Source organism: Perognathus longimembris, chromosome 17, assembly GCF_023159225.1.
Source record: "Perognathus longimembris pacificus isolate PPM17 chromosome 17, ASM2315922v1, whole genome shotgun sequence".
Classification (NCBI taxonomy): domain Eukaryota; kingdom Metazoa; phylum Chordata; class Mammalia; order Rodentia; family Heteromyidae; genus Perognathus; species Perognathus longimembris.
Window position 1 is genome coordinate 1,220,186 of NC_063177.1, and position 53,448 is coordinate 1,273,633.

At 42.7% G+C, this 53,448-nt stretch overlaps 1 protein-coding gene across 2 annotated transcripts; it reads right to left on the reverse strand.

Moving 5' to 3' along the window:
- Positions 1 to 10,821: 10,821 nt before the first annotated feature.
- Tmem238l (transmembrane protein 238 like) lies at positions 10,822 to 39,564 on the reverse strand. 2 transcript variants are annotated; one of them, XM_048365767.1, is made up of 4 exons: positions 39,140 to 39,564; positions 28,628 to 28,769; positions 26,439 to 26,440; positions 10,822 to 10,859 (listed from the first exon to the last, which is right to left on the reverse strand). In XM_048365767.1, the coding sequence occupies exon 1, from the start codon at positions 39,486 to 39,488 to the stop codon at positions 39,249 to 39,251; it is 240 nt and encodes a 79-aa protein (XP_048221724.1). In that variant the 5' UTR covers positions 39,489 to 39,564; the 3' UTR covers positions 10,822 to 10,859; positions 26,439 to 26,440; positions 28,628 to 28,769; positions 39,140 to 39,248. The 2 variants fall into 2 exon arrangements, with proteins under 2 accessions (XP_048221724.1, XP_048221723.1); XM_048365766.1 differs by lacking the exons at positions 10,822 to 10,859; positions 26,439 to 26,440; positions 28,628 to 28,769 and adding an exon at positions 30,380 to 30,828.
- Positions 39,565 to 53,448: the final 13,884 nt, after the last annotated feature.

Sequence of the window (53,448 nt, forward strand, 5' to 3'; positions counted from 1 at the left end):
TGTGCATTGTGGGACGTTTAGTACCATCTCTTATCTTTATCCAGTAGATCTCAGTAAGAATCCTTCCAACATATGACCATCAAAAGTACGTCCAAGCTGGGTGCTGGTGGCTCACACCTGTAATCCTATTTACTAGAAGGCTGAGATCAGCAGATTGTGGTTCAAAGCAGCCTGTGCAGGAAAGTCCATGAGACTTTTTATCTCCAATAAACTACTCAGAAAAAGCTTGAAATGGCTCTGTGGCTCAAGTGGCAGAGTGCTGGCCTTGAGCAAAAGAGCTCAGGGATAGCACTCAGGCCCAGAATTCAAGCCCCAGGACCAGCCAAAAAAATATGCCCAAACATAGTCAAAGTTACACTGTGTGTGTGTTGGGCGGGGGAGGGGGGGAGGGGGAAGACTCACTTCTGCTTGAGAACCACTGTTCTAGAATTTGGCAGGTACACAAGGTTCAGTCCGGCTTCCTTTCTATTCCCTGGGGCTTTTATCTTCTGAGTAGCGGCGGGAGGGGGGGGGCTTAGGGTGGGGTTTAGGGTGGACTCCTGGCAGGTCCATTAAGGCTATGTTCTTTAGTTATTGTTGTTATTGAAAACTTGCTTTATATTTCTGTGCAATCAAGTATTGACCCTTAATTATAGCTAATTTGGGTTTACCTTCCAAATATTAGTGTAATTGACATGACCTTGTCAATAATCAAATTATAACTAGACCCCAGTGATTATGTCCATATAGGTAGGATGTTCAGGCTGATCAGGAACTCTTCTATTTGGTTCCTTTAGTTTCTAGTTCTTGATTATACCTCCAAACATGGAATTACCAAAAGGTTTCTGCTGCCCTTTCAGAGAGGTGTAGAGCAAACAGACTCCAATTTTCTGGTATAATTATAAAGTAAATACCTTGACCAAATAAGCCTTATAGCTATCCAGACACTGGATTGAGTAGTGCTGAGTTTCTCTGCAGGTCTGGCATGTCAGCTAATTTAGCTAGCACCAACTTCCATCCCATAATTACACCCCTAGAAGAAACTGCTCTGGAGTCTTGACAGTTGGTTGTACAATGGGCCTCTATTTCTCTGGCAGCATCAGCTTCATTTTATGTAAGGGCTGGCTGTAGATGTACTGTAGGCCTCCTGTGAGGCCAGCTGACATCTTAGGTGACTAGAGGTCATGGGCAGCTGAGTGAGAGCATTGCCATGTCCTCATCCCTTGCTAGCAACAAAAGACACTTGTTTGTTTCCCCTGCCACAGCACTATCCTTCTGCCTCTCCATTTTAAAGTACAGCTTCCTCTAGCCAATTCAGGCCAGCCACCTGCTTTTTTTTTTTTTTTTTTTTTTTTAAATAAATGAGTGCGTATTGCAACACAGTCTCATTTATTGACATATTTTCTCCATTGCTTTCTTGCTATAAGGGGCAGAGTTGAGTGGGTTTGACAGAGCCCAACTGCGAAGTCTGAAGTATTTACTACTATCTAACTTTTCACAGAAAGAAGTTGGAGGAACCCACTATTCAGCCCCTAAAGGATCTGGTAGAATTGGATGGGATGAAAGAACCAGGTCCACCCAGGGAAAAGCCCCCCACCCCCCCAAAAAAGGAAGTCTTCCATGTTGAAGAGGGATAAGAAGTTTCCTGCCTGTGCCAGCAGCGTGCTAGGGCCCAGCAGGATTTGGGCCAGGGGGCAGATTTTTTACTGCTTCATGACTCAGAACCAAGCTGTACTCAGTCATCTCTACCAGGCTAGAGTTTTGCTTATCTATGGGATAAGGAAGAGCTCTGTACAGAGCCTGAGTTAAGGGCCAGAAGGGCAGATTCTGGAGTGCAGTGGAGGTGCATTTAGTATCTGGATCTGACCTGCCAATAGGAAGAGAAGCGAGTGGCTGGATGCATACCATTCCAAGAGCATAAGGAAGGCTATGGTGTTGTCAAGCCTTTATTCTTTACATGTGTTTAGAGCTTAAAAGTTTTCAGGGCACTTTAGAACTTTACCTCATGAATCACGACACACAGAATTTATTAGGTTAACAGAGAGTGTGTCATTTATCAGATGGCCATTGTTTGGTAAGAAGCAAATGCCATTCACTTTTTAATGGTAAGGAAATGGCTTTGGTGAAATGAATCCAAAGGACTGGTATAGGGAGGAGGCAAGGAAGGCTCACAGATTCAGTGGGAAACTGAAGGATAATTCCTTGGAAAAAGTTCTGTAAAGCAGAAACATGATGCTCTTCGGGGTAGATTGGTTCTGAATCTTGTGTGTGCCAGTGCTGGGGATTGAACTCGACCTTGAGCTCTCACTTGGCATTTTTGCTCAAGGCTGGCCCTCTAACATTTGAGCCATACCTTCACTCTGGCTTTTTGCTGGTTTACTGGAGTTAAGAGTCACACAGACTTTGCTGCCCTGGCTGACTTCAAACCAAGATGCTCAGATCTCAGCCTCCCAAGTAGCTAGGATTATAAGCATGAGCCTCCAGTGTCCTGCTCCTAGTTGATTGCTTTTGCACACAAACATTAGCTCCTGAAACTTGTTTTTTGTTTTCTTGTGGTGCAGTTTGAACCTAAAGTCCTGTGTTTGCCAGGCAGGAGCTCTACCCCTTGAGCTGTAACCTTATCCCTTTTTTCCTTTTTTTATGTAGCTTTTTTTTTTTTTTATATAGGAACTGATATTTTCGCCCAGGACCAACCCTAGATTATACTTCTAACTATCTGTGGGATCTAACTGAGATGACAGGCATACCATCATACCTGGCTCACTGAATGAAATGAGGTTTTACTAACCTTTTGCCAGGTCTGTCTTCAAATGGAAGTCCTCCTGATTTCCACCTCCTAAGTAGCTGGAACTACATGTGTTTGCTACCATGCCTTCATCTCGAGATTCTCATATCCTCCAAGCTCCAGCATGTGTTCTTCATTCACACATGCCCTCTTGTAATGGCTACCCAGCAACTCGTCCAGATTTGTATTTGGCATAGACACCATTTATCTCGATAGGAGACAGAACCCATTTTCCCATGGAAGCCCAAAGCTCAGCTACTTATTTCACAATGCCCTGGCACAGGGACTATGGGCACATGGCCTAGCATTGTCAGCTAAACAGTTTCACCCATCTGGGACCTTTCAGAATGATAAAAAAACAAAACAAAACAGCAAAAGGTGGGGGAGGAGTCATTGGTAGCAGTATCTGCAAGCTAGAGACTCCAGGATTTGTGGACAAGATCTTTGGTGTAATTTTGTCTTAGCTTCCTGTTTTCTGAATCTGGCTTTCTCAGTGATCATGGTCATTCTGGGACCCAACTCAACATCCTCATAAATCCTTCATACATCTACCACAGTTGACTTTCATTGCCACTTGTAAGTATAAACCCTCATAAACACAGCACTTCTGCAAAGAGTAAATATTTGCTGCAACAGTGGGATTGATTGCTCCAAGTCTCAGTGGTGACCTCCGGCTTTCATCATCATCACTTCAAAATCCATCCTGGGCTCCCACCCCAAGTGCCTGGCAACCAACCCTTGGCCCTGGCTATTTTTCCAGCCAGTGAAGCCTGGCTGGTGGGGGGGGGGGGGGGAAGACACAGCTGAGGGTTCTTCTCTAGGGAAGAGATAGTTAATCTCTACCTGTCCCTAATGATGGCTGTTGGTAAGGGAAGCCCAGTAGACATGCAGGTGAGAGGCCAGGGGAGCCTTGTTCCCCTGGAACAGGGAAATTGATTCAGGCTTTCAGTATGTTCTGCAGGGCTTAGAAAAGCAGCAATTAGGATGTTCCTTGGCTTTGGCTTGCTAACTAAGTGCATCTGATTGTCTCCTGGGGGCAGGGCTTCCTGTGGAGAAAACACATTTCCTCCTCACTGGATCACTTCCTTACTTCTATTGGTGCCAAGATGACCAACTAATGTCAGTGAAGAAAGACTTAGAGCATCTATCAAAAGGCGAGAAAGCCAGTGCTGGTGAACTAGCCAGTGGCCTTGCTGTTTGAGTGCTGGTGAGGGTGGGGATGATGCATGCCAAAGTGACAGTAATTCCCTGAGGGTTTCTCTGTCTGGCACAGTCCAACAAAATAGGTCTGTTCTAACACCCAACTCACCTTTAGGAGGTTAACCAGTTTCCATCTGCAATGCTAGGCTTTCTTCATTCTCCCCACAATTAGGGATTGCTATTTAAAGGTCACTGCCAATTGCATATGCAAAGTACAGTGTAATTATTTTCATTTACATTTTTTCGTTACTAAAAATATCAGGCACTGTAATCTCTATTGATTTCTTTCCTTTTTCTTTGTACATTTCTACTGCTACTCTCTTTTACTTTTCCATATTAGGGTTGTGGTCTTTTATTATCTACATGTGAGCTATTAATAACATAAGGTGATGGATCTTTTATTTTTATTTTTTGTGCACCAATACTGGGGATTGAACACAAGGCTTCTCACTCTTTCTTGGCTTTTTCACTCAAGGCTGGAACTCTACTACTTGAGCTACTCCTCCGCTTTCTTTTTTATTATTATGATTATTTTAGTTTTATTGACAAGGTGATGTACAGAGGGGTGACAGAATAAGGTAGTGAGTACATTTCTTGTCATACACTCTCCCTCATTTTTCTTTCCCTTCCCTTGTTCAGATACACAATATCCAGTGTACCAAAATCATATATAGTGACCACAGGGGGGTACATCAAAGGAAATTCACCTAGTACATTAAACCTAATGACAAAAATAAGATCCCTCTGTTTCTATCTCTTGGAGTTCATTTTGCTTAGCCTCATCTTATATAATCAGATGTACATAGCTGTTGAGCTATTGTGATCCTCTGATAGGTCTATCCTAGATATTTTTATGTTTATTTAGTAATTGTTTGGTTTTAGAGACATAATGTAAAGTTGCTGACCAAAACATGTGGAAATTCCATTTGTTTGTTATTTTACAGACATGATCTCTACTGTTCTCCCCTTCTCTAACATCTACATATCAGGGAGACCATGCATCTTTCATTTCTGTGTTCTAGGCTTATCTCACGCAACATTATTTGTTCAAGATCTGACCATTTCCCTGCAAATGCCATTATTTTATCATTTGTAATCACTGTGTAGAATTCCATTGTTTACAGGTGCCACATTTTTTGGATCCATTCATCTGTAGTGGGGCATCTGGGTTATTTCCGTATTTTGGTTATTGTGAATTGTGTAGCAATAAACATGGATGTGCAGGTGTCTTTGTGGTATCCTGGGAATGGTATGGCTGGGTCATAGGGTATGTCTATATTGAGGTTTTTGAGGAACCTCCATACTGTTCTCTAGAGTGGTTGTACTAGTTTACACTCCCACCAACAGTGGAGAAGGGTTCCTCTTTCTCCGCATCCCCTCTAGCATTTGTTGCTGCCTGAGTTCAGAGTATAGGCCATTTTAACTGGAGTGAGGTGGTATCTCAGGGTTGTTTTTATTTGCATTTCCTTTACTGCCAGGGATCTTTTTTATTATTGATCTTATAGATGTCATGTAGATTATGTCATGTATTTATATGTTATTTTGTCATATTTATCATTTCATATTATTATTGTAATTGTTAGTATTTGCCATACTAGTGATTGAACCCAGGGCCTACCACATGCTAGTCTAGTGTTCTACCACCTGTGTCTTGCCCCAGCCATATTGTGTTATATTGACTTTTATCTTTTAATTATGTCATTTTTGATTTACAGAAACCTCACTTTTTGGAGCCTGGCATACGATAAACATTCGAGTTTATTTATTTATTTATTTATTTATTTATTTATTTAATTTACATTTTGTACTGGACCTGGGGCGTGAACTCAGTGCTATTTGATGTAATGTACTTGGTGGCCCCAGATCTGAGTTTTCTTTTTCCTTGTCTGGCTATACTGGTGTTTGAACTCAGAGTCTTGTACTTGGTAGGCATTTACTCTACTACCTGAGCCAGATCTTAGTTTTCGGAGGGAGAATTGATCCCCTGTGGATGCTGAGGGATGACTTCATAGAGCCTTAGCTCAGCATCTGGAATACAGGAACTGCTTATCACACAACTCATGGAGTCCCAGTTGCATGCAAATAATGTTGCTGCCATCTTCATGCCTAGTTCTGAGAAAGGCATAAATGCAACCTGGATCCTTATGGGTCATTGCTTTGGCAAAGCTCCTGGGAGCCTGGAAACAACCACCTGGCCAGAGCTTTATGTCAATTGCTTTTTAAATATCTACCACAAATCTATGAGATAAGTCATTTCACCATCCCACTTTATGGCTGAGGTAACTAGGCTTCAGAGTGGTTAACATTTTACTCAAGGTCACTTAGCTAGGAAATCATGTAGTTGGGACTGTTGAGCCACTGCATTTCATGGCTAAGCCTAGCTGCCTCTCCCTCCCCACAGCCCCTCCCTCAGCACCTTAGCTGAAGGATTCTCTCCAGTCTATCCCATCCTCAGGTTCTTCTCCTAACTCCTTTGGTTAGAACTGGGTGGGTACTGGGGAGGAGAAACCAGACTTGCATCTGTGACTCTTGTTCAGAGTAGCTGCTTAGCCACCACCAATTGGCAGAAAGGAGCTCTTGGAGGAAGAAGATTTACCATCTCCAAAAGGACAGTTACCTCCCAGTATCCTGGAACTGTCCCTCCCCAAGGAGCTCAGCCAACAGTCTGACTGGCTTTGTGATGGAGGGAATATGTTGAACTTCTCCAGGCCTTAGCTGGCTCTGGAACGTAATTCAATTGCACAGGAAGGAGCCTGAACCCTATGTAGTTTGTCTCTTAATTACTAGTGAGCGAGTTCAGCTATCTAAGAAGAGGCCAGCCAAGACCTTATTAACCAAGTCCTGGAGTTCTACTCAGTTCCTCTTGGCTCAGCTTTAAGACTGCTGGGAAAGAAAACATTCTGGAACTCCTCATACAGGACTGGGACTCTGCATCTCATCCAGCTCCTCCTCAGCGGTGGTGCAGATGTGGTCTGGGTATGGGGTGGGTAGGCAGAAGTTCTGAGGATGGGCCAGTAAGATAGCTTCATGCCCAGCTTCTCCGCAGGATTCCTCTTTCACCCAGCACTACCACCAGGCTCCTGATGCAAGGCACTGCACACATGTATAGTCTTATACCTTCCACATTTTACATGTTAAGGAAATCAAGGGTCAGAATGGTCAAGTAGCTTTCCCAATGACAAACAGCAACAGACCTGGATTTGAACAGAGTTTTGACTAAGAAACAAGTTCACAATTTTGGAAGAGGTATCAAGGATGTATCTTTAGCATGTTTCTTCAGAGTGCTCATTCTCCTCAGCTAGACCTTAGAACATGTATCCATGTCTGGTGATTGCTAGAGACTCAAAGCTTCCCATCTGTATGACAGGAAAGGCCTTAGTACTTAAGGCTTTAATAGGGCTCTAGTCCCTAGAATAGAAGCCTGTTGGAAAAATGGGGCACTGGGGTATTGGGCTATCACAGATATGGCTCTGTGGGATGTTTGGAGCTATAGCTGTCTCTTCATATGTGTCTTTAGCTCCTTTCAGACATGTTGTCCCTTCTTGTGTGGCTGGCAAGGTAAAGATTTCCAGTCCAACTTATGATCCTAGAATTTTCCCTTAAGAATGACTCAAAAAATCAGATCTGGCAGGAGAGTCCCAAATTACTTCTAAAAGGCAATGAAGTACCCACCAGACAGATTCCCTCTAAACTTCTGTGGGACACAGCCACCATGTTGAGAGGAAGCCCAGGCCACGTGTCTATCACTGGTAGATGAACCAGTTTAGGCTCCAGTGGACAGCCAGCATCTAACACCAACACAAGCTGTTTGGGAGAGTAAGGCACGAGGTGATTCTGGTACTCAGCCTCCACATGGAATAGAGCTAAGCTTCTCTTGCCCCATAGGCAGAATTGTGAGCACAGCAAATGTTGTTATTACTTTAAGCCATTAAGTTTTAGGAAGCTTTATTTTCTGCAGCCAGAGTAACCATCTAAGCTCATGGTTTCCAGTATAAGCTAATACATTCAGACATTAAGCTGCCTACATAGGTTGTATAGATTGTGGAGTGCACAAGCCTGGGCTCCAAAACATTTCCACTGGCTCCAATGATGATCTCATGATTATTAAGCATGGATACTCCATTCCTCCCCCACCAGTCCCTGCAAATCATTACCTTGCTTCTGTCTCTATGGACTTTCCTACTCTGGAGAGTTGCATACATGAAATTATGTCACAGGTGCCTTTGGTATCTTGCATGGGGTTTGATTCGTCCACATTGTAGCATCTCTTTGCCCAGTCAGATATCTGGCCCTGGTCAGTGATTGGTCTTCACTTTCACTTGTCTGGGAGACCATAAAAATGTTACTAGGCTTGTATGATTGGGGTCAGCAAATGTGTGTTATGGTTCAGAGGGCCAGGCTTTGAATCTATCTTTCCCTTGGAGGTAAGGAAGATCAGAGTATCTGATGTCAGATTCCCACTTTTTTCTTTCAGAGAAGCTACTGTGCTCCTGATCACTTCAAAGTTGGGGTTGCGGTAAGGCACTGATAATAGACTGTTTTGGGTCATGTTCTTCCTGCTCTCCCTCACACAGCCTGTGCATCTAGGTCAGCCAGGACTCCTTATCCTCCCTGCTCTCCCTCACACAGCCTGTGCAGCTAGGTCAGCCAGGACTCCTTAACCTCTTCTCTCCTGGATTCATTGCCTTTAAGCATCCAAAGGGACTTGGTCCATCAGAGCATAGGCCAAGTATGGGTTGTGTTTAGCTCTGGATATAGTCAAATTTCTCCTGGAAAGCAATAAAACTTCCTAAGATATCAAGTTGTATGTGAGAAGACACAGAGGACAAGTGTGGGGAAGGTATAAGAGAAGAGCAAGCTCCATGGGAGATGAAACTTTGCCCCTTTGCCTGCTTTTCAGAGACAGACTCCTAGAGATCTCTAGTAGTCTAGTAATCTCTCTCTTCCCTGGGCTTTCCTCTTTTTGTCATTTTTCTTTTTCTCTACATGTCTCCCCAAAGTGGCCCTGTCTCCATCAAGGTAAGAAGGCCAACAGATTTGCTTCTTCTTCCTCTCTTTGTCTGACTTTGTCTTTTTGCTGCATTCTTGAACATCCTGGACCCATAGCCACCTTTAATCACTAGTGTGTGTGTGTGTGTGTGTGTGTGTGTGTGTGTGTGTGTATTATGATCCACCTTGTTTCCTGTCACTCTATCCAGCTAGAATCAAAACCTCCTTGATTTTCATCTGTTTGATTTACTGATAGATACCTAGTGCCTGGCACATAGTGAGCTTTTGATGAGTATTGATTGAACAAGTGAATGAATGCTCTGTGTGCATGCCCAAGGAAAGTGAGCATCTTCTGTTAGGGTGCTGTCCCCAAACATTGAATATGGAGGTGAGAAAGAACTTGAACATGCAGCTACCTCCATTAACCCTAGCACGATTGTCGTCAATGCAGGGGTTGCCATCACCAGCTCCAGCTACATCTGGCCACATTCATTGACTTGGGAAAGATGGCAAGTGTCTAAATAGAGATGTAATTTCAACCCACTCTCTGACAAAAAAAAGTGATATTGCTTGCACAAAGGAAGTCTAGAGTACAGTAAATAACAGTTGCTGTGTGGACCACTGTTTCTGGGTGGCTCAAGCTGGTTGATCCAAGATCATTCCAGGAGTTATTTTCCTCTGACTAGAGATGGCAGGCTTTTGGAACTGGGGTTTGGGATACTTTGCTGGGCCAGACACTGACAAGGATGATGACCTGTGGCCAGGAAATACAAATGAGATCTGTGACTCTGAAGAGGGAGGGTAGGAACCTAGAAATCTTCCACTTATGTCTGAATTCATTAGGAAACAGGGAGTGTCCTAGCAGAACGTGCCCTTATACATGGAGTTGTTAAAGGTGTGTATTTGTAGCTGTGTGCCTGTGCCTTGTTTGTATTGGTGTGCCTATGTGTGACTTTGTATTTCTCTGTGTCTGTCGAGGATATGAAGATCAAGGTTCTTCTTCTGTAACATTATAGGCAGTCCCCAGTAGGCATGGTGTTTTAATGGTAATAAGCATAATTGCCTTATGTCCTTCTGTTTTATTTCTCTGACACTGGCTTTCAACCCTGATTGCGTATTAGCCTCACTAGACCGCTTCATGAAATACTAATGTGTGGGCATTTCTGCATAGTAAGTATGAGGCCTGAACACAAGATCAGGGCACCAGTGTCTCTGAAGCTCTGCAGATACCTCCTAGTATGGTCAGAGCTGTGCCTCACTGTTTAGTCTCTTGTGGTGTGCATATGGAAAGGCTTCAGTGGGGATTAAGGGGAAAGGTCCTGAACTTGTTCTCTGGAAGTTTTGGTACTGGTTCCATTATGCCATTGTCTTTGACCTTGAGCAGGTTACTTTGTCTTTGGGACCCTCATTCTATTCTTTGATGAGAACAATCATACCTTCCCACATGCTGCCTCCTGTCCTGTGTTGTGAGGCCATATGTGTGAAAGGGCTTTGCAAATTCTGAAAGGCTACATGAATTCCAGAAAAATTATGAGGATTATTGTGTTAGTCCTTTATAGATACCACAGCAATGAGGCCAAAGGAGAGTACACACTTATGTGGAGGTCAATAGTGAAAGGAAAACTGAAGAGGTGCAAGACTACCCCAAACCAAGAATACCCATGCTTGTAATGACAGGATTTGACACCAGGTGGCGCATGAATCATGTCCTGAAAAGCAAAGGTAACATTTGATGATAATTTTCTGCTCCTTTCAGTTAAAATAGAATTTTGTTTACTGAAAGATCAATTTAGATGTTAAGGCTAAAGTTTGAATTCCCTTCTCATACTATCCATACATTGTCAGATGGAGAGTTTCATTTGTTCAAAGGCCCTTCTTAGGTTGCTCTCCCCTTCATACTTCTGGCCTTTGTAATACAAAATCTTTATTCTTGGGCCTGAAGTTGGCCCCGCCCAACTCAGATTTCAGAGCAACATCAAAAGCTTTGTGGCTGGCCCTGAGCCAGGGAGAAGCCTGTTTGGCTGCTCTGCAGACTTAATTAGCTCTTGAGCTGCTCTTCTGTTAAGCCAGCCTTCCATCTCCTCTCCTCCCCCTTACTTTGAAAGGGGAGGGGGAAGGAGCATCTCATTTTCTGCTCCCAGTGGCCCATTCTTTGCAAGTCACTTTACCTCTCTTCCTTTTCAGTGATCAGTAGAGCAAGATGTAGATATCACAGAGTGTAATTGTAACAACTGACTGACCTTTTCTCTCTGCAATTAAGGAGGCTAAAGCTCTGGCAACTAAACCAGAACCATCGAATCTTTGAAACTCATCCCTGTGCACACGTTATTTAACATAAAATGACTCCATTCCTTCTTAGCATTAGCCCGATAACTTAAGTCAGGGTTTTGTTATTGTTTTACAATTAAGAATCTAGGTTATTTATTTATTTTTCTCCCCACTCCCACACCCACCCCCGTCTGAAAGTCCATCTGAAACAGACAGTTGTGGATGTTAGGGGTCAATTGGTACAAGTACATATAGAAATTTAAGATTAATACACAGGAAACAACACATAGGATTATCTCTGGAGAGAAGACTAGATTTGTTCTGGTCCATGTTCTCATTTAAAGCAAGAAGAAGAGAAGGCTCCATGGCAGGGAAGGCTGAGGTTTTGTATACCATCTATCTTTACTCAGACACTAGAGAATAGGGGGATGGAGATTCCCCTCATTCTACTATCTGACAAGTAGTCTGGGTCTTCTACTGCCACTTTTTTAGGTTTATGGAGGCATGAGGGTGGGTTTTCCAGATGAGTCACGCAACAAGGACCAAGGAAAAAAACAATGGAGCATATTTTTAGATACTTAAGTCCTCCTCAACCCCAATGAAAGGGAGAGCTTCTGCAGTAGCCATGGGAAGATGGTTGGACTGTGGGCTGGTGGGATCTCCAGCTTGTGGGCTCTAGAACCAGGACTTCTGTGATTTTTTTTTAGTCCCTCCCTCACCATCTGAAGTCAGTTTCTCTTCCCTTTTTTAGGGTAAATTCCCCAAATCATCACCAAACTCTCTGCAAGTTAACTCTCATAGCACTCTTGGTCTGTTCGTTTCTTCTTTCTAGAACCTTGCTCCAACTTTGAGAAATCTTTCCAGAGACAAGTCTTCCCCACCATTCTTTTTCTTAGTTATTTCATTGCTGATCCCTCTTCTTCTAGGAAGGGAAATGTCTTTGTCACTGAACTGTTTCAGATAACAAGGAAAAATCAGTTCAAGTTTCATATTATCAGGGCTACCTACCTCATTGTGCTTAAGTAAAAGCATATCCAAATATAACAAATATGGGGCTGGGGATTTAGCTCAGCAGAAGAGTGCCTGCCTGGCGAGTATAAGGCCCTGAGTTCAGTCCTCAGCTCTGGAGAAAAAAAAAACCAAACTATAAAAGACCAAATATAACAAATATTTAAAGATATTCTTGGTTTTCTCTTCCTTTTTTCTTTTTCTTTTCTTCTCATTTTTTGGTACCAGTACTAGGGCTTGAACTCACGGCCTGGGTACTGTCCCTTAGCTTCTTCATTCAAGGCTAATACTCTATCTGAACCACACCTTCACTTGTGGCTTTTTGCTGCTGGTGGTTAATTGGAGAGTTGCACAGACTTTCTTGCCTGAATTGGCTATGAATTGGGATCCCCAGATCTCAGCCTCCTTAGTAGCTAGGATTATAGACATAAGCCACTGGTGTCTGGCTTTCTTAATTTTATTTATTGTTCCAGCCTCAGGGAACAGCTTTTTTGAGTAGGCGTATCTGTCTCATTTCTAGGATTTTGTTTTGTTTTGTTTGTTGCCAGTCCTTGGGCTTGAACTCAGGGCCTAAGCACTGCCCCTGGCTTCTTTTTGCTCAAGGCTTGCACTATACCACTTGAGCCACAACACCACTTCCAGCTTTTTCTATATATGTAGTGATGAGGAATCGAACCCAGGGCTTCATGCATCTGAGGCAAGCATTATACCAGTAGGTCATATTCCTAGCCCATTTCTAGAATTATGGACATTCTCTTTCTTCTTCCAAGATCCCATCTCCTTTTGCTGCTCTTTTGCTTCTCTGATCCCTACCTTTGTCAGAGTCTGTGGCTCACCTCTTTATCCTGGTAAAATATAGTTCTCAAAATCATTTATTAGCACTTGATAAACTTTATTTTAATCATGGATGTGGTGTGGTGAATTGTTATAGTAATAGCATCAGATCCCAATCTATTCATCTCCCTGAGTTTACAGCTTCCTGTCCTGCTTGGCTATCTGACATACTTGAATAAGAACAAGAAAGTCACAAGAAGTGTCTTGAAAAGGACTTGCATATTGGTGCTTATTCTTGCCTGCTACTCTTAAAGCCAAGAGACTACCATGTATTTGGTAGTTGCAGGGAGAAACACAGGTCCCAGCTGTTCTTAATGCTCTGGTCAGCATCTGGCTAATCACCAGCCATGTAAGCAAGGTTGTTTAAGAGCACAGCGTTAACAATGTCTTGCTAGCTAATCACAAACATACAAGTGAAGGGCTTGGAATGGTAGCTCAGTGGTAGAGCACATGCTTACTATGTTCAAGGCTCTGGGTTTGATCCCAAGTACTGCAGGGAAATAGAGGCACAAGTGAGCCTAGGAGACCTCAGTTACGCCTTCTCATACCAGATTTAAACCACTTAAATTTGGGAGTGGTTTGTTACACAGCTGAAGATATCTAATACAGGAAGGAAACCATAAAGAAGAGAAATAGCTGCTTCATGGAAGATACAGAGTATTTATACTATCAATAGGAAGAAGACTGCTATGATAAGTTTGCAGGATTCTACATAAAACTGGTTACTATCCAACAGAACAATAAAAAAGGTAACCTTTGGAGTTATCGTCTATCAAAAGACTCAGGGATCATATGATGCCAAAAATGAAAGAACAAATTTACTGCCTGCAAGAGTGGAGACCAGACTTCAGAAGCACTGGATCGCTAAATATGAAACAGTGTGTTTAAAGAAAAGTACCTGCCAAATGTCCAAACGAATCAATTTCATCTTTCGTGATAGAAACCAACATTTTTCTTAAATGTTATCATTGTAATCTCAAAGATCACTGAAAGTCTTTGGAGGTTTGCATAGCAAAATTCAAGGATAAAATGAATGTGGCTAGAAGCTCCAGGTTTATGAGAAGCAGCCAGAGTTTTATGATGTAAGGGACCAGAGTCTGACAAAGAGAGAACTCATTATTAAAATAACATATAGCAAAAGCCTTCTTTGTTTTTTATTAGTTGTATCAAATAAAAAAGGTAAATGATATCAGAATTGAAAACAATGCTGGTGTCCATTTTAGTCTACATTTATTTCCTCTACAGAAAAAAAACTCTCTTGATAAGTTTCATGCAAGTTAATTTCTAATCTCATGTCTCACCTTTAATCAAGAACTAATAATCAAGATATGTTTCCCAGGACAGTCAGATCACCCTTGGGTGAGCCTTGTAGAAAATGTTGCAGCAAGGCTTGCTTGGGTTCACAGGCAATGTTTTGTCTTATTTAGACATCGAGGATAATTTTCCTTCCCTGGTCCACCAGTCCCTGCCTCAGAGATTTCCAGCCCCCTTCTCCCAGCCTCTTCTTATTTCCAAACTTCAGGGGAGTTTCTTCTTCTCACTATGACTTGCTTGAGACTACAAATGTATGTTAAAGTATCGTTGGGTCCCTACAGTTTAGCACAGTGCCTTGTCTAAATAGTTATTCAATGACTCTATCAGGTATAACTATTTCCTCATGGAACCAAGACCAGTGTCCCATACTGGCTTTCTCCTGAATTTCCAGGGTGTGCTGTTAACCAGCATCCCAGATGATGTCAGTAAGGCATCCTCTGGAACTGATTGGTACTGGCTGATGGGAACTGATTCTGTATATCTCTTCCCAACTACATGCTCACTGACAGCTCATTAGGCAGGGCTGGAGTGTTTACACCACTGACACTGGCAAATGCTACAACCCCCCCCCCCCCATTCTATTTAGTAGCACACCAGAGATTTACTCATTCTCTGACCCAAAGACTAATATATTAAAAATTTGACCTAGGGTGGGACAACCAACTCTGAATTATGGGACAGATTTATCCTGCCATCTGTTTTTGTATTGCTCAATTGCTTATCAGTCATTTTTACAGGGTGCATACTTTTAAAGGGTTGTAGAATTTAAAAAAAGAGAAGAAACAGGAAAAAGGAGGGGAACAAAGAGGAGGACAAGGAAGAATGGGAAGAAAAGTAGGAAGAGGTAGGAAAGAAGCCTGTAATAACGGGCTAGTTAGGTTCCCAAAGCCTGAAATATTGAATATCTATCTGTTTGTGAAAACTGTGCTGGTTACTTAACTGGGAAGCTTTTAAAGTCTGACTGCCCATTAGTATCACCTTGGAAAGCTTTTAAATAAATCCTGGTGCTTGATCCTCATGTTGTCTTAGGTAACATCTAGAACATCTGTGTAATTTGACATCCCTGCCTGTCTGCAGTCCCAGGTCTTCTGGCTCCACAATCTCTCACTATGCCCCTGCACTGTCCCCAAGTCCCATTTCAGCCTGGGCTCAGTTACCCTTGAGTCCCAGAGTGAGGACCTATTTAGGGTTGTCATGTATCTGGAAGTCTTTGTCTCATATGGAAACAAGTGAGAGGGGTGGGCAGGACCCTAAGGTGGGTATGATTCCAGACATGATAGCTGAACCATGCTTTGCCTACTGCATCTTTTCCCCCACTGGTGCTTGGAGTCTACCATATTCCTACTTCGGGGTAAACTAGACAGGGGAACTTGTTGTTCACTCATGTCTGGGCAGGACGGAACATTTAGAACTTGGACTTGCCATCTTTTGAATATTTCAGAGAGGAAGGGATTCAGGGACTTGAAAGATACCCATCTCACTGCCATACACACACACACACACACACACACACACACGTATGTATGTATACTCATTCCTGTTTGCTGTGCAGTTAAGACTGTAAAGGAATGTGGTGAATTGCTTCTAACCACCATGCCAAACCTAATCACCCAAATCTGGAGATTTAGATAGAGTGATCTTGGGAGACAGTCATTGCCTCACCACTTGTGAAACTTCTCAGCAATACATTTCCAGAGTCTGCAGAAAATTCTTTGGAATTTATTTTATGTTGGTAATTTTCCTCTGAGTTACTTGAAAGAAAAAAACAACTAAAATTTAGTTGGAATCAAATGGACTGGTGCAATTTGAGGTTAAACATCCAGTGAGAGCCAGATGCAGTGACACACTCCTGTAATCCTAGAATTATTCATGTACTTTATCCTGGATGAGTTCTGTATCTTATTATTCTTTTAAGTTGTACATAATCTGTCATGATGTTTCTTCTTTCATTATTGATGGGAATTGTTGATTTTGATAACTACCTGGCCAACAACGGTGTCAGTTTTATTGATGATCTCAAAGAATTAGCTTTCAGTCATCTCAACTTCTTCTATTGTTTTCTTCTTTAATGATGCCATTGATTTTTCCTCTTATTATTATTACTATTTTTAATTTATTTTTATTTATTTATTTCTGCTGGACCTGGGACTTGAACTCTGGGCTTCAATGCTGTCCCTGTGCGTTTGTGCTCAAGCTAGTGCTCTACCATTTGAACCACAGCTCCACTTCAGGCCTTTTGTGGTTGATAGAAAAGAAGAGTTTCACAGACTTTTCTACCCAGGCAGGCTTCCAACAGTGATCCACAGATCTCAGCCTCCTCTGTAGCCAGGATTATGATGTGAGCCCCTGGTGCCCCGCTAATTCTTTCTCTTGTCCTTTTTTATATCCTTCTTTCTGCTTAATTTGGGTTTAACTTCTATTTTTTATTTTTATTTTTTTAAAAACAGAAGCCAAGATTATTATTTGAGATGTTTTCTAATATGAGCATTTAAAGTAACAGATTTCTAAGCACTGCTTTGACAACATTCCTGCAATTTTGATAGGTATCTCTTTTTTTGTTGCTGGTTTAAAAAATATTTTCTAATTTCTCTTGAGACTTCCTATTTGGCTCATGGGATTTTTAGAAGTGTATTGTTTCATTGTCAAGAATGTGGAAGTTTCCCATTTATCACTCTATTATTGATTACACATTTAATTCCATTATGTATGAAAAGAGTACATATATTGCATGATTACAGTCCCCATATTTATCTTGTGATCCATTGTATATATGTCTGTATTGGTGAATATTCCCTGCATACTTAAAAAAAATCTATATTGTGCTATTGTTGAATATAGAGTATATAAATTGATTTAGTTGGCCTAAGGTTTTAAAGTTCTATCTCCTTGCTGATTTCTCTCTACTATTTCTACCAAATTACTGAGGAAAGTTAGTTGCAGTCTCCATAAGTATTGCGAGTTTGTTCCTATTTTTCTTTTAGTTCTGCCCATTTTTTCTTTTTGTTTTTTAAAGTTATGTTATTAGTTGCCTATGCTTCCCTGATCATTCTGTCTTCCTGGTGAATTGACCCTTTTATCATTATATAATGTCTCTTTCTGTTCCTGGTAATCCTCTTTGTTCTTAACTTAGCTTTGTATCTTGTTTGGTCTCCTCAATCATGCTTTTGGAATTGCCCCAAATGCTGTAGCAGGGGATGTCCCAAAAGGGAGTGTCCCAGTGCCCCCTAAGATGGGACTGGCTGGGATTCCAAAGAAAGAAGCACTAAATACTAGGACAATCTTTAAATGATTTATTTTTCAGGGAAATTTAAAAGAGTACTGTAGTTTATCTTCGTGATAAGACAGTGAGAGATCAGGAATGCTCTTCTTGGGTGTAGTCTTAGCAACGGGGTCAGAATTTAGAGTTTATATGAGGGTTTTAAAGAATAATGAATCAAGTCTAGTGCCAGTGGCTCATGAGACACTTATCTCCAATTAACCACCAGAAAACCAAAATGGCATTGTGGCTCAAAGTGATAAGAGTGCTAGCCTTGCGTGGAAAAAGCTCAGGGACAAGCCCCAGAACAACAACAAAAAAGTAATATTGGATCAAGCCCAGGGCCAATTTGCTCCCCCTACAGTATTTTAGGCAACAAACCAAACACCTTTATTAATATCTTGGAATTTTCAATGTCCCCACATGAGCCTTAAGCCCACTAGGAAAACCATGCAGTTGGCTGGGTGGCAGAGCAACAGGGAAATAATGAGAATTTCATTCAGGATACACAGAAACTGTGTGTGTGTGAAGGGGAACTTATATCTGTCATTAATTTATTAATGTGGCTACTTGGTCTTTCTTTTGTAATGTTTGCATAGCAAATCTTGTTCCCATCATTTGCTTTTTTTGGCCAGTCCTGGGCCTTGAACTCAGGGCCTGAGCACCGTCCCTGCCTTCTTCTTTTTTTTTTTTTTTTGTTTTGCTCAAGGCTAGCACTCTGCCACTGAGCCACAGCGCCACTTCTGGCTGTTATATATATATATATATATATATATATATATATATATATATGGTGTTGAGGAATTGAATCCAGGGCTTCATGTATCCGAGGCAAGCACTCTTGCCATCGGGTCATATTCTCAGCCCCTGTCATTTGCTTTTAATACAATGATATCACTGTACTTGAAATGAGTTTCTCAATGGCAGCATTTACTTGATTAATTTCAAAAGGTCCTATTTGTACAATGCTTGAATTTTAACTGTGGGTTGGGTTTAGGCCTACCATCACACTCTTTTTTCTCTTATTTGTTCAAGGCCTCCTCCTCCTCCTCCTCCTCCTCCCCCTCCCCCTCCTCCTCCCCCTCCCCCTCCCCCTCCTCCTCCCCCTCCCCCTCCCCCTCCCCCCTCCCCCTCCCCCTCCGCTTGAATTCAGACCCTTCCAGCTTGCTTGCTTGGCTGGAGCTCTGCCACTTGAGCCATGCCTCCAGCCCTGCTCTTTGCTAGCTAATTGAAGATAGAGTCTCTTGAACGTTTCTGCCTGAGCTGATTTTGAACCTTAATTCTCTGATCTCAGCTTGCTGAGTAGCTACGATTCTAGGTATGAGAGACTAGTGCTTGGCTTCTTGTTTTTGCTTTCCTAATTACTTTTAAGTTAGTCAAACATTTTTCAATATTCTATTTAATATTCTTTGCTTTTCATGTTGTTTCCTTGGTTTCCTAAGGGATTGAAACGTAAACACCATACTTAGTTCTCTCAGTTGACTTAGAATCAGTAGTTCATCCCTTCTAGAAGATGGTAGAAACCTTCCAATCATATAGGTGTCTTTATGTCCATATTTATGCTGTCTGTAGTTGTTTTACATTTGAACCCTATGGAAATTTATTGTCTCAAAAGGACTTGAATTGTTAGAATTAATTCTGGATGCTCATCTATGTTCTGACACTGTAACATCACACTAAGACCTGGTCAAGTATAGGCTGTAAGCATAGGGAATTTGGTACGTAAGATTTCTTTTAAACAAGGAAAAGCATTTCCAGGGAAGATTTTTACATATATAGCTGGAACGCACCATAGGATGGTATCATTTTGAATCAGGGTTTGAACTATTTTTAGCAGAAATGAGAGAGTACAGGGGGAAAAGGTTTCTTTAGGTACAATGTAGGTAGAAGAGTAAAGGAACAGGATGTCTGGTTGTGTCTTTGGCACAGCTGTGAGATATTCTGAGCGGCCCGAGGATGGGGACATTTCAATTATTAGACATTTATCTGCATTTGGGACTTTTGCCCCACAAAACTAACAAAAGATACTTGAACAATTATCTATCTACCTATCTATCTATCTATCTATCTATCTATCTATCTATCTATCTATCTATCTATCTATCTATCTTATCTATCTATCATTTATTTATCTACTTTAGCCACACTCTCAGCCCTTTAGGTTTGCTTTAGTTATTTTTCTAGTAGGGCCACATGATTGCGTTCAGGCCAGTCTCAGACCTCAGTTTTTCTACCTAATGTCTCCAACATAATTAGGATCATAGAGGTATACCATTCTATCTGGCTTATTGCTCAAAATGGAGTCTTGCTAGCATTTTGCCTGAGCTAGCCTCAAAACATGATTCTCCCAATCTCTACTGCCCAAGTAGCTGCATTTTAGTCATGAGCTACCATGCTTAACTTCAGCTTCTCTAAAATAATTTCTATTGAGACTTTGATTGGGACTGTTTGAATCTATAAATCAGCTTGGGGAGAACCAACTTCTTAAAAATATTGGATCTTCTAATCCATGAATATGGTATGTCTTTCCATATACTTAGTTTTGCTTTACTTCTCCTCAGCAATGTATTAATGTGCATAAAGGTGTTTTCTTTTTCTGAAGCTTGCTAAATCCAAATTCAACTTGTTTAATTAATAGACATAAGGCCATGTTGGTTATCTATTTCTTCCTAAGAATTTGTCTATGGAATTTGTCCATTTCATCTAATTTATTGGATTTCATCTAGAACATTCACTTACTATCCTTTCAGCATTTGCAGAAGCTTCAGTGTATCACATTCTTCTTCATAATGTTGCTCATTTTTGTCTCATTTTGCCCCCTAATCAGCCTGCTAAGTAATATATGAATTTTATTTATCTAGTAAAGATCCAGCATTTGGTCACTTTGGTTTCCTCTGTAGTTCTCGTTTAGTGTTTACATTCACTTTATATACCTGTTTTTTTTTTTTTTTTTTTGCTTTTGGTTGTATCATGCAGGAAGGGAAATCTAGTCTTCACTATTCTATCTTGGCAGAAGCAGCTCTTTATGGTCTCACTCTTTTTTTTTTTTTTTTTTTTTTGGCCAGTCCTGGGGCTTGGATTCAGGGCCTGAGCACTGTCCCAGGCTTCTTTTTGCTCAAGGCTAGCACTCTGCCACTTGAGCCACAGCGCCCCTTCTGGCCGTTTTCTTTATATGTGGAGCTGGGGAATTGAACCTAGGGCTTCATGTATACGAGGCAAGCACTCTTGCCACTAGGCCATATCCCCAGCCCTATGGTCTCACTCTTAATTCATAGGGTCACAGACTTTGGTGTGGTAAGAATCACTTGATGGAGCTTGTTAAAACACAGAAGCATCAGCCCCTCTACATGGGACCTGGGAGATAGCAAAGGATCTGTATTTATGTGAAGTACATTGTACACTGACTTTGATTTCACATGTGCTGACTTCAGTCATCCTTTACCTTTAGCTTACAACTGCAATGTGCTTTACAGATCTCAAAGTGCCCTGGAGGGAGATTGCTAGATTCTAGTCCCATCTCTACTTGTCACCAACTAGAATCTTGGACTAATTTCTCTTGATCATTTATCATAACAACTTATCAAGGTTATGATAAGTATTAACATGTCATTCATGGTAAGTGCTGACATGTAGGAAACCATTCAAGAAGTGTATGTATTATGCCATTGGATAGTTATAAGAGCCAGTTTTATGGATAATATTGGGGAGAGGTCATGACAAACTCATTTGGCCAGCAAGTTGCAGAGTTAAACTTAAAATTCATATTCACTCTGATAGCTAGGTGGTTACCAGCCAGAGTAGAATAACCACTTGGTGTGTGTGTGTGTGTGTGTGTGTGTGTGTGTGTGTGAGTGAGTGTGTGTCAGGACTGGGTTTATGATCTGGCTTTTTGCTATCTCCTTTAATACCACCAGTCTCCTGTCTGTCCTAGTACAGCACATTAGGAAACTCTTCAAGTGTAAAGTTATTTATAATCGTAGGATCTATTTGTGGATAAGGTAAGTTACAAACACATAAACTTAAGCCATACTACTTGTTTGTGTGTTCAGGTTTTCTCATTCTATGTCATCTACCTCTTCTATGATTATTTCTTGCTTTTGCACTTTCCATTTGAGTTTCTCTTTGTAAGCTGCTATAGTTAATGAGGAGGTAAGTTATTCTTTTTATCTGTTTAGAACAGGGCTTACCAAACTCTTTTCAATTGTTACTAATAAAAAAACAATGAGCACTTCAAGCATATCAAGTAGACCAAGAGGAATCCAGAATGAAAGTCAATAAAAATAAGTTTGTGACGAATTAGTGCTCTTCCCAGTTTGAATCACTCCTGATACAGGATGTGGAAAGTGATGCATAAGGTATTTATCTATTATGGTAGCTGGTCTAAGTTCATCTATATAACTGATGCCTCACAGTCCCCTTGTGTCAATGGCAAGACACAGCAAAAGTAAGCCTTCAGTGGCTCTTTTGCAGTCCTGAGTGGGAGCATGTTGATGCCCAGCAGAAGTTACTTGAATTTGGTTGATGATTTCTGTTGGTATTAGAGGGGCATGTTGTGTAGTTCATAGGCCAGGAGTTTGTTGTCAGTTATGGAGTTGGCTTCCCAAAGACCCCACCACTCTTCCCAAGTGTGTGCCAAAATATATTCAGCAAGGAAGGGGAAAGGAGAATAATAGAATACATAAGGCTCTGGTCAAGCCTTCCTTGAAGCAGACTCAAGAGCTACACTCTATTTTGTCACGTATGAACCCTTTTGGAAAACTTATATGTGTCACCAGTATACTAATGGGATGATCTGGAGAATGTAGTGTTGACACTGCTATCCCCCCCAACATAGTAGCAGAGGCACAGCAAGGCCCCTGAGCACATAGCCCCATCTACCAGGCTGACTAACCAAGTGCTTTGGATCAGTCCTGGGGGACATCTTGTTTCACCTTTAGTCTTTTGCCTTCACCCAGAGAGGAAGAATAGAGTGAGGGAAGACTACATCAAAGGTTAGAAGCCAGATTACATGAGTTTCAGAGTCCAAACTAGACTGTCACTAGCAGATTATATGTCCTTGGGTACATCTCAGCTCTTTCAAGTGGAGAATGTGAGGCTCAGATGAGATGGGTACTTCTTGGTTTTTGGTAGAGGTGGTTAAACATGGCTGGAATTGCTTGTGACCCTTTGAGGGGAGGGGGGTCTACATTGTTGAGTGATGGGAAAATAAATCCATGGTAAAATGATGCCAATTTCACTTGAAAATTTGGAGACTTTTTTTCAAAGTAAAGGAGAAACACAAATATGTCATAGAGTGAAAGTCAACATTCATATAACTTTTCAAGATCAAAAATGTTTTTCAAGACATTTCTTATTGGAGCTAGGCTTCTCTAAGTTTCATTCCTGGATTGTACTTCTCTCCTCTTTTATTCTATCATAACAAATGCTGGTTCAACAGACATGGTGATGCGTGCCTGCAATCCCAGCACTTGGGGAGGTTGAGGCAGGAGGACCACAGGTTTCTAGCTAGCCTGGGCTAGATAGTGTGACCTCATCACCAAAACAGAAGAAACGAACAAATCAAAAGCACTGGGGCCACTGGAGACTGGAGCTTACTCCTCACTCTGTCAGAGACCACCAGGCAGCCTGCCATCCTATACTTAATACTGAAAAACAAAGACTGACTTTTCAGGAGGTGGAGGCAGCACCCAGTGGGATGGCTACATGGGGAAAAAATGAACAGAACAGCCAGTTCACTGGCCTCCCAAAGTCAGTGCTGGTCTTGTTTGTGAGCCTGTGTGAGATGCCCATTTGAGGATTCCCAGAAGTGAAAGGAAGGGTGGACTGTCTACAAGGGGGACAAAGTCCCTTGTGAGCATTAGAGGTTGGAAAAGGAGTGGCAGAAAGAGCTGGTAAACACTTAGTTTATTGCTTTTCTCACTTTATCTTTGACCTCGAAGGCCTTGGCGATCTGGAATCTCTGGTTTCATTTATCCTTCTTGTATCCTTAGGGGTTTATAGAGGTTGTAATGCATTGTTTTAAATGTTTCAGAAACTCTAATGGATGTCATAATACATCTGTTTTCTGCCTTTTGCATACCCGGTTATGGATGTGTCTGATTAATAAATCATGAGGAAATAAATTATTCTCCAATGATTACAGTCTCATTGTCAGACAATATATTTCGAAACAAGAGGGATGGGGGAAGAATGAAAGAAAGTTTTGATGCTGATTAGGTTGAGAACTTACATATCTGTAGAAAATCCACAGGGTTCCTTTCAGCCTGGAACATTCTCCCAGGGAGGGGTTGCACAGTAGAGCAGGGATGGGGAACATCTGGCTTCTGGAACATACAAGGCCCTTGAAATCATTTGGTATAGTACAGGGCATTATTATTGTGCTGCTATTGGCATTGGGGCTTGAACACAAAGCCTAGATGCTGTCCCTTAGCACTCTACTACTTGAGCCATAGCTCCATTTCTGAATATGTGTGTGTGTGTGTGTGTATGTGTGTGTGTGTGTGTGTGTGTGTGTGTGTGTGTAGTTAGTTGGTGATAATAGTCTCATGGCCTTTCCTTCCTAGGCTGGCTTTGCACTGTGATTCTCAGATTCTCAGTCATGAGCCACTGATGCTCAGCTTTGTCTTGATCATTTTCACGGCCCACAAATGATGCTATAAGTACCCCAAAGTCAATGGCTCATCACTTTTGCATGTTAAGGGGTCCACCAGTACACAGGATGGATAGAGGCATAGGACATGCTCCAGAAATTTTCCCTCATCTCTGCAAAAGCCATTAAGTGGAGATCAAGAGATTGTATATGTCCATTGTTAGAGTGAATTTCCATTTCTTTTTTGAAGTCATTGTGCCCAAGGAAGACATGTAAAAATCCTGGAAAAATGAAGCATCAGAGAACAATCTACTTGTTCTGGGAAACAGAAATCATTCAGTTTGTGTTTCTCAAAATGTAGCCTGTATCAGACTCTTCTGGAGGACTTTTTGTAATGCATAAAAATGGGCCCCACTCTCAGAGTTTCTAACTCAGTCGGTTTGGGATGAGACTGAGGAATTGCATGTCTGAGGAGGTCCCAAAGGTGGCTGTGCATGGCTGCTGATGTGGCTGCTGCTAGTCCCAAGAGATGGCATGCTGGGAAGTACTCTTTTCCTCCATTTACACCCAGTGTATCTCTTCAACAGCTTTTCTGTACCCATTCCCCATCCCAGCCTCCTTTGAATAACCCCAATACCTCTCTCCCTTTCCCTTGCCTGAACTCCTCATTAACTTCTTCATTCTTACTGCAAACCCAGACATCAACTCATATGCCTGACTTTCTTCCCAAATAACAAGGAAATTCAGATTTTCTTGAAAATTGAAGTGCAAAAGGAAGAGGGAGAAAAATCGGTATTTTCCTATCATTGGCTGGGATACCAGATGCAGATCATGTGGGCTGAGATGAATGTCCTGGCCAACTATGAGCTGGGCAGAACATGAGATTCCCCACAGTTGAAAGAGCTGCCTGCGGCTAGTGCATGCTGGCCCAGGACTCTCTGTGACAGACACTATGACAAGGTCTGCCTTCTTGTGTCCAGGGAGAGGGTGGAGAACATGAGATCACATTGAGGGCAGCTTTGGGCAGGTTCAAGTTTAGCATTCCAACTCATTTAGGGTAGAATTGGCAAGACTCCAATGAGCATGCATCAGCATTCCCTAAAGGGTTCAACAAACTCCCATTGCTGGGTCTCACCTCCAAGGCAAGTTATTGAGCAGGGCTGGGACAGGATGAGAATGACAAACCATCAGATTCATACAAGACCAAGAAACTTCTGCAGTTTGAGGCCTTCAGTCCGAAACCAGAACAGTCCTGGATGAATGGGCATGAGTGGGTCACCTTATGTGGGGCTAGAGGCTTTGCATTTCTACCAAGTTCCTGTGCATGGCAGCTGTTGCTAGTCCTCAACTACAGTTCAAGAACTATTGCTTTCTTGGTCTCATGCAGGTGCAAAGGGCCTAAAATTGAGTGTTCTTGTTCTGGACTTGTCTTGAGAGTATGGTGCTCTTTTAAGGAGCTAGCTAGAGTCCATCCTCTGAGTAGCTGCAGTTGAAGAGGTAGTCATAGACTTGGAGAATGGCTACAGGGTTTACAACTGAAGGGAGGAAGAGGATTGGTTAGAATGGGGGTCAGAGATGACAGGGCATCTAAACTGAGGTGGTGGGTTGTAGGGGGGGGGCATGTTCCAGTGAATATAGGCCAGGACCTCTGCTGTCTTCATTCTGAAATCAGTGGGTAGCTTGGACTATAGGTAAAGCTGGGTAGAGAGAAATGATGTTCCCTGAGGTGGGGGTCAGTGCAGGAGTAGTTTGGGGAAAGAGAAACTAAGAAAGAAAGAAACAGAGATAATTATACACTGGGTGTGTAAATTTGGGAAGCACAGCCAATTCAGATTCACTGCCTGAGCTGTTAATTTGTAAAATAGGAAAGAGTCTGTGTGCTAATTATTTGTTTGCACACTAACTTAGAGAGTTTGAGGGCAGGTAGATCCAAGTGATGTGAGGTTCTATAGAGAGCTAAGGTGTGTGTGTGTGTGTGTGTGTGTGTGTGTGTGTGTGTGTGTGTGTATGTGTGTGTGTGTGTGTGTGTGTTGGGGGGAATAGGAATTTGTACTGTATTTCCCATTCCCTGTCCGGCAATTTACCAGCTTCAAATGCCAAATCAATTGCCAGTAGGAGCAGAGTGTGGAAACCAGATGGATAGAGGCCAGAAGTGACTGTTGCCCAAAGAAACAGAAGTAAGCAAGAGACTGTAGCTGTTACATGTCAGAGATTACCACTGCTGGACCTCTCTTTGTTTGGGGCTTGGATGTGTAGAGCATACTTCCTTACATCCCGGATTCCTCTTCAGCCTTTTCTATTCTGAGCTTTTCTTCCCAATATCTCTGACACAGGGTGGTTGGCTCTTAACACTCATTTTCTTGGATGGTTTCCATCCCTCTCGTGAGTGTCCACTCTGCCAAGAAACTTCTGGGAGTCTTGGAATAGCCTATTCAACTAAAAAATAATTTTAGTTAGGCATCACTTGGTAGCTATTGCTTCATTTTCTTGCCAGATGGTCAACAATGTCTACCTACAACTATATAAACAAAGCCCATACTAGATGTCCTAAGGGCTAAGCTGTAGACTCTAAAACCAGCCTAATCCTTCTTCCATGGGGAAAAATACAGATCCTTGATAGAATAAAGAAGCTGAGTTTACCTGAGAAAGTGTTTCTTTCTTTCTTTCTTTTTTCACTTGGCCACACCTATCTGCCTAATTTCCTTTGTTTACCCTTAGGGTTGATTTTTACCCAGAAGGCTCTTTAGCTCTTTATGCAAATAACTCTTTTGAATTTGCCTCATGAGGATGGAGTCAGCTTGTATACTAAGCTTTTCCTCCCTCACTGTACCTGCATGTATTAAGGGATGTGTTGGATCTAATGGAGCTTTGAGGTTACTGCTTGGAGGTAGGCTACTCTTCCACCCAGTATGCCTATCTTCCCTGAACTTTATGGGTTCCCTTGATCGTTTTCTGCAAAAAACCATGGAGATGCAGATAATATGCAGATTGGATTGTTGACAAATTCTTTGATAAATTTCTTTAAAAATGATAGATCTATAGCTGGGGATGGTAGTGGGGATGGTAGTTCCAACATTCAAGAGATGGAGGCAGGCGGATTGTGAACTTGTGTTCAGCCTGGACTTCTTTAGCAAGACTCTCCTCTCTCAGAAAACCAAATAAAACCACAAGTAAGTAAATATTGAGTAATCCTGTAGCTCTACAATCATTATAAAGTGTGAAATGACCTAAGATTTGCAACTGTTGTTTTGATTTCTCCAAAGAGCAATGGTATGCTTTAAGCCATTTGCCAAATCAGGAGCTTGCAGAGGTCTCAGGTCAATGCTGAATCACATTTGATATTTGTGATTGTGATGTCATCATTATTATCTCTTCTTAATCTCTAAGACACAGTGAAGTAGTCTGAGATGGGGTGGATAAAAAAACCCATCTGCTAGCCATGTGCCAATGGCTCCCACTATAATCCTAGCTACTGAGATCTGAGGATCAAGGTTGAAGTCAGCCCAGGCAAGAAAGTCCATGAGACTCTTCTCTTCAAACAAATACCAAAAAAGCCAGAAGGGAAGCTATGGTTTAACTAATAGAGTACTAATCTTGAGAATAAAAGCTAAAGGGCAGTACCCAGGCCTTGAGTTCAAGCCCTAATACTGACACACACACACACACACACACACACACACACACTCCTTCCTACCTGTTCCCTGGGGAATCAGTTGTAGAAGCTGCTAGGAGTAGACCTGGAGAGCTATAGGAGGCTGTCCATGCCCCTTGGGAAAGCTTTCTGTGAGGACAAGACCCATATCAGACCCAGCCCAACTTAATGGGGCTCTTCTTATTTTCTTCTCCCTCTTTGAACCCTGCCTGCATGATGGACACCAATGTTCTCAGTGCTCTGGCATCCAGAGTGAGGTGAAGCAGCATGGAGTCCTTTCTGTTCATTCTCTGGCATGCAGAAAGCCAGGCTAGTGCCGGTACGCACCCTAGGGGAAAAGGTTCCTGACTCACTTGCCATAGGCGCATGCCTCACTTCTGACCATGGCCCTGCTTTACTTGCTTGTTCTGCCTGTGGCTGTGCCAGGCTAGGGAAAAGGCAGGCGGCTATTTATGGAGAGGGGCAGGGCCTTGACTGGCAGTTTGGAGACTTAGGTCTGCTGTTTTCAGCTGCTTGATCTTAAAAGAGCCAATTTATTTGTGGGATTTAGTTTCTCTATCTTGAAAATGATTGGGTTTCTGGAAATCTTTTCTCTTTAATGTCTCATAGACACCACCAGCAACAGGGAGCTGGTTAGAAAGGTAGACGCTTAGTTGTTCTCCAGACTTACTGAGTCTGAATCTACCTTCAGCTGGACCCATGTCAATTTGCATGCATTTGGAGCAGCGCTACTCAATGATTTCTAAAGATTACTTTTGGCTCTCCTGGCCTCCAATTCTGTACTCTGAAGTGTCTCTGAGCTCCATCCCTGCAGATGTGCAGCTGTGGCCTGTGGCTTGCTCCAGAGAGATGGCCTTCTGACTTCCATGTTCACTGCCTGGGTCTGCATTCTAAGCTGTAGAATAGTGGTAAAAGTGGTTGCAGTGGCATCCAGTGATGATAAGGCCAGGCATCTTCTCCTATGAACCTCTCTTTTCTTTCTGGGGGGCTAATCCAAGGGCAAGTAAGTGATCAACTGGAATGGAATTTAATTCACCTCATCCTGTTATCACACATTCTACAGTCAGTCCCAAAGCAGTAGTCACATGCTCTATTCTGCAAGAAAGTGTCTTCTAGTTAAAGAGAAAACAGAAGAATCAAATGTAGATCTTATTTATATGTATATGTACATCTAACTATGCAGTGGTTCTGTCTTTATCTTGTGCTCTGACAGATGAAAGAAGGAAAGAATGAGGTATAAGTGGTATTTGAAGATTCCTTGGAGTAAATGCATTGTGTGAGGTGTGGTTCAGCTATTGCACAGCCTGTCTCAGCTCTCTCAGTCTCTTTTGCATATGATCACATGCTCTGGGTTAATTTTTTGACATTTACATATTTGGAACAAGCTGGTGCTGCTAAGAGAAAGATAGGAAGCCATTCCATTTGTTTTCCTGTTATCTGAAGACAGAAAACAGTTGGCATTTTTATAATCATAAACCAAACCCAAACAAAATATCCAGCATGTTAGTCTCAGGAAGAGAAGTTATAAGGCTTCCAGCAAGGTATCTTTCCAAGGATAGAGACATTTCATGGATAAGCAACTTTTTCTTGTGTGTGAATTCCAGAATCCCATTAGAAGAGGTGGCCCCTCACAGTATGTAGTCAGCTGAGATACACAGAGCAAACTTAAAGGTCATAAGTAAAGATGGTGGAAGGAAGTTTAGAAATCTTTCTTTTAATGCCTCAAGTAGAATCTTACGTCACATCTTTTCAGGTTTCTGGGTCTAGTCTAATTCTGAGAAGCCAGGTTAGTGGCAAGACACAGAATTACCTGGATTCTGTCTCCACCATGCCACGCTCTAAGCAATCCCTTCTGGAGGCATTATGTAGACAATGTAGAATTCTAGAGTTTATGCAAAAGCAGGGTGAATGAAAAAGAACATGGTGCCCTGAAAGCAGGGACTAGAGCAGTTATGAAATCATATTGACTCAGAATCATGTTAAAACACAAAATCCATTTCTTCATTTAGGTAACTGCCTCAGACCACAAATGATACGAAGCAGCTTAAAAGAAACACATAGACATACAGAGTGTCATATTAATTAAAAAAATCCAAAATCAGACCAAGGAAAATATAAATTATTCTTCATACACTGACAGCAGCCTGACTGAGAAAATGGTACACATCTAATCACAGCAGCCTGGGGATGTTGATCTTTAGAGTTACTGTAGCTGAGTTTCAGTTGACCACATGCAATTTAGTCTAAAAGTAAAATCTTGGCTTTGAGGCTATGAAGTGAACGATGTATAGTGAAGCAGAATTCTGATGTGCTTGTCAGAAAAGTGCTTTGGAAGTTGCAGTTGACTGAAAGCTCAATATGATAACCCACATGGTCAGGCTGTGGAAATGGATGGGGTTGAATGGTGCACAGTGTGTCCCTTGAGGAGGAGACAGTCCTCGGGCACAAAGCTGCACACTTACATTTACAACCATCATCTTAGAAAATGGTACCATGGGGCTTTCCAGAGATTCACAGAATCACAGAAGTCAAAGACTTAGACAGAAGTAGCAGCAATGCTCTGTGATGTGTGCTTGTAACAAACCACCTCCTCCCCTCCCCAGGGATTTCTTTCTTTGACTCCAATTATTTGGAAAGGACACCGAGAAGAGCCTGGAGCTTCTCTGAGGCATGTAAGCCCATAACAGAGTTATTCCATAAAAGCCCCACTGAAGTAACTTCATGGCTTTTCAAGGTTTTCATAAACAGTTGAGGTGGCCGCAGCAATTTCAGTGGCCTGGTGCAAGGTACTGAGCTTCCAGATGGAGTCCTGGCTTTCAGAGCCACGTATAGGCATCCTTGTAGGTGCTTTGAAAACCTTGACATTGCAGTCTTGAGTCTTTCGTGGATACCACTCAAAAGATGTGCTGCCAAGAAAGAGTATCTTGATTTGTTTCTTTTGCATTAAACAGGGCCTGTGTTGAATAAATGAAGATGAGATGGATCAGTTGAGACTCAGCTACGTTATCTCAAGTCTGTGTAAGTCAAAGGTGCTTTTTTTCTTTCCATGCACTATTGGACAACTGGAGTTTAAAACAAAACTTATATCACTTTCTTGCACTGTTAACTTTTTTCTACTTATGTAAATAGAAAAGTTTCAGCATAAAAGCGATACATGCAAAGCAAGGGCTGAATAGTAATCACAAGGCTATTACTTTAATAAACTAATCCAGTGACAAAGATTTACTGCAAAAGTTGATTGAGAAGGTAGTATTGAGAGATGTGATGAGTGTGTTTTCTAGGGTTTCTTTTGCCTTCCCCTTAATTCTTCAGAAAAAAAGGTAAGTTGACTTGAACTACCTTCTTTTGCACTGGGAAAATGAACAAATGTTTGAAATGCTTTTAAAATATTTTTAAATTCCTTAACTTCCTTAACAAAGACCCTGAAAGGCTACAAATCAAAGAAAGGTTGGACAAATGGGATTGCATCAAACTCCAGAGCTTCTGCACGGCAAAGGACATAGCTCTCAAGATAAACAGAAAGCCCACAGACTGGGAGAAAATCTTTACCGGACATTCAACAGACAAAGGCCTCATCTCTAAAATATATGCAGAACTAAAAAAATTACCTTCTTCCAAAACAAAACTGCAAAGAACCAATAGCCCCCTCATCAAGTGGGCTAAAGACTTACAAAGAAACTTCTCTGATGTGGAAATGAGAATGGCCAATAGACATATGAGAAAATGCTCTACATCACTGGCCATAAAGGAAATGCAAATCAAAACAACATTGAGATTCCATCTCACCCCAGCAAGAATGTCATATATCAAGAAAACTAATAATAACAATTGTTGGAGGGGATGTGGCCAAAAGGGAACCCTACTTCATTGTTGGTGGGAATGTAAACTGGTTCAGCCACTCTGGCAAGCAGTATGGAGATTCCTCAGAAGGCTCAGTATAGAACTCCCCTATGACCCAGCAGCCCCACTGTTGGGTATCTATCCAAAAGACCACAAACAAAATCACAGTAATGCCACCAGCACAACAATGTTCATCGCAGCACAATTTGTCATAGCTAGAATCTGGAACCAACCCAGATGCCCCTCCATAGATGAATGGATCAGGAAAATGTGGTACATTTACACAATGGAATTTTATGCCTCTATCAGAAAGAATGACATTGTTCCATTTGTAAGGAAATGGAAGGACTTGGAAAAAGTTATACTAAGTGAAGTGAGCCAGACCCAAAGAAACATGGACTCTATGGCCTCCCTTATTGGGAATAATTAGTACAGGTTTAGGCAAGCCATAGCAGAGCATCACAAGGCCCAATAGCTATACCCTTAGAAACACATAAGATGATGCTAAGTGAAATGAACTCCATGATATGGAAACAAGTGATATATCACAGTTATAACTACTTTCAACGTCCTATGTGTATGTGTAGTTTCTATTATTGATGATGTTTTGTATCACCTTCCTATGTTTGTACCTACACTATCTCTGTAATCTTATCTGAGTATATTGGAAACCGTGTTTACTGGTATTGGAAGTAGGAAATTCAAAGGGAATACCAAATTCGAGAGACACAGGGTAAAAAAAGAGAAATAACTACAAAAGCAATACTTGCAAAACTGTTTGGTGTAAGTGAACTGAACAACTGGGGGGGGAGGGAAAGGGGGGGGAGGGAGGGGGGCATGAGGGACAAGGCAACAAACAGTACAAGAAATGTATCCAATGCCCAACGTATGATACTATAACCTCTCTGTACGTCAGTTTGATAATAAAATTTGAGGAAAAAAAAAAGTACTCTGGAAAATAGTAAATATCTGTAACTTATAAACACCAACTTTCATTGTAATAATTGAATCCTAATCTTATGTGTGTTCAACTGGATTATATTGATTCTTAGCATTTGTTAAAATATGCATACTAAGTAGACCAATATAATATTAAAGTATGTATTATATAAATATAAAAAAAGGTAGTTCTTGGAGTCAGCCAGACTTAGGTTCAAATCTAGGTGCTGACCATCACTAGCATGCTTGCCTTGGACCAGCTCTGAAGTGGTTCTGAAGCTCATTTTCCTTTAGTGGGAAACAGGAGTTTAAATCCCTGTTCACAGAATTCTAGGCAATGAATAGGCTAATGAAAACAAGGATTCATCCAGTACATACAGAGGTGCTCATAGAATCTTAGTTTATCTCCTCATTCTATCTTGTAGGCTAATCTAATATATCTCTCTGGGCTCTGGATTTTATCCTCGGTTTCTGTCTTGGATGTGTCTAGACATCTTAATTTACCATTTCATCCTCCTTTTTCCCTCTCTGACTTTCCATTCCTCCTGCTCAGTTTTCAGTATCTCTTTCTTTAAAAAGAGTCCTGCCCACAGAAATGGAGGGACAAAGGGTGAGCAAATGCAGCAGTAGTACTCACTAGAAACTATGTTGAAAATGGATAAACTATACAACTTGTAGGCAGAGATGGGAGAGAAAAACTAGGAGGAAAGGGGTGACATTGTCAAAAAGAAATGTATGCTTTACCTGACATATAACTGTAACCTCTCTGTATATTCTCTTTACAATAACAAAGTTGTTTTTTTAAAGTCCTGCCTTTCACCATATACATATACATGCCCTGTTTCCTTGATTTCCTCATCAAACATTCGAAAGACTATTCTGCACCTAGTTCTTGTACATCTGAATAGCTACTCCATAAGTAGCATGGATTTGATCTTCCTAGCATTTAATGATAAAGGCTCATTGCATAAGCTTGTCACTTTTCCAAACACTTCAACCTTCTTGACTGCTCTGAAGAATTTGGTGTTCAGTCTTGCATTCCTATTATCATTTCTTCCTTTGCCCTCTTTGCCACCTACATCATGTTCCCCCCTTAGAATTACTGGGCATTTCCATTTGAGTTCCCCAAGCTTCTTTCCTTCTCCATTCTCCAAATGTAGGCATGACCTATGGTTCTAACTTTGACTCAGGTGGGGAGCATCCATCCAAGGCTAGGCCAGCATTTGGCCTAGTGTTTTTTTTTTTTTTGTTTGTTTGTTTTTCTATAAAGGGCTGAATGGGCAATAGCAAGGGTTTTGCAAGTTGTAGAGTCTCTGTTGAATGACTCAGTCCTTCCATTATAGCATAACAGCCAGGGACAATACATACGTCAATGAACTGGCTGACAGCCAAATAAACTTTACTTACAAAAATAGGAGGTAGGCTAGACTTGGCTATGGGTCAGAGTCTGCCAGTGCCCAGTCTAGTGGAAAGAGTATCAACAAGAGGCAGATACATGGTTTCATCGTGCACTGGTTCTGTCATGTCGGTCAAATTACTAAACCTTTGTGCTCCTGACTATCCTTGTCTGTGGGAGTGATTGTGAGGATGATACTTTCCTCAGCAAAAGGGCCTGGTTCAGTCAATTACAGTGTTCCTTTCCTTCTTTCTTCCCTCCCTCCCTCCCTCCCTTCCTCCCTCCCTCCCTCCCTGCCTTTGTCATCTTTCATGTTTCCTTCCTCTCTCTAATATCACAATCTCTATAATTTCCCCCTTTCCTTTACCCTCCTCATTCTTTATAATCTGACCCCAACCATATCCCAGTCCTACTTCTTTTTTTTTTTTTTGCCAGTCCTGGGCCTTGGACTGAGGGCCTGAGCACTGTCCCTGGCTTCTTTTTGCTCAAGGGTAGCACTCTGCCACTTGAGCCACAGTGCCACTTCTGGCCATTTTCTATATATGTGGGGCTGGGGAATCCAACCTAGGGCTTCATGTATAGGAGGCAAACACTCTTGCCACTAGGCCATATTCCCAGCCCTGGCCATCCAATCCTATCTCTATCTCCACATCTAACTCTGTTCTGAGTTTTAAAAAAAATCTGTAAAGTCAATACCAACTGGGCAGCTTCTAGGCACCATTTGTGTCTAAAACCACATGTTCAGAATAAAACACATAATTTCAATATGGAGACCTCTCCTGGATTCCCTCATTCCAGGGATGGTAAGGTGCTTGGAAGTCATTTCTATTGCCTCTCCCTGCAGAAAAGCAAGGCAGTCTCCCGCCTTAGCCTGTCCTTACCCTTATCTCCTCTTCTGGTGGCCATCATTTGAGTCCAAGCCCTTATTGCTCACCACTTGAACTTCATAAACTCTCTATCTCCTCCCTAATCCATTCTGTACTTGATGTCAAGTTACTCTTCCTCAAGAAGAAGGGGGTTGTGGAGTTCTCCAGTCTGAAATGTCAAAGAATTTGGCTTCTCTATCCTTGCCAAGTTATCAGGATCCTCATCTGGTGTTCAAAATCCAGCCACTAAAACTGAAGACCCCACCCCCCTGAGTCCAATGTGTCTACTTAGCCTCCTGAGACTCGAATTTGTTTGTCTTTGCAGACCTCTTGCCCAGGCAACCTGTGCCATCTCTGCTTGTCATGTTCTTATCTACTTTGCAGGAGCCAGTCCAGACATCTGAAACCACTGTGGCCAGACACATGGCCCCTTGCTTCCAGCCCAGGGGCACTGTGCCTCATCCTAGCTTTCAGAACCTATCACAAGCTTGGGCTTATCTCCAGGAATGCATTTTCCCATGTACTTTTGTGAAGCGTTGTGTACTTGTATTATCTCTCCCTTTTAGATTAATATTCCCTGGAGAGATCTGAAAATGTCTGGCTGTTCCCACAGCACCAGCACTGTGTTTCCCTGAAGCATGGGCTTGCTGAGTGGGTTCCAGAGACTTGACAATAGCCTGACCTCCTCTGTGGGCAGGGAGAAGAGGCTGCCGGTTAGAAAAGCTAATGTAGAGGAGGGGTAAGCATGCATATGTATTTGGTGTTGATGTGTTTGAAAGGTGAAGGAGGTGGTTTTGATCTCTTTGTATTGTTGAATTGGAGAATTATTTGGCAGGCACATATAGGGAGCATTTGTGATTGAGTTTTGGACATTCTTTGTTAAAGGACAAGAGTCTTCACTTGACTTTGCCTGAATAGTTAATTATCTACAGGAAATGCCCAAGAAATAGAATATGGAACAAAGTGCTCTGACAATATAACAACTGAGTGGTTAAAAAAAAGTAAATCAAAGGTCAGACTATCTTTCTTAGTACACAGTTGGACTATAAAATGAGCTACTCATCTTGAAACTTAGGGACAGCCTTTGATATTTAGTGCCAGAATGCTCTCTGGTCTTCAGAGAACTGGCAGGCTGAGGGCTGAGGGCTGGCAGAGTACAAGCCACAACCTGCCTCGCTCCCACCATACCAGGTGAGAAAGTAGTCTTACCTCTGGTACAAGGTGGAATGACAAGGGAGGAGCTGAGGCCAGTGTGTAAGGAGACCACATTTTTTTCCTTTACCCTACTCTGAGAATTGAGAACTGGCAAAGCCAGTCACAATCTCCCCTATCTCTCCTTATATCGCAAATATGGCTAGAGATCATACTCAGGCCAAGGGTGACAGAAAGTAAGGGAATTGAGGTGAGTCATTTTTGAGATGTTTATTTTTCTTTTTGGTATGGGAAGCTTATAGTTGCATGAAGCCTTATTTGCAAGTTCAGTGACAAAACTGTTAAAAATCCAGTGTTCTTATACTTGTCTAGGATGAGGGCAGGGAGGCTGCAGGATTCCTGTTCCTGCACCTCATCTCATTCCCTCATCTATTCCTATTGTAAAGGAAAATAAAATAATAAAAGGAAATAGAGTGAATTGCTCCAGGTCCCATGAATGAGTTAAATAGCTTCCTGAGTGGCAATTATCAGCTCACACTGCTTGACCCACCTGTCTAGCCAGCCCTTAGACATGGCAGGGGCTGCAGGGAGAAAGGCAGTGTGGGGAGTGCATCTGTCTGGCTTTAAGGTCCACCTGGAAATGGAGTTCTGGGACTGAAAAGGTAAAAGTGTTTTTTGCATGACAGTATTGCCCAAAGAACATCATGGATCTGACCTTCCAGCTTCTGTCTGCTCTCCTTACTACTGTACTCTAACTTAAGAATTTATCATAATGCCTCAAGGGTATCTATTTTGAAGAAAGTTCTCACCTTTTCTACTGTCTTAGCTTTCTGCATCAGGATAGAAGCTTAGTGGGGTGCATGTGGGTTACTTGGTCATCATGCACAAAGCATTCAACACTTGCTAATCCATCCAGCAACATCTACATGAGTTCACTACTAATCTCATCATTTCTACTTTACAGATTAGGACCTGGGACATGGAGGGGAGGTTGTAACTTGCTCTTGGCTACACAGCTATGAAGGAACAAAACCAGATTCAAGCCAGACTATATGGAAGTTGGCCCAGGGTCCTCACCATAGGGTTACTGGACTTATATAGTATGAGAAGATGGACAGAGCAGGGAATATCATGCCTGCCTGGCATCAGGCACTTTGGTTCCTCTGAGCTGTGGTCAGGAAACACAGATTCAATGATTTCAGGTTACCCTGCTTATGTCTCTTCTGTGGTTTCTTATTGTCCTTAAAATAATGACCAGCATTCTGAAAAGGGCTTTCAAAGCCTGCCAGATCTGGTTTTTGCCTACTACAAAGACCCAGTCCCTCTTTAGCACCAGCCCTTTGCTCTTATGTCTTCCTGCTGTCTTTTATTTCCTGCCTTTCCAAGGCCTGCCTATGCTTAAGCCATGGCCTCTTCTGAAAAATCAGGCTTTCCAGACAGCTCCTGTTCTTCCTTTGGTGCTCAGCCTGGCATCACCTGTTCTAAGAAGCTTGCTGGGACTCCACCTTCCAGATCAATTTTTTCTTGTATTCGTGTATCTTGAGGCTTCTTCTCTCCTTCTTGGTCCTCACCTGACTTAGTTATTGCACTGCTACTAATGTGACTATGAAGCTGTCTGACACTCTCACCAGACAGTAAATGCCTTGAGAGCAGAACTCTCACAGATCATGTTCTTCACTACATCCCAACTGCTTTTACACAGCACGTGACCATTCCAATGAATCAGCAGACATGTTCCGGCCAACCCTGTTTTGAAGATTCATCATGCCAAGTGTGAGATGATCCCTGTCACTACTAACTTGAGGAACAAAATTTGGACCCTGAGTCAACTTTACTCATCCCAGACTGCATGTTCAATAACAACATCTGATGTTTGTGAGAATCACATCATTTATAAAGAGTCTTTTTTTTTCTTTCTGATTTCCCTCTTTCTGACCCCTTTAACAAGGCCAAGGAATAGCAATTCCAGAGGGTGATGCAGCCTGTCTAAGATCATCCAGTCAACAGATGTAAAAGCTCACACAATGCCCTCGATGTCCTAATGTCTCGTATTTTCTCATATCACCCACCAAGTGTCCATGGAGACCTCTTCAATTCACTGTTTCTTTCTGTTTGGAGGGTCAGATGCTATCTACCATAAAAGATAGAATCATTATTTCCTTCTTCCAACTCAGTGGTGACCTTTGCTTCTCCATCTCCTAATCTAAGGGAGTGCTTGGCTGCAGTCCCATACCACCCAAGGAGTCGGTTTGCCAACTTGGAGCATTCCTATCCTCTCAAATTCAGAGTTGTAGGAGACAGCACAGCTCTATCTTTGGGGTTCCGTCTCTGTGTGAATTTACTTCTACAATGTACTGTTTCTTGGAATCTCTGTGGTCAATGGTCCCACTTTCCTGGCTGTGCAACTTAGGGTTTGACCAATGAACTAGTTCAAGTGATGGTCTCTTGACTTCTGGATCTCTGAGACTGGCCTGGGAACATAAGCTAGCTGCATTTGTGGGTGTGTGAGGGTTGGTGACAGGAGCACTGTTGAGAGTGGAGGCAGGTATACTAGGAGAGTGTGGTGGCAGATCCTAACTCCCTCTGGTGTGTCCCATTTGGGCAGGTGCAGGGAGGAAGTGAACTAGAAGGGCCATTCTGACTGGTTCCGCTCTGCTTGCTCCTACATAGCCCAGTTCACACCCTGCAGGCATGTAAGCAGCCACTGGGGAACTTTCCATCCTCATATAAAGCTAGAAAACATTTTTCTCCCCTAGCAGAGGCTCTCCCAGGTAGAAAATCAAGAAGGTCTCTTGCAAATTTCAAAAGGAAAGCAAACTTCTCTTTCTCCATGGCAGACCAGATCACTTGTGGCCTAATATGGATGGGGGAAACTGTGGAGAACTTCTATGAGGAAATAGTCCCCAGAGGAGAAAACACCTGTACCACATTCTCCTGCCTGGTCCACCTCAGTATTCATTGAGCTAAGTTTGATGTAATTCCCAGTCAAAGAGCTAGTGTCTAGTATTGGCCTGTCCCTGCCTGTCTAATTTTTCCTGGCCACCCTTCTAAGTAGTTCTTGTGTGCACTCACCTGGTCTTGAGTGGGTGCCCTGGATGGGAGCTGCATCTGATGCCCTCTTTCGACCCCAGGTTTACAGTGGCATGCCACCTGCAGTCTTCTTCTTTGGTCCATGGTCAAACTATATATCCAGCTTCTCAAGAGGCCCTTCAATATTGAAGCAGTACCAGGCAAGCCAGAACAGAAGACTGAAAGCCAAGATCAGAGCTCCTGTGTAGACTAAAAAGTCCCAGTAGTTCAGTGTGGCAAAGATCCCCAGCAACAAAAGGACCAGGCCTACAGCGTCACTCAGGAGCGCAACAGTGAGGAAGAACACACAGCGCCCAGGATGGCATCCGGCACACAGCCTACCTAGGAGCATTGCCTGAGAGCAGCCAGAGAAGTGCAGCCACACTCCCCAGTGGTAATTTGCATGCTAGATGGCAGTCCTGTCTGCCACTGCCTTCTCTCCCTCTGGGTGTGAGCAAATGAGTGAGCTGGCGCGTCTTGGAGCCACAAGGAAGTACACGTGGGTCCACCTTTATGAGTCTGGCAGCCAGTGGGGCAGGATATTTCTTAACTGTTTCATGGCTCAGGAATGATCCTGACCCAGACAATCTGACATCACTGTTAATTGGCTTGGTCAGTACTGGGACCAACCAAAGCTATGTCATAGAAGAGTTAGGGTACCACCTGCCTTTGGATGGATTTGCAGTGTCAAGAGTCCTGCAGACATGGAGAAGGAGTGGTCCCATGCCTTTTCTCTAATGTGGAAGCCAGAGAACCTGAAGCTTCTGTTCTAAGGCACAGTGGCTTCATCTAATGCGGCAGAGTGGGGTGTTCTTCCTCCTGTTCCCTCTGTTTTTCTCTTATTAATAGGGAAAGGAGGTTTTATGTGAAGGATGTGAATAAGAGTTAGTATAACCAATTCTGAAATGATGATATGGTCAACATTAGCAAGAGAAGGTGTGTTTATCTTGTAGTGTCCCCACTCTTAAGAGAATAGGAGGGGGGAAAGGAAGATGGCGCCACCACAGTAGGGAGGCATCCCAACTCGCTCCAACTGAATAATGAGCTGGGAACTCCAGCACCCAAAACCCCATCAAGAATCCAGCAAACCCAACAACCAGAAGCAACAGAGGAACTCAGAAAACGAAAAAGAACAAAAAAAGAAGAGCCTATAGCCTGCACGGAGCCGGAAAATCTCTGGGGTACCCCTCCCCCACCCTCTGACCCTGGCCCGAACAGGGCCAGGCTGGGAAAGGGGACCCGGTGCCAGCAAACCAACTGCCAAAAAGTCACACCAGGAGCGTAGAGTCCAGACAGCAGGACTCCACGGACCCCAGAACTGAGTGCAGATCGACAGAGACACCGGTGCTGTGGGACCGAACAGCCAGGATCAGATGTAGGCAGCAGGGGAACCGGGTGGTGCAGATGGGGAGAGCCGGGGCCGCCACCACCAAACGACCCATTGCTGCACCCCAGCACCACAGCCCCGAGGAGCCCGCGGTGGCGCGGGATGCTCACACAATCTGGGACCAGTAAGTTCCCCATTACCCCCGACCCCCATGGGAGACCACCTCTAGCAGAGACCCAAGGCCTGCAAGGAGGCTAGAGCCCCCTCCCTCCCCCCTCTACCCCAAGGAAACAAAGGAGCCAGCCACAAGTCAGGCGGCAAGGGGTCCTTGCAGACTCTGGGAGGACACAGGAACTAGTAAGGGCAGAGCAGCACCAAGGCAGCAGAGGAGCCTGAGCTGGGCCGCACAGGCCCCACCCCCTCCCCAACAGGGGCCCGGGGACTGGTGAGCATTGGAAGCCCCACCTGAGGTGCCTGGTCCTCATGGACATTTTGAACAGCAGTCACAGGCTCACTGGGCCCGAACACACGTCCCCCCTCGCAGCTGAGGCGCGAAGTCTGTAGGCACCAACCTGCACCCAGACACTTGGCCCAGCTGGGGCTCACACATACCGCCCCACCCACAGTAGACTCTCGAGAGGGCACAATCTCCCTCTGGCAGCTCGGGGCAGCACACCCTCGGAGAAAGCACTGGAGTGCACACACACGCGCCCCCCACCACCGGGCCAGCGTGGACCAGCGTGCTAGCCCTCCAGCAAGTGGACCTCCTGCCCAAACCCCCGCAGGAGCTTCGGACAGGTGGGCGGGGCCCCGAGCGACAGCGCATCTCAGACAGGTGGGTGGGCCGCTCCTCAACAACACCAGCCCTGGAGCAACCCACACAGGTGGGCGAACCGCCTCTCAGCGGTAAATCTTAATCTGAGAGGTGAGCTCCTCTGACCAAGGTACCGAGTGGAAAAAAGAACCAAAGAAGAGAAAAGCCTCCATGCCAGGCTGAATCAGCGACCCGCAAACCCCCATCAGGGGCATGCTAGGGTCAGCACAACACAGCAGCAAGTCACTATCCTGCAGAGAAAGACACAGAACCTACCCACCCCCAAGTGCAGTGAGGGTGACCACCCCAGCAACAACCGAGACAATCACGCTCACCTATTGAGCAGTAAGGTTCAACAGCCAAACTCAAACCCAGAGCCAGGACACAAACAAGCCTCCCACTGATGGACCAGTGGGAACCAGCACAAAGCCAACCCAAGGAAACCACCTATAAATCCCCAGATGCTCAAATCACAAAGAAATACTGCAAACTACATAAAAGGGCAAGCCAACTCACCAGCTCCAAAAAGCAGTACGACCAAAGAGGAGATGGAGAATAAAAAAAAAGCAACTGAGGCTATGGTAGCAGAAATGATGGAAAGCCTCAGGAACGAAATCTCAAAACAATTCCAGGAGTTTAGAATGGAAGTCTTGAAGGACCTTCAGGAAACCAAGGAAGAAATGGAAGCAAAAATGGATACAGTGAAAATCTCCATTAAAGAAGACCTTAATATCCTGAGAAGAGAAATGCACAAAAAATAGATTTAAAATACAACTCTTTAAAGGAAGAAATTTCCACAATCAGAGCTGATTTGGCAACCATAAATAGCTCCCTGACATTCATAAACTCCACACTTGAATCCACAGCACAAAGAATTGACCATATTGAAGCCAGAATCTCTCTCTTAGACAATGATGCAGCCGACAAGGACCAGAAAATTACCACACTCCAAGAAATGGTAAAGCTCCCGGGCAGACTAATCCAGGAGCTAGTGGACAAAGACAAGAGATATAATCTGTGCCTAATTGGAATAGAAGAAGGAGCCGAATACCAGAGCAGAGGGCTTCAACATATTTTCAATAAAGTGATTGCAGAAAACTTCCCCAATCTTACAAGGGACCTCACTCAGGTAACCGAAGCCTATAGGATGCCTGGCAGACCAGACCCTAGAAAATCCTTGCCCAGGCACATAATAATCAAGACTACAGATCTCAAGAATAAAGAGCAAATTTTGAATGCAGCCAAAGCGAAGAAAGAAATTTATTACAATGGGAAGAGGATCCGAATAACAGCAGACCTCTCCACACAAACCTACCATGCATGAAGAGAATGGAAGAACACCATCCAAGTCCTACAGGCCAACAACTGCCAACCCAGAATAACTCTAGCAAAGCTAGAGTTCATATTCGAGGGAAAAACCAGATCTTTCCATAGCAAAGAGGATCTAAAGGAGTATGTGAATAAAAAAAACCCAGCCCTACAGTGAATTCTAAGAGGGGAACCCCACCCAACAGAAATTGTACAGGACACACAGACAGAAACAGAAAGAAACTACGATATCCAGAATCCAACAGAAAGAACAGCTCACTAAAGACAGGAAAAAAAAAAAAAAAGAGGAAAAACAGCCTAACAGGAAAATGGAAGGGGAAAAAACACTCTTATCCTTGATCTCTTTGAATATAAACGGTATAAACTCTCCAATAAAGAGGAGCAGACTGGCAGAGTGGATCCGCAAACAAAAAGTGGCCATCTGTTGTCTACAAGAGACCCATCTTACAACAAGGGATAAAAACAGGCTCTGAATGAAAGGATGGAGCAAGATCTTCCAAGCAAATGCACCTACCAAAACGGCAGGAGTAGCCATCATGATCTCAGACAAGCTGGACTTCTCATTAAAATCAACTCAAAAAGACAAAAAAGGACACTACATTTTAATACAAGGAAAAATCAGAACCAAGACATCACGGTGATAAATGTATACTCACCGAACAAAAGAGGCCCTACCTATGTCAAGCACATTCTTACAGAACTACAGAACAAGATAGACCCAAACACAATCACAGTGGGTGATTTTAATACCCCACTGTCTCCAAGAGACAGATCCAACACCCAGAGGATTAGCAAGGGAGCTGAGGACCTAAGTAACACCATATCCCAAATGGATCTGACAGATCTATACAGAATCTTCCATCCTACAGAGACCCAATACACCTTCTCAGCAGCCCATGGATCATACTCCAAAATAGACCATGTCATAGCCCACACAAAGAACCTCAGCAAATACAAAAGTATCGACGTCATCCCATATATTGTATCTGACCACAGTGGAATAAAGGTAACCCTCAATAACAACGGTTACCACAGAGGCTATATACATTCATGGAGGCTAAACCCCTCACTGTTATCTAACACTTGGGCCACAGACCAAATTAAGATGAAATTAACGAATTCATAAGCCACAATGACAATGAAAATACATCACATAGGAACCTATGGGATACAGCTAAAGCAGTACTGAGGGGCAAGATCATTGCCCTCAGCACTCACATTAAAAGAATGGAAGCAGAGCAGGTAAATAACCTCACCATGAAACTAAAACAACTGGAGAAACAAGAAATGATTGAATCCAAAATGACTAGGAGGAGAGAGATCACAAAGATTAAAGAAGAGATAAATCTGATTGAAAATAGAAAGACCATTCAACAAATAAATAAGACTAAAAGCTGGTTCTTTGAGAAAATAAATAAAATTGACAGACCCCTCGCAAGACTTACAAAAAAAAAAAAAAAAGAAGAAGAGAAGAGACTCATATACGTAAAATCAGGGACTCCACTGGAAAAATTACAACAAATACACACGATATTCAAACAATCATAAGGAACTATTTCCAGAACCTCTACTTACTAAAAAACAATAATTTTGCAGAAATGGATCAATTTTTAGAGAAGTATAAACTCCCCAATCTTAACCAAGAATAAATAAATCAACTAAATAAACCAATCACTTACAGCGAAATACATGGGGTAATCAAGAACCTCCCAACAAAGAAAAGCCCAGGCCCAGATGGATTCACCAACGAATTCTATAAAACCTTTAGTGAGGAGCTAATACCAATACTCCTTAAACTCTTCTGTGAAATAGAAACAGAGGGAGAAATCCCACACTCTTTCTATGAAACTAATATTATACTTAACCCCAAACCAGGCAAAGATCCAACAAAAAAAAGAGAAGTACAGACCAATATCACTAATGAACACAGATGCACAGCTCCTCAATAAAATATTAGCTAACAGGATCCAGAAACTGATCAAGAAAATTATACATCATGACCAAGTAGGCTTCATCCCACAGTTACAAGGATGGTTCAACATCCATAAATCAATCAATGTAATTCACCACATCAACAGAACTAAAATCAAGAATCACATTGTTATCTCAGTCAATGCCCAAAAAGCCTTTGACAAAATACAACATCCATACTTATTGAAAGCTCTGGAAAAAAGAGAAATAGATGGAACATTCCTCAAAACAATAAAAGCCATATACAACAGACCAACTGCTAACATCGTATTAAATGGGGAGAAACTAACATCATTCCCCCTAAACTCAGGAACAAGACAAGGATGCCCACTCTCCCCACTTCTTTTCAATATAGTGCTGGAATCCCTAGCCATAGCAATAAGACAAGAGGAGGACATCAAAGGGATCCACATCGGCAAGGAAGAAATCAAGCTATCCCTATTCGCAGATGACATGATCTTATATCTGAAGGACTCAAAAAACTCAGTCCCCAAAATCCTACACCTAATAAACCATTTTGGCAAAGTAGCAGGCTACAAAATCAATCCACAAACATCAGTAGCTTTTCTGTACACCAGCAATATACAAGCAGAAAAGGAAATTATGGAAACAATTCCTCTTACAGTAGCCAAAAAAAGAATAAAGTACCTAGGGATCAACCTAACCAAAGACTTGACGGACCTATTTAATGAGAACTATAAAAATCTAATAAAGGAAATCAAAGAAGACACAAGAAGATGGAAAGACCTCCCATGCTCATGGGTAGGCAGAATCAATATAGTGAAAATGGCCATATTGCCCAAATTGTTATACAAATTCAATGCAATCCCCATCAAAATCCCAGCTACATTCTTCACTGAAATAGAGAAAGCAACCCATAAATTCATATGGAACAGCAAAAGACCTAGAATAGCCAAAGCAATTCTAGGCAAAAAAAGCAGTGCAGGAGGTATCACAATACCAGACTTCAAGCTCTACTATAGAGCTATCATAACAAAAACAGCCTGGTATTGGTATAAAAACGGACCTGATGACCAGTGGAATAGAATTGAAGACCCAGGAATAAAACCACACTCTTACAGTCATCTGATATTCGACAAAGGAGCTAAAGACATACAAGGGAATAAACAGAGCCTCTTCAACTACTGGTGCTGGGAGAACTGGGCAGCCATATGCAGAAAACTCAAGGCAGACCCAAGCCTATCACCATGAACCAAGATCAACTCAAAATGGATCAAGGACCTCAATATAAGGCCTGAATCCTTGAAACTACTGAAGGATAGAGTAGGAAAGATGCTAGAACTTATATGCACAGGAAGGAACTTCCGGAATATAGTCCCAGGGGCACAACAAATAGAGGAGAGACTCGACAAATGGGACTACTACAAATTAAAAAGTTTCTGCACAGCTAAGGACATAGCCACCAAAACAGAAAGCCAGCCAGCCATATGGGAAAGGATCTTTACCAGCACAGCAAGAGACAAAGGCCTAATATCTGTCATCTACAGAGAACTGAAAAAAACTAAGCCCCTCCAAGCCCAATAAACCAATTAAGAAATGGGCAAAGGAGCTAAAGAGAGACTTCACAAGAGAAGAGATAAAAATGGCAAAGAAACATATGAGGACATGTTAAACATCACTGGCAGTAAAGGAAATGCAAATAAAAACAACCCTGAGATACTACCTCACTCCAGTTAGAATGGCCTATACTCTGAACTCAGGCAACAACAAATGCTGGAGGGGGTGCGGGGAAAGAGGACCCCTCCTCCATTGGTGGGAGTGCAAATTAGTACAACCACTTTGGAGAACAGTATGAAGGTTTCTCAAAAAGCTCAACATAGACCTACCCTATGAACCAGCCATACCACTCCTCGGCATCTATCCTGAACAACAGGTCCCAAGATATCAAAAAGATATCTGCACTTCCATGTTTATCATGGCACAATTCACAATAGCCAAAATATGGAAACAACCCAGATGCCCCTCCACAGATGAATGGATCCAAAAAATATGGTACCTATACACAATGTTATACTACATAGCTATTAGAAATGGTGAAATATTGGCATTCGCAAGGAAATGGTCAGAACTTGAACAAATAATGTTGAGAGAGACAAGCTGAGAACACAGAAAACAAAGGGGCATGATCTCTCTGATATATGAATGTTAAGGTGGGGGGAGGGGGAGACAGTAGAGACCAAGTCTGTGAAACCAAAAACTTCTTGTCAAAATGGTATTTCCCACAGGTTTGGGTCAGCGACCCTACACTATCTAACTAAAACCAAACAACTACTCAACATGTAAAGGTAAAAAATTGACCTCTCAGTGGAATACAATAGCCCAAAAGCTATGTATGTACATTCATATAAGACTATTGTGTCATATTGTCTACTGTCGACATTACATTTAAAGCCTTAGGCGAATTTTCTTCAGCTTAGGCCATGTGGCTATGGTATATGTTCTTGGTACATTGTATATTTTATATATGTCTACCGACCTAGGGAAGTGAGAGAAAAACAGGATGTAAGATATCACAAGTAATGTACACACTGCCCTACTATGTAACTGTACCCTTTTTGAACAACACCTTGTCTTTAATTAATAAACAATTTTTTAATAAATAAACTTTTCTTTAATTAATAAATAAATTACATAAAATAGAAAGATGATGCTAAGCAAAATGAACTTCAAGTTTCAGGAAAAAAATGGAGAATAAATTATCAAAGAAATCATATAAAAACTCTGCACATCTAAAAGCAATGAGTTTCTTTATTAAAAGAGCCCATCACATCTCCAGCCATGTACCTGGAGAAAAAAAAATTCAGATTATATCACTGTTATTTGGTAATCATGGATAAAGGAATCCGAATCTTCTGGAAAAGAAGAGTAAAGATCGAGTCCTATATAAAGAACCAGAAAACAAATGGACATTGAATCTGAGTTCTTATCTGGATATCAAGCAAAAGGCACTGGAGTAAATGCATCTAAATTGTTAGAGGAGAAAGATGATTTCAACTCAGATTTATATTTACTCCAGTACTCTAGTTATATAAGAGGATGATGACTCCATTTCAGGCAGATAATGCAGTCCTGAAAAAAATACTTCTATGTGGAGAAGTCCAGGTCCTCATAAGTGAGGTCTTCAGCCAAGATGAAGAGCTACACATATTTCTACCTCTCCTAAGAGAGTCACTGAGAAACTACAAGAACAGAATGAGACACACATAGGCTCCTATTTGAAAAATCCACTCTGATAAAATTGAAGATACTATGTAAAAGAGGATTCAGGAAAATGTTATTTCTAGGTAAGTGCTAATACAGGAAAATGGCAGGTAAGCCTGACCTTGGAAAATAACAATAGTCTTCAAAGGACTTTAAGAGTTTAAATTCCATTAGGTGTCTGATTGCATGTAGATGTTGAATGAAAGTATCAGTATGACTCCCATGTTAGCACCCAGGGCACTATATAACCAATAATATATTATCCCAACAAGAAGGAAAGATTGAGAGAAAACAACAGCTTATCTTCAGGTTTGATGAATTTCCATGATCTCCATATGAAATTTTATACTATGCTCTGATTGGAAATATACCTGATACTTCCCAGAATACTAATAAAAACAAAGATCAAAGTTAGAAAAATTAAAAATAAAAAAGAGAATAGGAGGGAAAAACACAGGTTGGGAAGGCTGGGTGGACAGAAAGAGGACAACAGGGAGGGAAGGGACTTTGAGCATCTGCAGGCTGTAGATTCAGTATGGGTCAAAGTCAACTCTCCCCCCCAAATCAAGAGATATTTATATGGTCCATCAATTGCATTTTTCACACAGGCTATATTTCTGTGGGTTTTTTCTCTGGTGATAGTGGGGTGCTCTTCTAAGTACTCCACCAATCACCAAGGAGCCATGGATTAAGTGGAGGGGATCTTAGCATGGTGCCCACTTTCACTGTGTTTGGACCAAGCCTGGTATAAAGCAGTGACAGCTCTTTGTCCCCTTGGCAGAGCTACACACATGGTCATCCATCTGCTCTTGATGCTCCAGGATATCACTATGGCTCTGAGTGAGGTCTGGAGCAAGGTGTTCAGTCTCCCCAGGGCTCACTTTCCCCAGATAAACAAAGAAACTCATTTACAATTTTGCTCTCATTTTCCCAAAGGGTGTGAAACAGTAGGTTATTCAAATTTATCTCTTATGTACCAATGAGAAGCTTTCAGAAAAAAATATTGGGGAGGATGAAAAGAGGAATGGCATGATGTGGGACACACCTGGAAGTCAACTAGCTGGCCCCGCCTGTTTCTCAGTCTTGGGGCCACGTGTAGCTAAGATGGTGGCACCTAACAACAACGCGCAGCTCCTACAAGTGTCTTTGGTTATAACCTGGAGGCGATTCTGTGGGCTGTGATGTCCCAGCTCTTCTGCCCTTGATGAAAAGCTCATCCCTCTCTTCCTGCCAATCTTAGACCTGATTGGCTCCTATTCCTTATATTAGTGGCAAGTACTTCCCCAATAAACGAGATCTTGCGCCGACTTGACTCCCAGGCCATCTGATTGTCCTCCGGTGAGGGAGGGCTGGGTACAGGCGGCCTGCTGACCCTTCTCCTTTCTTGGCTCGTCCGGTCAGGGCGTGCCTTCCCCGTCTCTCCCACGTGTCGAGGGAGCGCGGGGGGCTAAAGACCACTGGAGATTTTAGGCTCTGGCACAAGGTAGTCAGGTTAGCCAGTCTGAATCAGAAGTATCTGAGGGCCAGTTACCCACCCAGCATGTGTCCTTTCCCAATATACCTTTTCAAAGGATCTATGCTCTTGTGTGAGAATCCATTGTCCCATTGCCAGGGAAGTCATAGCTCTTTTAGTCGTTGTTTGATGTTGACCAGAAGAGTATTTCTTGATGACAATTGGTGAGCAGCAATGACTCTCCCCCAGGACAGGTGGACTACCCCCACTGTGGCTATGTATGGCCAGGCTCATATGTCCTGACTTAGCTGCATGCAAGATCTCAAGGACCCTTCAGGTGTGTGTGTGTGTGTGTGTGTGTGTGTGTGTGTGTGTGTGTGTTGTGTGTGCATGTGCATGCACACAAATGTTTATTCTAGGGTGATCAACCATTTTAATGCTAAAATTTCTGCATGCTGGCAAATCCCTTGATCTTAGGCAACCAGGACGGTCAGGAAACATCTTCCTATCTGCCGTTCAGGGTCAAAGAAAAGCTGGTAATAGGGAAGCTTCATTCTCCACCTTCTTCACTTCAGGCCAGTCTCACTCTACACAGGTGCTTAGTGTTGCACGGAAATGTGGCTTTCTTAGGTGCTGAATTCCCTAAAGAGTTTCAGCACCATAGTTGTTCAGCATCATTGGTGGGAAATGGGTTCCAGGACCTCCTCAGATACCAAAGCCTGTGGATACTCAAGTGCCTTATATTAAGTCACAAAGTGCATTAGTACATAAACAGTGCACATTGCACTGAATACTTTAAATCATCCCCATGCTTCTCATAATACCAAATGCAATGTAAATGCTGTGTAAATAGTTGTATTGTTCAGAGAATGATGGCAAGAAAAAGTCTACATATATGTTTGGAACAGAAATAATTTATTTTAGGTCTGAGGTTGATTATGTGTATGGATGTGGAAGCCACAGTTACTAAGGGCATATTGTTCTAGTCTGTCTCTCTCTCTTTCTCACACATGCACACACACCATGGCATATTCACAACCAAAACTGAAACTACTCACCTGTCGTGGCCTCTGAGGACCCCTTCTCCCCTATCTCCCGGGGAAAATGCCTGAAACCCAAAAACTATGAAAGAGCACTCGGCCTTGTCTTCCGCCAGCAGAAGGCAAAGGCGTACTCTCGTGGACCGCGTTTGGCCAAGGAGAGTGAGTTACTGAAGCCTCCCTCCCTGCCCCTTCTCACGTGTCATAGATTGGCACGGAAAGAAAGACTCCAGGGAGACAGTCTGAGGTTTGAACTGAACTCCGCGCCCAGGGGGCGGGGGGTAGGATTTATTACGGTGACGGAGGCGGGAAGACAGGAAGGGAAGGCCTTGGCTAATTGTCTGAGCCAGGCTGTCTTGGCAAGCGTGGCATCCTGGGACTCCCCCCACAGGCTGATGTCATGCCCCAATAGGACCGCCCCTGGGTTCCTGCGGTGCCATCTTGAAGGCATCCACGTGGACCTGAGATCGGGACAGGGGGCGGGCTGAGCCAGAACTACTCCCTCCGGTTCTGGACCCGGAAGGCGTAGGAGTGGCTTCCAGCCATACGGCCCCAGGACGGGAGGAGGGGAGGGTCAATCGGGGACTGCCCCTCTACGTATGCAGTCAGCATCCCCACACTCACCCACCATGTGGGTCTCTAGAAATAATTAGCAGGAACTCATTGGTATGTACCCACTAGACCCTTAAATATTTCTTCTCCCTCATAGAGGTAGGCTTTGCAGTACTCTTGGTTTTCTAGCCTGCCATTTCTTCAAGGATATCCTCATGGATATCTGGCATGTCACTGACTATGGCCCTTAGCAGACCAGTCAGGGTATATTTAGCCCATCTACTTTACCCTGGGAAATTTCTTATTTCTGTTTCCTGAAATGGCCTTTCTGATGTGTTGAGGCAGTCTAGGTATTTGCACAGCTGTGAAAGACAGAACATTTTATTAAAAACCAGGTGAGGAGACTCAAACTTTAGAGATGAAGTAGGAGCCAGGAGTAAGAAGGGGAGAGTGGCTTAAAGTTGGTCTGTAAGGGGGTCAGCTCATCAGCAAGAAGTATTCACCTCATCCAATAAGAAGCATTTTACTGTGTCCCATTTTACCAAGAAGGACACCCTGTCCTCTCCCTGCTCGAGGCCACTGTGACTTGCTCATCTGATGAGGTGAGGAGCCACTCTTGTTCTGCCCAAGCGATTGTGGCAAAGAACCTTAAACATAGTGGCAGGAGCACCAATCAAGGATTGTCTCATGATTCTAGAAGCTGGATATCAGAGATCAAGGTATTGGCAGGGCTGATTACTCAGGGGATGGCAAGGGATCAGCTACTCTGGCCTCTCCTTGCCTCCAATGGTTCACTGACTATCAGGGAGCCCTCATCCTGACTCCTGTCTTTATCTCTCCCTGTGTTATGTCTCTAAATTTCCCCCCTTTTTTGGTATGGACACTTGTCACATTGGATCCGGGGCCACTTGACTCTAGTCTGACCTCATCTTGACGATTTGCATCTGCAAAGATTGTATTTTCAAATATGGTCATTTCTGAAGCTCAGATGTTAGGACTTCAACATATAAATTTTGGGGAGCATAATTCAACTCGAAAACAGCTAATGAATTTGCTTGTTTGTTTACGTGATTTCTAGCTATGGTATAGATGAACATTTAGACTCTCAAACTGAGCCTTCATATACACTAAGTGCAAAATCAGCACCCTATCAAAGGTAGCCCCCATGCCACATCTCACCACGGAGGTGCCAGGAGTTCAGTTTTCCTTGTAGTGAAGGTAGGTCTTTCCCTGCCTGGGCACCGGGCTGGCTGTCACTTCTGTCACCAGGTCAGAGAGATTATCCTCCACAAGGGGTAATTCTGAGGGACCCCTACACACTTAGAAGCTTGAGCTGAAGTGGGGCTTTAAAAGATATTACTGAGTATCAAGAAGCAGAAAATAAGATCAAGTATAGAGGCCACCACCACCTAATTAACATTCTAAATGGACACAATATTTAAATGACATGCAAATGATACCATTTCAGATGGTGATAAACACAATAGGGAAAATAGAAATATAAGACAGTAGCCATTCTGTTATGCTGACTGAAGGTTTGTTTGCTGAACTATGTCTACAGTGTGCAGGACAGAGTAGACACCCAGCCCGTGGCCTGTGTCTCAGGTATGGTCACTTTGGGCCCCTCTTTCCCTCTGTTCAGAGGCTTCTCTGGGCTGTTAGAGCTGTGCCCATCTCTGTGGGTTTGAGAGTTTTATTTTCCTGCTGTTGTCTGACAGTTCTGCTTCTCAGTGACTGAGCCTTTCCTTATCATTCCTTATCATCTCATCTCCCTATGACATCACGGTATGACAAGTCTCTTCATAATTGTTATCCTAAAGGGTTGGCTGAGGTTGAAACAGACATGATCAGGCTCACTGGGTGCTCAGCTGATCAAGTGTCATAGTTCCCAGATCAGATGCTGAATGAACAAGGGCCATTTACCTCTTGGGTGAGGGAGGGCTGGCCACATCATCCCATCCACCAGGCCTCTTGTTGTTTCATAATGAGAGCTCATTATAGTGCCTGGCTGTGGTTCTCACTGTCAAGTGACTCTACCATGGGCAAGTTAAGCTCTTGGTGCCTCCATTTCCTCATAAAAAGAGTCACTATTTCACCGAGTTATTGTGAAGACTGAGTGACTCCATTGTTATAAATGCTTAGAGCTTGTGCACCATAAATAGATGAATGTATTGACCTTAATACCTTTACATTCTTTCTGCCTTGATGTTTCTGGAGGAAAATCTCCAGGTTTAAGGGAACCCATCCTTGGCTCTCCTGGAGCATGCCCTCTCCTTTTACCAGGTTTGGCTTCATTTGGTTGAGGCATCTCAACCCTATCTTCCCTCTAGGGAATAGTTCTTTCTCGGTCTATTAGAACATACTGAGCCCAATCTCCAAACTTGGATGAGTACAAACCTTTCTCATGAAATCATCTTCCCAGACCCCACTTGTTCTTTCCATTTACCCAACTAACTCTGTATCTTCATCATCCTCACATTCCTCACATCCTCACATTCTTATTTTTGGAATCCAGGATTTGTCGCATCTCAGGTAAATGTATTAAAGCTAAGCAGTCTGCTTTTTGTTACTTATCCTATAAAGCTAGTAAATCTATTTGTTAAT

What these genes read in the sequence shown, in the direction of transcription:
- Tmem238l (XM_048365767.1), bottom strand. Translation starts at nt 39,488, where the DNA reads ATGCTCCTAGGTAGGCTGTGTGCCGGATGCCATCCTGGGCGCTGTGTG.